Below are 70,635 nucleotides of genomic sequence, written 5' to 3'. Positions count from 1 at the left end.
CCTCACACACACACACACACACACACACACACACACACACACACACACACACACTGTCCCCCTCCTCCCCCACACACACACTGTCCCCCCCCACACACACACTGTCCCCCCCTCCCCCACACTGTCCCTCCCCCCCCACACACACGATGTCCCATACACACTGTCCCCCCCTCTCCCCACGCACACACAAAGCCCCCTCACCTCTGCCAGGACTCACAGCACCGCTCCTCTCTCCCGCGCTCCTCCGATTGTCGCGCGCCTGGCCCTTCTCTGCTCTCCCTCCTCCCGTCCGGGGAGCGCTGCGCACGCGCCCCCTCTCTGCACCTGTGAGCGCGAGCCGCCGGGAAACGTGCAGCAGGGAAGGTGCAGGGCCTGTCCGTGTGACGGGGGAGAGTGACGGCCACCGGGAGGGGGGAAGGTGCGGGGCCTGTCCGGGGGGGGGAGGTGAGCTGCGGTCCGGGTGATGGGGGAGAGTGACGGCCACCAGGAGGGGGGAAGGTGAGCTGCAAGGGGGCCTGAAGCAGTGGTGTGAGTGTGTGAGGCCAATGAGAGGTGTGCGGGGGCGGGCCAAGGGGGCCTGAAGCAGTGGTGTGAGTGTGTGAGGCCAATGAGAGGTGTGCGGAGGCGGGCGGGCCAAGGGACCAATGTGATTGCTGCTAGGGACAGGGAACACACCAGGGAAACATACATACATACAATGTTTTCAGAAATATAGTAAGATTGGGTGGGAATGTGAGAAAACAATAAATATGTACAATACCAGCAATAAATAAAGCTCAGTGACACAAATACATATGCAGCCATCTGTAGGAATATTGCTGGACATATAAACACTAATTCCCATACACACTTAAAGAATTAACACATAGGTACAGATAATTGCATCTGTACACATTGAAACACCATTAGTGACATGCATAGTCTATAGAGCAGTGGTTTCCAACCTTTTTTTGGTTAAGGAACTCCAAGTGAAATTCTGAGGAACCCCCGACCCTCTCTAATAGCACATCTGAGATCAGATGCATTGTAAGGAACCCCAAACCTCTCTAATAGTACGTCTGAGATAAGATGCATTGTAAGGAAACCCCAACCCTCTCTAACAGCGTGTCTGAGATCAGATGCATTGTAAGGAACCCCAACCCCAACCAATCGCATAACCATTCCTTGCTAGACTGGATTCTCTCCTCAAACCCCAGCAGAATCCAATCCTCTGGCATCCTTCCTGATATTTTCAGTGACCATGCAATAGTGTACTGTGTAAGGAAAATTAAACCGCCCCATTCAAGCCCTAAAGTTCTCCTCACTAGAACATTTAAAAACTTTAACCCACAACAGTTTCTGGATGACCTTACCAACTGCCCATGGCACAGAATCGATTTAATTCCCGACCCTGATTCTGCGCTCGACTATTTCCAATCCGAGTTCTTAAAACTCTGCGATACCCATGCTCCACTACGCAAAATAAGGGTACGGGGGGCCCACCTTCCATGGGTTACACCTGACCTTATAGCACTCTACCAGTTCAGGGATGCCTTGTGGAAAAGCTACAAAGTAACTGGCACTACCAAGGATCTCAATCACTACAGATGCATGCAGAACATGTGCACAAGGCAAACAAGGCATGCAAAAGCACAATATTACTCTGACAATCTCCACCAGAATACATCAAACCCAGCTAACTTCTGGAAGGTTATCAACCATATATTCCAGCCTCCTAACCATCAACAACCAAGTAATATCACTAAGGGGGATATTACTCTGACAAACCCCACTGACATCGCAAATGCATTCAATGATTACTTTGTAGGGTGTGCCACTAACTTATTAGTGAAACGCAGCACAAACCCCAAACATGAATCTCATCCTGGGAGTATCCCTACAGTCCCACCCCCTCCCAACACTGCCCACAATTTTCAATTTGGCCCAGTATCTGAAGAGGAGATTATACAAGCGCTCCTCAAACTAAAACTAAGCAGCCAATGTGGACCCGACTTACTACAATCTAGGTTCCTACGACTTGGTGCCCCAGCCATTGCCAAACCAATTGCGTCCATAGTCAATTCTATCCTGTCTGCAGGCCATATGTAAGGTCTCTGCCCGCTGCGGTTCCTACCTCGGCTGCCGGGGCGCGCGGCACCCGGTCACGTGGACCTCCTCTTCCTCCTGAACTCCCGGCAGCCCCTGCTGTCCATGCGCGCCGCCGTGGAAAGGCCGCGTGCGCGCCTACGGCTCCTGTCTTTTAGTCCGGCGAACTCAACCCGCCCCTTCCGTCGCGCGCGTCGCGCGCGCGCGCTACCATGTCCATATCTACTGCCGCCAATGTTATTGTTCCGTTCCCACCGGTTCTGCATCCTGCCTCAGCCTATCAGCGCTCTACCTACCTCTGACATCACCGCTGGAGGTTCTCATTGGTTCCTGTCAGTATATAGTGCCTCCAGCCCTGAGCTGATTGCTGAGCATATTCAGTCTCTAGTTGTGCTTGCTACAAGCTACTTCGCAGTCTGCTTTTGTCTTCCGTCATAGACCCTGAACCTGTACCTGGACTCCCGATCTCTGGCACCCTCGAACCCCGGCTCGCTCAACGGACTTCTACCTTCTCCTCTCCTCGACCCTGGCTTTGGACACCGACTACTCCTGACCTCTCCTACCCCGGATCTGGCAAGTACCTCTACCACTCTACTCTCTCCTCTCCCGAACAAGGCTATCTACATGACTCTGCTTACCGGACCCGCTCACGCGGCTGTAGGGCGGCGGTTTTCCTGTATCCCCACCTCGGCCTCGCGGTCCAGTCCGGTTTGTGGTGAGCACTCCTATATTCCCGTGACATTATGCTCAGCCCTACAGACCTGGACTCCGCCGAGGTGGATCGACGCCTGAGCGAACACGATGGCCTGTTCAAGGAAGTAGAGAACTGTCTCTCCCAAAATAACCAGCGTATGGAGATGCTCCAAAATTCCCTGGGTACCATTTCGGAGCAACTCAAATCCCTTCTGTCCTCTCCCGAGGCTGCTGCCGCTCCTCCTGCTCCTATTTTTTCTCCGCCGGTACCTTTGACTCATTCTCCGGAACCTCGTCTACCTTCCCCCAATCGCTATTCGGGAGAGCCTTCAGCATGCCGTGGCTTTCTGGCGCAGTGTTCCGTCCAATTTGAACTGTTACCCTCTCACTTTCCGACTCCTCGTTCCAAGGTTGCGTACATCTACTCTCTGCTGACCGATGACGCCCTGGCCTGGGCTACACCCATATGGGAGCATCGCCCGGAGCTGACCTCAAGCCTGGACCAGTTTTGTACTGAATTCCGGAAGGTGTTCGATACACCAGGAAGGAGGGTAACGGCCGCTTCTTCTCTCCTCAATGTTTTACAGGGTAATCGCTCGGTGGCACGCTACGCACTGGAGTTTCGCACCATTTCCGCTGAAACTAAGTGGAATGATGAAGCACTCGCCGCAGTGTTTTGGCAGGGTTTGAATGACACCCTCAAAGACGAGCTGGCCGCACTAGAGCGCCCTACCTCATTGGATGCACTCATCGCACTCTGTATCCGTATGGACCAGCGGCTTCAGGAGCGAAGAGTAGAGAAAGGAAAACGTCTAAAAGGTACCCAATCCACTTTTTCTTCACACACAGCTCCAGGGGAGTCCGTCGCCGTATCTTCCGAAGAACCCATGCAGTTGGGTGGAGCTCGCCTTTCATTAACGGAAAGACTACGTCGCCGTCGGGCGGGTCTTTGCCTCTACTGCGGTAATGGTGGACACCTGGTGAGTACTTGTCCTTCCAAGTCGGGAAACGCCAGCCCCCAGTGAGTACTGGGAGAACTACACTGGGCATGGTAACCTCTCCTTTCTCTCCCAAACTACCATCTAAGATACTTCTTCCTATAACTCTATCAGGGGACTTTGGAGACATCTTTACGAGGGCCTTCCTAGACTCCGGGTCTGGTGGGAATTTCATTGATCAATCATTTGCGGAGAGAAACCAGATCCCTCTGGTAGCCAAGGATTGGCCCGTAGGCCTTGAAGCCATTGACGGTAGGCCTTTGCAACCCGCATTTATATCTCATCAGACCATTCCCCTCCGTCTTAAGATGTCAGGACACCATTCCGAACAAATTCAGTTGGATGCCATCCACACGCCGGCAGTAGACGTGATATTGGGTCTTCCATGGCTCCAGCACCATAATCCCCAGATCGACTGGCTTCAGTCACAACCCCTCACCTGGAGAGATCGGTGTCAAGACACTTGTCTGGTTTCATCTAATGCCCTAGTAGCTGCCACACATCCGGAACCCAAGAATTCCCTTCTTCCGGACGCCTACTGGGAGTTCAGAGATGTCTTCGACAAGATTCAGGCGGAGGAATTACCACCCCATCGCGCCTACGATTGCCCGATCGAACTTCCTGGCGCGATTCCCCCCAGAGGTTGTACCTATCCTCTTTCCCTCCCCGAGACCAAGGCGATGAAACTTTATATACAGGAGAACCTCCAGAGAGGCTTCATACGTAAGTCCTCTTCTCCAGCAGGAGCAGGTTTCTTTTTTGTAAAGAAAAAGGACGGCACACTTCGTCCTTGCATCGATTACCGTGGTCTCAACAAGGTGACTGTCAAGAATCGGTATCCCCTCCCTTTGATTGCCGAACTTTTCGACAGGTTACAAGGCGCCACTATCTTTTCCAAACTTGATCTCCGTGGAGCCTACAATCTGGTCCGGATTCGTAAGGGAGATGAGTGGAAGACGGCCTTCAACACGCGTGATGGGCACTATGAGTACCTCGTGATGCCTTTTGGTCTCTGTAATGCGCCAGCTGTCTTCCAGGATTTTGTTAATGACGTCTTCAGAGATCTGCTGGATCAACACGTGGTGGTCTACCTAGATGACATCCTGATATTCTCGCAGAATCTCCTGGAACATACTCGGCATGTCAAACAAGTACTTCAGAGGTTACGGGAGAATCGACTGTTCGCTAAGCTTGAAAAATGCCAGTTCCATCAGTCATCGACGTCATTTTTGGGGTACATAATCTCTGACACAGGACTCGCGATGGATCCTACCAAGGTGGAAGCCGTCTTGAACTGGCCTCGCCCCCTCTCTTTGAAAGCGGTACAGAGGTTTTTAGGTTTTGCCAACTATTACCGCAGGTTCATAAAAAAATTTTCCTCGCTGGTCGCACCCATCACGGCCCTCACTCAGAAGAACGCCAATCCCGCACTATGGTCCCCCGATGCCATCATGGCTTTTCAGGTTCTCAAGGAAGCCTTTGTCACAGCACCTATCTTGGTGCATCCTGATCCAGCACAGCCCTTCACTCTCGAGGTGGATGCGTCGGACATAGGGGCTGGGGCGATCTTATCTCAAAGGAAGAACCCACAGGCCAGACTACATCCCTGCGCATTCTTTTCTAAAAAAATTTCTGCAGCCGAACGGAACTATGATGTGGGTAACCGTGAGCTCCTCGCGATCAAGATGGCTTTGGAAGAGTGGCGACATCTATTGGAAGGCACGGAATACCCCGTCACCATCCTTACGGACCATAAGAACCTCTTATATATTGAGACTGCCCGTCGTCTAAGCGCTCGGCAGGCACGTTGGTCCCTTTTCTTCACCCGGTTCAACTTCCTGATTTCATATCTCCCAGGTTCCAAAAACACTAAAGCCGATGCACTGTCTCGTCAATTCTCTGTAGAGGACAAAACCGAAGATCCCCAGGAGACTATTCTTCCTCCGAAATGTGTCCTGTCTGCCAGTACCTTTGACGCACTATCAGAGATCACCAAGGTTCAAGATCAAATCCCGCAGGGTCTCAGGGTGCCAGTTGGACGACTTTTCACACCCCCGACCTTCCGTCTGAAGGTAATGCAATGGGGGCACGCTGCTAAAACGGCAGGTCATCCAGGGATTAAAAGGACTATTGACCTCCTGCAACGAACATTTTGGTGGCCTAGCATGCGTAAGGACATTCAACATTTCGTTTCAGCATGTTCCACCTGCGCACAGAACAAGACTCCACGGAATAAACCTCCAGGACTCCTGCAAACCCTCCCTATTCCCGATCGTCCTTGGGAACATCTCTCGATGGACTTTATTGTCGACCTACCCAAATCCAAGGGTATGGACACGATATTAGTAGTGGTCGATCGCTTTTCTAAACAAGCGCACTTTATCCCACTTAAAGGTCTACCCAGTGCCCCCAAACTTGCCGAAGTATTTGTCAAAGAGGTCTTCAGGCTCCATGGGTCACCTCAGATCATAGTTTCTGATCGGGGGTCGCAATTTGTTTCTAAATTCTGGAGGGCCTTCTGTAAAAAACTTAATGTGGCACTTCACTTCTCCTCGGGATACCACCCACAGACCAATGGTCAAACTGAACGAACCAATCAGTCACTGGAGCAGTTCCTCCGTTGTTTCATATCGGACTCTCAGGACAATTGGCTCGACCTACTTCCTTGGGCGGAATTCGCTCACAATAATCTCAGGAATGAGTCCACTTTACAGTCTCCATTCTTTTCTAATTTTGGCTTTCATCCTTCTACCCTTCCTCAGTCTGGGCCGAGTACAGGAGTTCCAGCCGCAGAAGAGAGGATTCGGGATCTTCAAGCTTCCTGGTCCAGGATTCGGGATAATCTCAAGCGGGCCACAGCCATGCAGAAAAAGCAGGCGGATCGGCATCGTCAGAGACCACCCGATTTCGTTCCTGGTCAGAAAGTATGGCTATCTACAAAAAACATACGCTTGAAGGTCACATCCCCAAAGCTGGCACCCCGATTTATCGGTCCATTCCCTATATTGAAGAGGATCAATCCGGTTACCTACCGACTCAAACTACCTGCTACCATGAAGATTCCCTCCGCCTTTCATTGTTCTCTACTCAAACCGTTTGTACCCAATCCTCTGATCCAACACATCACACCTTCCCCCAGACTTGTCAATGGACAAGAAGAGTTTGAGGTACAATCCATTCTAGATTCTCGCATTTCTAGAGGAGGCCTCCAGTATTTGGTGCATTGGAGGGGTTTTGGACCCGAAGAAAGGGCATGGATTCCTCAAATCCAGGTACACGCCCCCAGGCTGGTACGGGCTTTTCATTCTAAATTTCCGCTTAAACCTGGTAAGGATCGTCCGGAGTTTGACCCTGAAGGGGGGGGTACTGTAAGGACTCTGCCCGCTGCGGTTCCTATCTCGGCTGCCGGGGCGCGCGGCACCCGGTCACGTGGACCTCCTCTTCCTCCTGAACTCCCGGCAGCCCCTGCTGTCCATGCGCGCCGCCGTGGAAAGGCCGCGCGCGCGCCTACGGCTCCTGTCTTTTAGTCCGGCGAACTCAACCCGCCCCTTCCGTCGCGCGCGCGCGCTACTATGTCCATATCTACTGCCGCCAATGTTATTGTTCCGTTCCCACCGGTTCTGCATCCTGCCTCAGCCTATCAGCGCTCTACCTACCTCTGACATCACCGCTGGAGGTTCTCATTGGTTCCTGTCAGTATATAGTGCCTCCAGCCCTGAGCTGATTGCTGAGCATATTCAGTCTCTAGTTGTGCTTGCTACAAGCTACTTCGCAGTCTGCTTTTGTCTTCCGTCATAGACCCTGAACCTGTACCTGGACTCCCGATCTCTGGCACCCTCGAACCCCGGCTCGCTCAACGGACTTCTACCTTCTCCTCTCCTCGACCCTGGCTTTGGACACCGACTACTCCTGACCTCTCCTACCCCGGATCTGGCAAGTACCTCTACCACTCTACTCTCTCCTCTCCCGAACAAGGCTATCTACACGACTCTGCTTACCGGACCCGCTCACGCGGCTGTAGGGCGGCGGTTTTCCTGTATCCCCACCTCGGCCTCGCGGTCCAGTCCGGTTTGTGGTGAGCACTCTTATATTCCCGTGACACCATATCCCTAAGACCTGGAAAACTGCCAGAGTTGTCCCAATCTTCAAAAGTGGGGACAAAAACACTGTCTCAAACTACAGGCCAATCTCACTTCTCCCAATTCTATCCAAAGTCATGGAAAAATGTGTCCACTCCCAATTAAGCGATTTCTACACCAAGACAAATTTCCCTAGCCAATTCCAATCTGGGTTTCGTCCCAAACACTCCACCGTAACTACCCTGCTAAAAGTTTGCAATGAAATCCAGTGTGGAATGGAACGGGGACAACTCACTGGTGCAGTATTCCTAGATTTTGGAAAGGCTTTTGACACAGTTGATCATGCTATCCTGCTTAACAAACTCCAGAGCTCTGGAATAGGGAAGCATGCTTTAAACTGGTTTCAGTCCTACCTATCAGGAAGATCCCAACATGTGTCCATCTCAGGCTCTAACTCCAACCCCCTGGATATCACCTGTGGTGTCCCGCAAGGCTCTGTTCTGGGGCCCCTACTCTTCTCAGTGTTCATTAATGATCTTTCCACAGCTTGTAAGGAAGCCTCAATACACATGTATGCAGATGACACAATCCTATATGCACACAGCCATAGCCTCTCTGACCTTCAACACATACTTCAGTCTGACTTTTTGAGACTCGAAAACTGGATTTCCCAAAACAAACTGTTTTTAAACACTGACAAGACTGTTACAATGGTATTTGGGACCAAGACTAAATTTGTAAAGCTTCCAGTGACTGAGCTCCTGATTCGAACCAACGCTAACACCACCCTAACATCTGTCACTAGTTTTAAATACCTGGGCTTATGGTTTGACTGCCACTTAACATTCGGGATGCACATTGATACCCTGACAACCAAGACCTATGCCAAACTAGGGGTACTTTACAGGAACAAATCCTCCCTAAATCTCCTGGTCAGAAAGCGTATCTCACAGCAGAGGCTAATGCCAATTATTGACTATGGAGACATAGTATATGGCTCGGCTCCTCAAACCCACCTTAGCAAACTTGACACCCTCTACAATTCAATTTGTCGTTTTGTTCTCCAATGCAACTACAACACACATCACTGCGAATACACTAGAGTCTATGCGCAAAGTTCACCTTTCCTGTCTTGCCTTTAAATTCTTCATGGGCAAGCTACCCAGCTACCTGAACAAGCTCCTCACCCCTACCACATGCAGCACTTATCACCTGAGATCAGACTCCAAAAGACTATTCATGGTCCCAAGGCTCAACAAAGTATCCGGACGTTCCTCCTTCTCCTTCCGTGCACCCCAAAACTGGAACAACCTACCAGAGACTCTCACATCCACCACCAGTTTAAGTTCTTTCAAATCGAAGGCTGTCTCACATTTTAACCTGGTCTGTAACTGTTTCATACGCTCATAATATATATTTTCTTTAACTGTGCATGCAATGTCTTGTATATAATGTATACCCTGTTCATTTATGTAACTGTACTTGTAACCATGTACTATTTGTTTTACTCTGTGCCCAGGACATACTTGAAAACGAGAGGTAACTCTCAATGTATTACTTCCTGGTAAAATATTTTATAAATAAATAAATAAATAAATAAAATAACCCTCTCTAATAGCGTGTCTGAGATCAGATGCATTGTAAATTCTACTGTATTTGGTACCATTTTAAAGTGACCAGAAAATTGCAGGGAACCCTTTAGGGATGCACGGGGAACCCCAATGCTTCCTAGGAACCCTGGATGAAAAACACTGCGTTAGTTATTTAGCCAAAGAGTGGAAAGGAAGTGAAATAAGGAAGAATAACAGCCAAGGTTGGTCGTCAGTCTTGTCCTGCTCCCACCATCGGTGACTTGAGTTATTTATTTATATGGATATTAATTGCAACAATAATCCCGGAGAAGACCAGAAGACTAACTGTGTAACCGAGTGCTCCGAAATGTTTGTGTACCGGGAATAAACAAACACAACATTAGCCTAGAGAAAAGGCAGAAAGGGATGGGAAACCTCTCTGCCTGCTGAAGTGTATCTCAAATATAATATAGGTCTGGTATTAATTAACGACAGGTTCGGACTGGCCCTTTGGTTAACAAGAGAAATCCCTGGTGGGTCCTGACATTGGGTAGGCCCGTAAAGCAGCAGTCCAAGCTGCCTTTTATTTTTATTTTTCTCTTTAATATGTGCATCAATACAATCCACACATTGATAAGTAATTAGCTAAGTTGTCGATCGATCCGTTCTCCTGTGATCGATCGGTGAAGATTTGGCTTGGGGGTTCTCTAAATGGCTGTCAGTACAGCAGAAGAGGGCCAAGGATGCAAAGTTCTGTGGGGAAGATCCTGTGACCAGGCAGTCACTAGATACAATTGGTGCACTGCTAGAGAGAGGGCAGGGCTCAAAAAGGGGTGTGCCAGAGCCTTTTTCAGGTGAGGAAGGGGATGTGACTTTGTAAATGGTTGCTATAGAAACATAAAATGCTTGTTACCTGTACATTATAATACATTAAAAATGTAAGTCAGAGTTGTCTAAAAAAAAAACAAATGCTACAAGTATTTTCTCATAATACAGAACTGATTTTTTTTTAAACACATGTAGGATATTGCTTGGTCTGCAGCTTTAAGGACCATACTGGCTAGGTGTCCTGGAATGAGTGGGAGATTCCTGTAATCTTAGGTATACTTGGTGGATTTAACAACGTTACCACTGGTAGTTTGAGAGTCAGTCTGCTCTGAGTGTATTAATATATGCCTGTATGAATAAGTGTATGTATGCATGAGTGAATGGGTGTATTAAATCTGACTATATATGTAAGCCCTATTAGAACTTTTTGGGCACAATAGTGGGATCCTACAATTGATTTTCTTCTGTGGGCCCAATATAACTTGGCCCGGCCCTATACGGCTTACGTTACGGCTATGTAATTCCAGCAATTCCATTTAAGTTTCCATCTCTGGATTTCTTGACATGCATCCACTTTAAGTGAAATATTTTCTTCCTCGCGTGAGAAGAGGTTAAGACATGTGGCTTAGCTGTATTTTTATAATTAAAGGGCACATCAATTATACCTAATAGCGTTAAAATGCAACATGGGAACAGTCAGGGACATCTTCTAAATGTCTTCTTTTTTTTTGCGAAATGGGAGTACTTAAGACTTTATGGTCCCTGGTTGGGACTCTGCAGGACATTATCAGATCAAATTAATTACGGGCTGACTGCCGTTTTGCTGTTCTCTATTTCAGTAAAATACTGTATGGAACTATCACCTGGAACTCTGCTGCCCAAATCATGCGCTTTCCAGTACAGTACTTGCATCGGAAGGCAATTCTTAAGCAAAGATAAATGACGTTTGCTCATACCATTTTAAGGAAATAAAGCTCACTCAGTTGTATGCTCCAATTGATGAAAGGAACATTGATTTTATTGCATTTTTGGATGTACTAAAAGTATAAGGGAATTATGATCTGTATGTCGTTTTCCTACCTTTCTTTTGTTTCTTTTGTTAATAAAATATAAAGCATTGCCATTGTGGCAAAGTGGAACCTTTGTGATTAGTGAATGATTCAAGGTGTCAAATTTGTCGACTTACGCTGCAAATTGTGTGTGCTGAGGTACACCTTGAGCAAAGATGGCAAAAGCTGCGAATATTCGTACAAGCAAAATATTGCATTTTTTATTTGATTTTATACCATTTTTTTCTTTCCGAACAACAACTTTGGGAAGTGAGCTTTAAAATTTTTTTTTTTTAAAGTTTACCAAAAACTCACCTTTTTCGGACTAATTTCTTTAATAATTTGTCAAAACGTCCACCAAGAGAGACAACTTGTTTGGATTTATTCCCACAGATGTACTGATACATGACTAAGGTGAACATTTGCCCGCATTACTGCAAGGAGACGGGGGTACAGTAGCCCAACTATCAATATCCCTTGTGGTGCTCCCTCCACCGAGAATATAGACAAGGTTAGGTTGGATTTGGTTGTGGTATTTCCGAAATATCAGAAAGAGGTGAAAATACTTTGGCCAGCTTTGTGATTCTCTGGTGAATCAGAGAAAGCTACATTCAAAGAAACATCCAGGTACACAGTCTGCAGTGGGAAATAAGGTTTAAAGCTTCGTCATAAAAATAGAATACAAAATGCGAATACAGTGCACACCAAAGATATTTAGGGGGTCAAGGAGTTTGAGTGCAAAACTGGCGCTAGGGTATTTGAGGATCACCAGGGGATATCGCCTACTTTTAAAATGCCAAGAGCAAGTCAAAATCAATAATACATTCATTCAATGCATAAATCACATCTGATTGATTTTGAAATGGTAATGTGAAAACAGTAGTGACACATTCGGCTGCTTTAGTGACCAATAATTTATTGTACAGTATATGGATTTGTAGCAGGGGTTCCCAAACATAGTATGCTTTTCCATTCCATTTTTAACCTTTATACGGCAAAGTTTAAAAAAAAATACATCTACCTAAAAACATAGGCAAGGAAATTTCAGTAAGTTTGATTGTCCGTTTGGTAAATGTCCCTGGCATTTTCCTAGCAGACATTTGCACACATATTGGCTTGGTCTCTGATCAGAATATAAATAAACTAGCTTACAGGGGAGATCAATAAAGCAGAATGTGAACTGTGAATGCTTTCCCTTTTTTCCTCTGGGAGGTAGTTTAAACAAAACAGAAATACAATTATTTTTTTTCTTTTCTTTGGTTTGCTTTTAAAGAACCTTGAACTTTTATTTAGGGTTTTGAAGCTGTACTGTATGGAAGTATATGGCACAATACACATTGTAACCCATTGGGGGTTTGTCTGTAAAGGTCAAGTACAATACATATGAAATAAATGATATTTCCGTGATCTAGGGAAACTCTCCACACATCTACTAGATACTATATAAATGAGTAAGATACTGTATTATAGCTGTAGCAACCATGGTTTAATGCACAGTGGTCAATAATATTGGAAAACCCCAAGCTCAGCAATGAATACGAACATACCACAGTATAATTGTATTGAACACTGACTGAAGTACTCTTACAATTATTGTGGCTCTTTCTCTCTGCTCTGTAAGAAAAAATAAATATATATATATATATTCTATAAGAAAAAAATATATATATATTCTATAAGAAAAATAACACATATTCTATAAGAAAATAGGAATTGTTTTCAAATGTGGTCCTTTTATTTTCACAAATGGTGACAGTGTTGAAGTGATTTCTCAGTCTTCTGGCTGCAGTGGGGCAAACCCATGAACATGTACTGTGCCACGTTTATCAAAGAAGGGAATAACATTGGGGTTTCAATGGGGGGGCTTTTCCTTGAGAGGTCTGCGGCAGTGTTCTTGCCCTCGTTTTGCAACACGGGACACGTTGATTAATGACCCCCTAATGTGTTTTGCAATAAGGAAAAAAAAAAAGTGTGCACCATTACTTCTATAGAAACATGAGCCTTATTCTAGTGCCGATCCGACGCAATCGCACAGAAAGCCCCGATGCCTATAATGGGGGTTTCCATGTCATGGCGCCGGATGTGAACCTGACAGCAGATAAGAACTGCTTGGCCCACCAGTCTGCCCATTGTCCTGTTTATTCTGTGTATATCTCTGCACATCCGGCCTCTTCCTCACATACTGTAGACAGTGGTGGACTTACATTTCTGCCACCGGTAGGTTTGGGGCAGCCCTCTGCCCTAGCGTCCTGGCGTCATGTGATGCTGCATTGTCATGGCAACGTGACATCATTTGACGGCGGATTGCCATGATGACGCGATGCTACAGGAGGGGACCACTCCAGAAAAGGTAAGGCTCTCTCACACACACACATTTTCTCACCCAAAAATTTACACCCCCCGCCCCCAAAAAAATGACGCTCTAGGGCAGGGGTGTGCAAACTTCCTGCGCTGCGCCCCACCTGCCTGCTCTCCCCTTGTGTTGTGCCCCCTGCGGTGTCAAATGACGCTTCGGGGTAATGTGACGCCACGTCACGTGACCCACAGCATCATTTGATGCTGCGTCTCCATGGCAACGGGCGACAAATGACGCCGCGGGGTCATGTGACGTCTTGCACATGCCCGGTTTTGTCATGGAGATGAGTGGACATGGAAGCCGGGTAAGTAAGCCGCGCCCCCCCCCCCCAAAGTCTTGCGCGCCCCCCTCCCCCGTTTGCGCACCGCTGCTCTAGAATATAGCTTACTCAGCCTAATGAGAAATCCACCACTGACTGCAGATCCCTGGGCCACCATAGAGAACGTGTGTGGGTCTCTGCTGCTTTCACTACACTCTCCACCTCCATAAATGATATATTACTATTCCAGCAGAAAAAATGCTTCATGATAGTAATGATTTTCACTGTTACCAGGAGGAGACTAAAAGGACATTAGGAGTGGGCAATAGTAGTCAGCAGCTGGAAACAAAATGCTTTCGACATTGGAAATAGGATCAGGTCCGTCATTGTTTTATACTTCAATATATCAATTTTCAGAGGCGGTTCCCATATATGTGATATTGCTTCAAATCCACTTTAGCCCTCAGCAGGCGCAGGATTATGTTGTGGAAGATCATGCAGGATAGGACTATATGACATGTCGATCAACATCGTAGACCAAATGTATTCCTATTGTTGGGTAGATTGCCTAGGGGCAGGGGGTGGCTAACTCCAGCCTGTGGTTTCTGTTCTGCTCTGAAAATCTATTTGCCTTCAGCAGACCCACAACATACAGTATAGGACTCGACTGACCTGTGCCTGAAACACAGCATCTGTCTTCTAACCGAAAAAGAAGCATTTGCTATGTTCGTACTGTTTGCTTAATGTGGTAAAAGGGATGACGATGACTGCTCAACCCATTGTACACCTCACCAGCAAAATAACACACAATGTTCATTTTTACCCATTTTAAAGTCATACAATGATATTACATTAACAGCTTCTTTTAGGGTTTTAAAAATGTATATCAATCCATTAAAAAACAAAAAAAAAAGCCACGTATGTTTTGTGATTTGTCTTGTTCCCGTAAATAACACTATACAGAAATAGAAATATATTCTGTAGTACTCAACCTCAATAAAAGAATAGTCGCTGATCAAAGTAAAAGTAATTACCAGTGAGGAGGCTGTATCAGTGGGAGGCTGATGAAGCCTTAGCAGGTATTTTTGTATTCAAGAAAGAAGATAAATTGCAAGCTTAAAAGCTGTAAAGGATTTCACTAATCCACCAGCAATGCCACGTCAACATTCCAAACATAAGGGTAACAGCTCAAACGGAGGTAGTTCCGGGTACCACGGGCAGCATTCTGTTCTTTCTTTTGTGTTGAGGAAAAGATCCTGTATAAAAGATTTTCTTTTTTTTCTTCTGTTTTAATATAATTCATTAATTGAATATAAAACTTTACCTACTTGTGTAACAGTTTTTTTTGTTTTCTTCCCAGCATTATTATTACATAGATTTTTAAATGCACTGCAATAAGTACATATTTAGCCATGGTTCCTGCTGGTTTAAATTATGGTAAAGAAAATGACTGGTTAAATTCCCGGTGTCGGCTCCTTGTGACTTTGAGCAATTGACTTTATCTCCCTGTGCTACAGGCACCAAAAAAAAGTTGATTCTAAGCTCTATGGGACAGAGACGTGTGCCTGCAAAAAGTATATTTACAGTACTATGCACTGTCAGCGCTATACAAGACAAAACTGTTATTATAAGCAGTCTATTTATCAAAAGTCTGCCAGCTGCAAAATTGGTATAAATAAACCACACAAGATGTATCAAGTAAAATAAAGACCACTCAAACATTCAATACACTCATGTATAGAAATATATAATATCAAGTCCTTATCTGTGGTTGGGGAACTCTGTGCAAGAATAGCCTTCTATATCCTGTTGAGGGACACCCTCGTTGGGAAAAATGGTGCAATATACTATATTTCTATATTACTTCGCTTCCTCTCTTGTCAGAACTCTGTTGCGTGATGACCTCACGCGTTCTCCTGTCATCATTGCCCCCTCCGAATACCATCAGGGCAGGTACTGTGCCTGTAAGATTCTATGTACTGTGCTGTGTGCTGCCTGCTATATTGTAACTGTGAAGCGACTTGAGTCCAATTGGGAGAAGAGGTCTATATCAAATAAAGTTATTATTAATACTTTTTTTTAATATATATTTCAGTAAGTAAAGCAGAAACATCTGAATGATTCTTGTTCCTTCTGTTTAAAGCAACAAGGTAATCAATTATACTCTTTGTTACTGGGGGTCCTGGATTGTATCACCCTCTAGCATACAGGTCTTCTGTAGTCCAGCAACAGTTACTCATCTCGTTAAATGATGCACTACACTGCATTGATCTTTAAGATTCCCTCCAAGTTTCTATCAGATGTGGGATTGCCACTAAAACACAGCTTGGGCAGTACTGAAGTCTGGTTTGCTTTAACATACAGTAGTCTATAATTTAGTCATGTTTCACTGCAGAACATTTATCTTCCACTATAGTCTGCTGGGCTTCAAAAACTGCCTTGATATAGACAGTTTTTGAAGCTCAGATATGTAGACGCCCTGCAAGTTTGGACTGATCACGTTGGATATTCATGATATACCACTTAGCATTAGCATCCCTTTAGGCTGTAAAAAGCTATTTTCATCTCTGAAAAGGTGTACCAGAACCTGCATGCAGAACCAACTCAGATTTTTCTGTTCTATGTTCTTGTCACGATAACTTCTTCGACCAAAGCTGAACCAAATTCGATGATTAACTCCATCAGTGCTTTTTAGAAAACAATGCATTGCATAAGATAAGATAAAAGATCTGAGAATAATTTGCAAACCTATATTTGATTTTCACTCTTTCGCGGTATGCAATTAAATAATATTTTTCAATAATCTATACCTAAAAATTAAAATGTTTTGCGAAATTCAATTTTGGTCAATGTCCAACTGTTTAAACCAGGGGTCTCAATCTCAGTCCTCAAGGTCACGGTCACCAAGAGGGGGGGGGGGGAGTTAGCCGGGGCTGGTGTCCTGGGCCCGCTGGCTGGGGGGGGGCCTGGCTGGTGCTGCAATTTCCCCTCGACCTCTGGCCAGGCCCTGCTGCCGGTCGTGGCCAGGCCCTGACTCTCAGCTGCCTGCAAGACCTTTCCACTCTCTGTCCCACACCGCCGAGCTTCCACTGCCGGCACGCAATGGGGCTCCCTGATGTCAGCGTGCAGGAAGTAAGTTTGGCCCAGCTTCCGGTGTGCCACGCATATGTATATATGTGTATGTATGGAGGGGGGGGGGGGGGGGGGCTGGGGTTATATGTATTGTTTTTTTTACATGTATTGGGTAATTGGGTTTTTTGTATGCATTTGGGGGGGTGGGGCAGGTTGTATATATTTGGGTGGTGGGGATTTTTTTGTATGTATTTGGGGGTGGGAAGTTTTTTGCATTGGGGGAGAGGAAGTCTTTTGGTATATATCTTGTGGGGGGAATTGTGTGAGGGGGGAGGGAATGAGTGAGCGTGGGGTAGTTGACGGAGGGAGAGGAGAGAGGGGGTGAGTGAGGAAAAGAGGGAGTAAGAGTGAGATGCAGGGGAGAAAAATACATGCGAGGCGGGAGAGGGGGTGAGACGGAAGGGACAGAAATACATGGGAAGAAGGGGTGGGGGATGAGAGGGGGCTTGCGAGGTGTGAAATGGGGGGTTGGGTGGGGCGGCTCGCAATACCGCTGACACAGGGGGGGGCTGCTTAAAATGTTTGTCCCGGGCCCCACGATTTCTGTTGGTGGACCCGCTCAAAGGCCAACAGGCCAGCTTTTATGGATATCCTTGCTTCGGCACAGGTGGCTCAATTTGTGGCTCAATCAGTTATATAATCATTTGAGCCTAGAGTGATAAGGAAGCAATAAAGAAGAAGAAAAAAGAATTTTATTTTTTAATGCTTCCGTATCACTCTAGGCTCAAAGGATTATATAATCAAAATAAATGCTATACAGTTAGAATTTTATAGATATTATATCATTCTGTGATACGAATTTTTTTTGGGAGGGGTAGGATTATGTGAATCCACCCTCTAGTAATCTCAGCTGATTCTTAATCCAACATGATTACTGCACCAATAAGATGCCCCTTACTCTAATTTAGTACACTTGTTAATACCCAGAATTCATCAACCTTTGGGTTTAAATAGCACACATTCGTACTCTCAATCAACCCCTGATGAAGTAGCCGTAGCTACGAAACGCGTTGGAATAGATTGTGTGCTGTTTATCTATTCTATTGCTTGCTACAAATCTTTATTTATCTTAATATTGCCTCTTGGCTATTTGCTGCAAGTGATTCAGAAGACGCTGCTGATTCGTGTTCAACTACAACAGCTGTGGTGCAGTCCAGGTGATCCAACCCCCTTTCACTTACACCTAGACGACGGTGACACGTGGAGTTCAATACTGAGGACCGGGAGCCGGTGCATTCCCTAACCGGAGCTGATCCTTATCCAGCGTGCTGCGGGTGCTTGTTTGCTGTGAGGATTGGGCGTGCGAGCCATATGAGGTTGAACTTATCCTTCTGTACCTGGAACGTGATTTCTTATACCACCGAGCCGGGAGCGGGTGCCTTCCTACCGGCGCTACCATCTACCCGTGTGCGGACACTCCCCACGCAACTGTTTAAGAATTTGGTGAATTTCTCTTTCCTTGGAAACAGACCCTTTCGTGATGTGTATGAGAATCTGGTAACAATGTATCTCTTATAATGCAACGATGTTATTTCCCCATGTAGCACTGCCTACTGTATGTGCTGTTTTATTTTTATATGTTTTTATAATTAAGAAAGATTTATTATGTGAATTTTTGCGCTGGTATTTTTTCCTCACCATTTCCCTCTCACATTGATGTTTTGAGTCATCAATTTACACTAGCTGCACTTTTCACATTTAGAGCCTCAATCTCCTAGCTGTTGGGCTAATTGTTTAAATTTACCATTATACTCCATTTGGAGCTACCACTGTATAATGTTGAGCGCACCTTTACCTACTTCCTCACTTTACCTTGTGGACTGACTTTGAGACCCCGGGTTTAAGCTTTGTACTGTGATTCTTAATTTTCTTTTTAATGACATTGCACTGCTGAGGTAGCTTGTCATTTTACTTTTGTATTCAACATTTATTTCAAATTGACTGCATGATATAATATTGCAGAGTGTACTGTATAAACATTGTAGATATGACATTCAATGTCTATGATTTATGCATTATAAGTGAGAACTATCATAACAAAAGTAAGATTAAGAGAGATGGACATCTAGTATAAAGTGGCTGCTGAACAATGGCTTGATTCAGAGTGTATGAGTTATAAAGACACAAAAACAGGGTGTTGTTTGTTTTTGCATACTTTGTATTTCTGTGTCTTTTATATTAACTTATTTTTATTGGTTTGGGTAAAATGATATCACATTTCCCGTGCTTCCTTGCCGCGGGAGACTGTAAGTATTGTATTGTATGTAATGTTCTTTGCTGTTTGCGTGGGCAAGTTTGAGAAGGTCTAACTAGGGGAGGTACGTGGGCTATAGTATTCTTTTTTTTCATATAAAATGTAGTATTGTTAAAATAAATCAATGCACGTCCTAGTGTTTTTTCAATCAATATTACACTTACGCCTATAACAGGTAGTGTTGCCAGGTGGCTTCTCCAAAAATACTGGACACAATGATGAAAGGTGCTACATGCTAGAGACACACACACACACACTCACCGCTCCATGCTGTTTCCTTCTCTCCTTGGACCCATCCCCCAGACACCTGACACCTCCTCCTGATTGGCTGCTGCTGAGAAATACAGACAATCAAGATGGATGAAGCTGCCCAGCCCCCTAGTAACAGCCCTGCTCGGGGAAATCCTGCACCCCCTCCCCTGCCCCCAAGCCGGTCAGGTCACTATGTCCAGAGAGGTAATACCGGTATACACATACATGTCCAATATTACCTCTAATTTTTTACTCGACTGTCCAAATACAGGACAGTTCAGTTTAATACTGCTCACCTGGCAGCCCTAATAACAGGTTGTACAAAATGGAGATTTTGGGCAGGTACAGCAAGTCAGTTGTTGAAAGGGGTAATAAGTATGATTGACAATGATAAAAAAAAAATGTACATTCTTTATCAAATACAGAGAAGAGGGCCTTGGTGTAGGGTGACATCAATATGAGTATTGCAGACTGTTCTGGTAAAAAATATCAGCAAACCATAGTTTTATACTCCTGTTATACAGCAGGTTCACATTTAATTATTCTTGTAGAATTATTAAAACGTTGTAGCAGAGAAGGCCAGTGATAACAAAGACTTGCCATAACAATAGGTGTCATATTTGAGATAACTTTTGAACAAACGAGACCAAAAGGCTACAGAGGTAGTTTCATTAAAACAAAAATAACCAGTTTTAATGAATGACACATTTATTTCGAGATAAAGCAAAGTCGTTGTGGTAACCTTACCTCCTTGATTGGATTTTTGCCAGTTCAGTGATGAGGCTCATGTGATCAATACATTGTGCGAAGCTCGGCCGCTTCATAATAAATATGGTAATTCAATGTTTTGACATATTTCAAGTTCAGGCAGGATGTTATAGTTCAAATAGTAATAATGAAATGTCATTAGTTGATAGCTTAAATGAAGACGACAGTCCCTACTGTAGGTTGTGTGAATGTACTCACTAATAAATGTCCCAGAGATAAGGCTGTGAGGATCTCAAAACTCTGTACCAGCTGCTACATCTACTGTAGGAAGGACAACCTGATGTACTGTACATGTGCACACTGTTTTACACAGTTATACTGTTTTACACTGTTATAGAGTAGATTAGGGTGCAAAAAGACATGTGTCTATCAAGTTCAACCTATGCTAAATTTAGACGACAGAACTTTATCCTATATCCGTACTTACAGTATATTGAGCCAGAGGAAGGCAAAAAAAAACCACAGTGACATATCGTCCAATGATATCTCATAAGGGGAAAAATAAATTCCTTTTTGACTCCAAGAATTGGCAATCAGATTACTCGCTGGATCAACATCATTCCCTTGCTTACTTATTTGGTATATCCTTGTATACCTTTCCTAAAAGATGAAGATGTCTATTGTATCACTTACAGTATTGTATTGTAAAAATAGCAGATGTCCGGTGCACACTGTTGTCTGAGCGGGTAACACCTTGCTTTAGTATGAGGGGTGCAAGCAGAAGGACAAGGATCACCAATCAGTCCTGGAAATGGATAGTAGCAAAAATCTGCAGCACTCACCGATAAATTGCAAAAATAATTTAATGGTATCACATGGTAACCACAGCAAGAAAAGGGTGACCCCACAGGTCCTTTCTCAAGCTGCTTGGGGTCCAAAACGTCGCCCTTTTTGCTGTGGTTGCCATGTGATACATTGCAAAAAGAATTTAATGGTATCAGTGAGTGCTGCAGATTTTTGCTATTATGTATATATATATTGTATCACATGCATCACATGCATCACAGTCTCCATGGGCACATTGTAACTGCCTTACTGTAAAGAACCCTTTCCTTTGTTGCTGGTGAAATCTCCTTTCCTCCAACCTTAGAGGATGGCCCCGAGCTCTTTATACTGCCCTTGGGATGAATAGTTCTTTTGAAAGCTCCTTGTACTGTCCCCGAATATATTTGTATATAGTTATCATATCATAGAGTGGTATTAAAAGGGCAGTCCCACTTTGGGCCAAAGTGAACCAAGGGCAGCAAAATGTTCAATAGGTTAAAAGTAGGAGATTGCCACATTCTATAAATAGAAACAACTATCTTAAATGAATTTTGACAACTTTCAGTGTTTCCATGGTAACAAATGTTTAGTTTGTGCTTTCTTCCCTTAAAACTGACAGCTGACCCCATCATTGCATGTCAACAGTGCAAACTTCGGCGATCTGCATAGCTTACTGTTTTAGTATAACTTTGACCAACGTAAGCGTCTATGGGGCTTATTCTCGTAGCTCTGAAGTTGTCAGTGCCAAACCGCCATGGCATATTCACAAGAAGTGGAAAAGTGACAAACCGCTAAACCCGGATTGTACGTGCTTTGGAAGCGGAATGACCTTAGGTGGTGATAACTCCATCCCCTGTCTTACTAAGGCTGCGGCCAGGCATGGAGCGGACGCGCTGGCGCTTCTGCGCTGCGCCATGCTCGGCCGGGCGATTCGTGGCCGGCTAGGTGCACGCTCGTCTGGGGGCGCGCCCACGACGTCACGGAGCTGGTTTGCCCTCATTGGGCGAACCGCTTACGTGACGCGCTTGCGAGAGGCAAAAACAAATTTGCTTGCTCTGCAAGCATCTAAGCACCAAGCAGGCGTGGGCGCTCGCTCACGCTGGCCACACACATTGCCGCAATGTGTTTCAGAGTGACGAGCGTGAGTGCGCACGCCCGCTCAGCGCCACCCTGGACGAGGCCTTACAGTATAAGTTTTGCTCTCTCAGCCAAACTCATATTTCAGGCTCTGGATGTTACTCACAATCTCACATCTCACCTCCCTTCAGGTGGTGTGAAAAAAATGTCAGTTTTTAGAAGCGGTTTGCATAACGGAGCTACTAGGATTTAGTAACAAAAAATGCTAGTTTTAGCAAAAAAATGCTAGTTGGAGGCTTTTTTGACCGATCGGATTGGCAGATCTGGAGTGAAGCCGCTTCTAAAAAAGTATTTTAGACATGGATTGGACACGCGGGAAGGGTTTACAGAGTAGCACAGCATGCCAATCCGCTTATGAAAGGGATTTTAGAAGCGGTTTGTCAGTCTTCTGAGCTATGAGAGTACTGTAGGCCCCTATGTATAAACGCAGACAAAAGTGTGTTTTGATGTATTGCTCTGTTTTTGGAGCAGATACGCCATACTGTATGTAACTGTTTCTTACATCTGATGCAAAATGTTTTTTTTTATCTTATACTATATTAGTGAAAGCACTGTATGCCTGCCTGCCTGCTTGCCTGCCTGCCTGGATGTCCGGTGTCCCTAGGGGAAATCTCATTGGTCCCTTGGTCCGCCCCCGCACACCTCTCATTGGCCTGAGGCGGAGTGACGGGCCAAAGGACACACAGGGACACACACACACACAGGGACACACACACAGGGACACACACTCTCCCCCGTCAGTTGGACCGCAGCTCACCTTCCACACCCCCCCCCCTCTCCCGGTGCCCCTCCTCTCCCGGTGCCCCTCCTCTCCCGGTGCCCCTCCCCTCCCGGTGCCCCTCACTCTCTCCCCCCTCCCCACCTCACCCAAATCCCCACGCTCCGCAACATCCCCAGCCGCACCATCACCCTCACCGTGCGCCGCGGAGGAAGCGCGGCCCTGCTGCTCAGCAGCAAACTCCAGGCTCCTCCCCCCTCGCGGCGCGGCCCTCCTGCTCTCCCCCTCACGTGCGCCGCTACCGGAGAGGGGAAGCGGCGCGGGATTCCCCATCACGTGCGCCGCTACCGGAGAGGGGAAGCGGCGCGGGACTCCCCATCACGTGCGCCGCTACCGGAGAGGGGAAGCGGCGCGGGACTCCCCATCACGTGCGCCGCTACCGGAGAGGGGAAGCGCGGCGCGGGACTCCCCATCACGTCTGACGCTACCGGAGAGGGGAAGCGCGGCGCGGGACTCCCCATCACGTGCGCCGCTACCGGAGAGGGGAAGCGCGGCGCGGGACTCCCCATCACGTGCGCCGCTACCGGAGAGGGGAAGCGCGGCGCGGGACTCCCCATCACGTGCGCCGCTACCGGAGAGGGGAAGCGCAGCGCGGGACTCCTGCCACTCTTGCCCCCCCAGCTTCCCGAACTCACCTCCTGCCCCAGCCAGATGCCACGGGGTCAAGGTAAGTCACACACCGTCTCCCACCCACGCACTGTCACCCAGTCACCCACACACCCACCCAGTCACTTTCACCCACCCAGTCACCCACCCACCCACTCACTCAGTCACCCACTCAGTCACTCACTCAGTCACTCACTCAGTCACCCACCCACTCAGTCACTCACTCACTCACTCACTCAGTCACCCACCCACTCAGTCACCCACTCACTCAGTCACCCACCCACTCAGTCACCCACCCACTCACTCAGTCACACACCCACACACCCACCCAGTCACCCACCCACCCAGTCACCCACCCACCCAGTCACCCACCCATTCAGTCACCCATTCAGTCAGTCACCCATTCAGTCAGTCAGTCACCCACTCACCCACCCACTCACCCACTCAGTCACCCACCCACTCAGTCACCCACCCACTCAGTCACCCACCCACTCAGTCACCCACCCACTCAGTCACCCACCCACTCAGTCACCCACCCACTCAGTCAGTCACCCACCCACTCAGTCAGTCACCCACCCATTCAGTCACTCAGTCACCCACCCATTCAGTCAGTCACCCACCCATTCAGTCAGTCACCCACCCATTCAGTCAGTCACCCACTCACCCACCCAGTCACCCACTCACCCACCCAGTCAGTCACCCACTCACCCAGTCACCCACTCACCCACCCAGTCAGTCACCCACTCACCCACCCAGTCAGTCACCCACTCACCCACCCAGTCAGTCACCCATTCACCTACCCACCCAGTCAGTCACCCACTCACCCACCCAGTCAGTCACCCAGTCACCCATTCACCCACCCAGTCAGTCTCCTACTCACCCAACCAGTCAGTCTCCCACTCACCCACCCAGTCAGTCTCCTACTCACCCACCCACCGACCCAACTCACCCACCCAACCACCGACCCAAAGTCACCCACCGACCCAAAGTCACCCACCCACCGACCCAAAGTCAAACCGACCCAAAGTCACCCACCCACCGACCCAAAGTCACACACCCACCGACCCAAAGTCACACACCCACCGACCCAAAGTCACACACCCACCGACCCAAAGTCAAACCGACCCAAAGTCACCCACCCACCGACCCAAAGTCACCCACCCACCGACCCAAAGTCAAACCGACCCAAAGTCACCCACCCACTCACTCAGTCAAGTGTCACACACCCACCCAGTCACCCACACACTCAGTCAACTCAGTCACCCACCTAGCTGTCAAGGGGGGGGGGAAGCCTAACCCTGTCGTACGCCCCCCCAAAATTACATCCCGGGCAACGCCGGGTCTCTCAGCTAGTGACAAATAAAAGGCAAAAAGAAGGGTGCACTGAGATGCAGAATGTGATACATCTCATTATAATCTGTGCACCATCTAACTCCCCCCAACTCCTCCTACTGGCTCTCTCCCCAAGGTGCAAGCTGGGACAGAGACGCAGAATGTGATACATCTCATTATAATCTGTGCACCATGTGACTCCTCCCCAGCTCCTCCTACTGGCTCTCTCCCCAAGGTGCAAGCTGAGGCAGAGACACAGAATGTGATACATCTCATTATAATCTGTGCACCATCTAACTCCCCCTACTTACTCTCCCCAAGGTGCAAACCGGGGCAGAGACGCAGAATGTGATCTATCTCATTATAATATGTGCACCATATAACTCCTCCCCAACTCCTCCTCCTGACTCTCCCCAAGGTGCAAGCTGGGACAGAGACGCAGACTGTGTTACATCTCATTATAATCTGTGCGCCATGTAACTCCCCCCCAACTCCTCCTACTGACTCTCCCCAAGGTGCAGGCTGGGGCAGAGACGCAGAATGTGATATATCTCATTATAATCTGTGCACCAAGCGACAGAGAAGCCCAATGCTACATCCAATATGACACAAATACACAGTAAAATACTTATATATTCTCTTGGAAATGGTCGTTTAGTTTCTCTGTTTCTTGTTGCTGTGTAATAAGCCAGGTAATATATTGCACCAACAATTAGTTATAGCAAAGGAGTGAAAAGTGAATGGAAAATATATTGAGAGTACATTTTTCTTAGTTAGTCAAGTAGCCAGCCACTTTTTTTTTAAATCAGTAATACCCATCTGCTGTATTTAAAGATTTAACTAAGTAACAACATTAAAATTATTTTGATCAATATCTGAATTTACAGCAATGTTTCTGAACCCCCTCCTCGGGATACCCCAGTCAGCCTGTGATTTAGAGATAACAGGTGATAACATAAACTTGCTCTTGTAACTTGTTGGGTATCCCTCAAATCTGGTCTGGAGGGGATAGCCCCAATACAAGGTTTAGAATCACTGTTTTGTGATATCACTTGATTCTTGTCATTTTCTGTCTCTTTAGGATTTTTTTTTATATAATTCACTTAGAATAAATTGATCCCACATGTATGTCATTCCAAAGGGAGATCCTTAACTCTCTCACTTTCACAGGTTCCTGCAATTGCAAAGTTGTTAAAATACCTTAGCTCAGGGGCGGCTAACTCCAGTCTTCAAGGGCCACCAACAGGCCAGGTACTAGGGATATCCCTGCTTCAGCACAGGTGGCTCATTCTGACGGAGCCACTGATTGAGCCACCTGTGCTGAAGCAGGGATATCCTTAAATCCCTGACCTGTTGGTGGCCCTTGAGGACTGAAGTTGGCCACCCCTGCCTTAGCTATTTTAGGGCATCTGGGGTCTGCACCCATACCCTATACACACATCCAGCAGTGAAGAGGTTATTACACTGTTAAACTGCAATTCTGTCTTTGACCTGTATTAATTACGAGAAGAAAGTTAATGAAGCATTGTAGGATCATTATGAAAAAATGAAGGCTATCTACAGTGGAACGTGATTCTCGGTATGAATTTCCAATGCAGTATGATTCATCAAGACCGTGTGCTCTGAATTATTATGAAGCATTCCCTCTAGAGTCGGGTCATGCAAATATTTATTGCCAGCATTAAATAATAAATGGATCAGCCTGCACATTAGTAAATCTGCCATGTTACGTTTCAGCTGGGAGCTTTGATGGTTTAGGTTGTAGTTCAGTTTTCCAGTTCTGCCCTCTAGAGAGCAAAAGACAAACTGGTGAGCTCACATTCGGGGAGTCGTCCGGGATCATTAGGCAGCTGGAAAACTTGGAGAGCAACCGCCTTGCATATTAGTATTGTGTTTAGAGGAGCTGTTTCAGTTAGCGTGACTTGCTTATAGCAACAATCCATGCTGCTCACATCAAAATAAGATATTTTGCTGTGGTACCATTTAAATCTGCGGTTCATACTCTCTAGAACCCGGTTTTGGGTATCTATATAAAAAAAAGATCAATACAGCATAGTAAAAAAAGACTTTAGATAAGCTCTAACAAGAACATGTTAAAATAACTTATGAAAACAGTAGATGATCATAGAGAACCAATTACCTGCAACTGCTTTTTGGAAAGCTTGTGGGAGGCCAGCCCCTCCTTCTTCTAGGTATATAATCTCCCAGAGACAGAACATGAAACACAGACAGAGCTCAGTGCACATCCAATGAAACTTATACACAGTACAGTGCCTAAATATATATGTATAGATATCTTTTGAATAAAATGGTCTTTTAGTTTAACATTTTGGCCAAAGTATTGTAAGCCCCTGAACCACTACACGGCAGACCACCATAATCTCCCAGCAAGGTCCCTGTAGTTCACTATTCACTTTACTTGCAGACATGTGAGTATCTTCACTGGTATATACCAGTTTTTAACTGCACTATGCTACATAAGCATTTGCTTGGATATATTAACCCCTTCTGGGTTTATTTCACATAACATTAGTTTGCATTTAGCATAGGGACCTGCTATAGAGACTTACCTTGACGTGGTTAGCAGGCTTGGCATTATTTGATCAAAGGATGTAAACCAAAAGTCTCCTTTATCATATAGATTTTTACTATATATATATATATATTTATATTTATTCCCCATTTATTGCTATCCCAAAGGGAGAAGCGCAGGGATTCAACTGTCTGTTTTTCACATTTGTATGGCCAATCCCTTCGCCAGCTGCATGCTCCTTACATGGAGAAGCGCGGCGATTATATATTTGTTGCTCATAGAGAACCCCTTTATCACCAGACTTAAAGAAGCAGGCCCCTTGCCTTTTTTTTTTTAACCCCCCATTTTTTTTAACATAGGTGGGAAGCTGGGGGGTTTCTGGAGCTGAACTTGTTAATTTCAGCTCCAGGGAAGCCCTGGTTTGCCAGATACTTAGCCAGGAAGATGCCGCAGGTTACAGAGAGCAAAAAGGTTTCCAAAAAGGTTGCAAAACACTGTCCAAAGACCACTCCAATTCGATAGTAAGCGAATCTGTAACATTTATACTAAAAATTGTTTCAATCTCACGGGTTATGCGGGCGAATAGGAAGCCGCAAAGTCATCCAGCGAAGCTTCCTATTGGCCTGCGCGATACATGGATTTAAATACCACGAGGTAACCAGCTGCAACTTTCCTGATAAGTAAATCTGGAATCAGGGGGTTCCCAGAACTGACACGAACGTGGTTCAGCTCCGGAGACCCCACGCTTCCCAGCGATGTACAAAATGGTAATGGGTACCAGAAAGTGAGGCCGCGTCCATGTTTAATGCGCGAGCGCTCATGCGCGCCTGTAGCAGGCGAGATTTGTGGCCACGGGGTAGATGCAACGGCGAGGCGTGTTGAAGGGGGGTGTCGGAGGCGTGACTGTGACATCCCGGAGCTGGTTCGCCCTCATTGGGTGAACCTCTCACGTGACCCGGCCGTCGCGCGGTCTACGGCCTGCCTCATGGAGGCGCGGCATTTTGATCGCGCCGTCGCGTGCATGCCGTCACTCTCGCCATTGGATGCGGCCTAAAGGGGAGGATGTCTCCTTTAATTTCAGCTTTCCCAGATCTACTCTGCTTCTGAATAAATTGGGATGTCCAAAGTATCAAATTCATCATCTCTCACAGGCCCTTCAGTTCCTTCTCTCCCGGAGAACCGTAAACGCATTATACATAATAGTTGTTTTGTTTCTTTACTAAAATCTATGAATGTCTGGTACCAAATGCGTTGCGTTTTGATCCTTCCCTTTCCTGCCAACAAGTGACATTATAGATTGTCAGAGCAATGCCATTCCGGTGACGAGTTCTTATTAATGCAAGAGCCCAGCTGTTAGAGCAGAATGTATTTTGCATTTTTGGTTTCTGGGTAAAAGATGTGCTAGGAGCACCAGACCAAGAGGATCTGTCGGTCTCCATATGCCGGTTTAAATTAGCACACATAAAAATGATCATTATTTTTTTTAATTGTTTTTTGGCACCAGTTACTGACAACTCATCAGGAATGTGCGGACTGGTGATAATAGGGAGGAAAATGTCCAACTCTACACTCGTAGTGTTTCTTCAGGACAAATTGGAGAGGTTTGGGACTGGAGCTGGGGCAAGTGTCATCTGCTGAACATAGGATTGTCAAAGCAAGGTATGCACAAAATAATATTAGCCCCTTCTGTGTTACAGGGGCCAGCTATGCATTGCCTTGGGGGGCAACGGCAGAATACAGGATTAATGTAATAATAATCATGTCAACTACTATAGAGGAAATGGACATGGGAGTCATTATTTCAGCAGACTTAAATGTAATAATAATACAGTAATAATAATAATAGCATGTTCTTGTATAGCGCTGCTTATTTTTAGGGATGAATCTCCGGGAAGCGCAGGGATATGTGAAAACAAAAATGTATATAGATAGTGCAATATTGCTGTGACAAATTAAATAAATTGGCTGATCTAATGCAGATGTACTCACAAGTGTGAGAAGGTTAAAGGCACGTAAAGGTATCTTTCCCAGAGTATGGATGTCACACTGTATTCAGGAAATCAATCTCAGCCCCATATAGAATCCAAGAGACCTTAGAAAAGAAGACTGGACATAGCGCAGACTGTATACCAAGAATTTATAAAAGGTAAGTGAAAGGTATTACACTCACATGATTTCAAAAGTTTAAAAGCATTTCGATCACACGCAGTGGATCTCAGCAGCCGGATAGATGGTGTATCTGGTTCCCCTCCTTCCGTGGCGTGCGTGTGACTGGTTTGCGTTCCAACTGCACAGGAAGTGATGTCATCGGCTTCCAGGGGTTCCGGCCAGTAGTACAGACGTCACTCTACGCGTTTCATCTCATCGATTTCATCAGGAGTGACTTTGTGATGGGTGTGGGATGCATATATACCCCTAACTTAGTTCCCATTGGTGAATGGCTAACCAGATTTTAATTGGGTTAACGATTATACTGAGTGGATACACATGAGATAGAAAGAGACATGTAATTAATCCCTCTACATCTTACATATGCAGAGGTCCAAAAAATAATACAATCAATCAATGTTGAAAATTTAATGCAGAAATGTATCTTTAAAAATGCTAATGCATAGATATAAAAAATGTTTAAATAAACATTATAAAAATATAGACATAAAAACAGGTATATATGAAATAAATAGGCAGTAAGTAAAACAATATAGTTTAGAACAGGGAAACTAGCTAATTATAAAGCATAGTTGATTCATAGGAATAGATGAAATCTAATGTGGAAACAAGAAACAGGGCATAAGTAACATTATAGAAAAGGTTTCAAATCAAATTCCAAATTCAGACCAGCAGGAGACATGGTTTTTAGTTCGAACATCCAATATGATTCTCTTTTTATCAGTGCTTTATCTCTATTACCCCCTCTCCAGTGAGGCATAACCTGTTCGATGGCTTTAAATTTTAACCCTTTAGGATCTGAATTGTGTGATAAATAAAAATGATTTGAAACACTGTGTGTGGTCAATTTTCTTTTTATGTTTCCTATGTGTTCCAATATACGGGTTTTTAAAGATCTTATAGTTTTCCCAATATATTGTAGACCACATGCTGCTTATTTTTACAGAGACATTTTTCAGGCACAGGTCCCTGCCCCGTGGAGCTTACAATCTATGTTTTTGGTGCCTGAGACACAGGGAGATAAAGTGACTTGCCCAAGGTCACAAGGAGCCGACACCGGGAACTGAACCAGGTTCCCCCGCTTACAAACTCGGTGCCAGTCAGTGTCGTTACTCACTGACCCTTCTGAAGCAACGTTGTAAAGAAGAGTGGGCCAAAATTCCTCCACAACGATGTGAGAGACTGATAAAGCCATACAGAAAACGATTACTTCAAGTTATTGCGGCTAAAGTTGGTTCTGCAAGCTATTGAATTATAAGGTGTACTTAGTTTTTCACACATGGCTTCTCCATTTTGGCTTTATTTTTGTTAAATCATAACACAGTGTAATATGTCATGTGTTGTTGTTCATCTGAGGTTGTATTTACCTAATTTTTAGACCTGCTAAAGAACAGATTGATTGTTATGTAAAACCATACAATTCAAAGAGGGTGTACTTTATTTTTCACACACACACACATATATATATATACAGTGGCGACACACTTTATCCTTACCTGGCTAGTGCCGCAAGCCGGGAGGTGTCCCGGCTTGCTCGTTTATTTCCCTCGGCGTGCCGCGCTTCATCGGGAGCGTGCGCGCATGGCGCGCGTGCCCAGGGCTCCCCGAGGGAGCCCTGGTGTCCCGCGATGTGGGGGATTGCGGTGGGGGGCTCCGGGGGACCCGGCGGACCCAGAGAGGGGAGGGGGAAGCCCCGATCGGAGGACCGATCCTCCGAGGCTCCGGCGCGCGCCCGGGACACCTCGGCGCGCGCCCGGTTTCTGTTGCGGCCGAGACCGGGCAAAGGTAAGAATAAACTCGGCCGCAACAGTATATATATAAAAAATGGTTTCCTTTTTCACCCACCATAACTTAAAATGTAATGGTAAACCTACACAGCCTAGAAATATTGAAAAGCAAGTATAAATCTACCTCACATTGATGATACCCATCAAGGTGGAAACATGTCTGTGAGTGGTTTGACTTGCTTTGCTAGTCCCATGCTTTGCTTAAAAGCTGTGTGAACGGCGATACATCAGCTTAAATGGGCTCCATGTGTATGAACCTTCAGGCAAAAGGTGACACATTGTGTGCTCATTTGCATGTCATTTCCCAGAATCCCTTGCTGCAGTGGGAGCACTGTATGCTAGGTGATAATGGTTGAAAGGCAGGGTGCAGACCTGTCTAAGACATGTGAATGTGCTCACAAGTGATATTCTTTATTGGCTATATGCTAACGGTGGAGGTTTTTTGTTGCCTTTTTCACCCACCATAACTTAAAAAATGATATATATATCTTACATTTTGAAACCAACACTAAATAGTATAGAGAAGGTGTTACATGGCTAAATTCCCTTTATTCCCTCTCCTATACATTGTTGCTAAGTGGGAATATGCTTATGGTTTTGCCCATTCACTGAGAAATAAGTCTGAAATATAAGCCCGTTTAGCCACACAGATCTTTACCACCCTGCTCCGGAATCCTTCAGATGTTAAGTGTTTAACTAAAATACTGTATCTGCATTATAAACACATGTTGTTTTTAATGTACATGTAATGCAGTGTACACAGTAAGTAACATCAAGTTTAAAATCATTCGCATCTTTCCTTATCTTGGTTGTTACTTTTGAAAAGGTTGGAGAACAGTATTTATTATGTGGCTGTTAATGGATGCAATATGCAGGGGTAAGGTAAACTCCTAAAGATATAGATTTAATTTGGCAATAAAAAAATATTTGCCACGCATGGAACGGTCTATCTTGTTTTCTTGTAAATGACTCTGGCGTCTCTCCAAAGCACATTGCTAGCAAAAAGCTGATGAGAGAAATAAATCATTCAGATGGCATTTCAAGGTGTCTAGTCTAACTGAAATACAGTGAATCTAATTCATGGCCACTGATGCATATGTTACAATGTTAAATCTTGGTGACTGTACAGCAATGAAATAATCTGTCCATGAAACATAAAAAATAAAAAAAAGATACATGAACTGTATTTGTCTACATAACTGTTCCCTGATGGCTCGGGTAATTTGACCTTAAGAGCTACCATTGCAGAACATTTTAATCGTTTCTTTGTCCCCATATGGAGTTTTTTTCTTGGTCCCTAAATAAAGGTGCAAGTGCTAGTTCTCTGTTCCACCACGACTGTAACCCTGCATAAAACCGATTTAAGGGAGCAATCTGAGCCGTTTTATTATTTTCTTACTTTTTAAACGTAGGTTTGAAGCATGGGGTCTCAGGAGCTGAACCCCATTAATTGCAGCTTCCGGAGATACAGAATGCCGCCGCCGGCCGCTTCTGTAAGCTTGACGGTAGAGAGTTAACTTTAGGGGTTTAGTGGTTAGAGCAGGGATGCGCAAACTGGGGGGGCGCAGCAGTTATAGAGGTCCCGCACTCTCCCCCAAGGCATTTAAATTAAATGCTGGGGGACCACGCAAGGCCTCTATAACACACTTACCTTCCAGCGACGCGTCGTCACGGTAACCCGGGGTCATATGACCCAGCGTCATTTGACACCGGGGCCGAGTAGGGGGTGGGAGGGTGTGTGAGAGGAGAAGAGAAGAGAGGAGAGCAGGTAGGGGTGCGCACGGGGGAAAGTTTGCGCACCTCGGGGTTAGGGTATGGGGTTATCTTTAGGGTTTTTAGTAGTTAGGGTAGGGGGTTAAGGTTCTTTGGTTAGGGGTAGCGTTGGTATTAGGAGTTAAGATGAAGGAGTTTTAGGGTAAGGGCGAACATTAGGGACTTACCTTGGCGGCGAAGCGGTCACACCGCTAAACGCCGGCGGTCACATGGTTGCGGCAAAATGTCTTAGACCACTGTGATATCCCTGCGTATCACTGCCATTAAATCCTATGGAAACTGTGCAATAATCTGCATTCTAATGCGATATTCTGCATTATCAGTAAGTAAAATAAAGCTTACTATATCTCTGAAGATGTGACGTTATTCTATGTAATAAAACAAGCCCCAAACCAAGTTGGTGATATTGCTGTCTGCAAGAGAAGAAAATACACCAATGTGATTTAATTAGAAAGGTAGTATTAGCAATTAAAAAGTCAGCTGGTGTAAGTTAAGGGAGCTTCATTATGTAAACCCCCAAGAAATCACATTTATTCAGCAATTTATTCTTAATCCAGCTAGCAATTACTTATCACGGTTTCTAAAGAGCATGTTTTTTTTCTAGAGGAACGGAGTCAGATTTGTAATGCTCTCGAGTAATAGCCCACATGGAATTTCTATCCAGCATATTCTTGTTATAATTATTAAAGCCTTCCGTCCTTATCTGCAAATAAATAGGAGATAAGGACAAAGTGTTGGTTGGGTCACAATGTTTAATTTAGATACGCCTCTGATCCAGCTATTAATAGATACAAGAAGACGTGTAAATGTTTTTAATTATACAGATGGTACCATCTATCCGTCCGGCATTGAAGCGAGGCAATCCTTCTTGATACAGAATGAATAGGGTTGCTTCTCTAAAAATACTGGACAACATAAGTAGAAAGGTGCGATGCACTTGACACACACACACACACACACATACCCCTCTTACGTCCACTCCATGCTGTTTCCTCCTCTCCTTGACCACACCCCCTGGCTTCTGACACCTCCTCCTGCTTGGCTGTATTACCCAGCAGCAGTCAATCAGGATGGAGGAAGGTGTCCAGGCAGTCACCTAGAAACAGTCCCACTCTGGGAAATCCCGCAGCCCCCCAAACTGGTCAGGTCACTATGTCCAGAGAGGTAATACCGGTATACACATACACGCCCAGAGAGATAATACCGGTATACACATACACGCCCAGAGAGGTAATACCGGTATACACATACACGCCCAGAGAGGTAATACCGGTATACACATACACGCCCAGAGAGGTAATACCGGTATACACATACACGCCCAGAGAGGTAATACCGGTATACACATACACGCCCAGAGAGGTAATACCGGTATACACATACACGCCCAGAGAGGTACTACCGGTATACACATACACGCCCAGAGTGGTAATACCGGTATACACATACACGCACAGAGAGGTAATACCGGTATACACATACACACCCAGAGAGGTAATACCGGTATACACATACACGCCCAGAGAGGTAATACCGGTATACACATACACGTCCAGAGAGATAATACCGGTATACACATACACGCCCAGAGAGGTAATACCGGTATACACATACACGCCCAGAGAGGTAATACCAGTATACACATACACGCCACGCCCAGAGAGGTAATACCGGTATACACATACACGTCCAGAGAGATAATACCGGTATACACATACACACCCAGAGAGGTGATACCGGTATACACATACACGCCCAGAGAGGTAATACCGGTATACACATACACGCTCAGAGAGGTAATACCGGTATACACATACACGCCCAGAGAGGTAATACCGGTATACACATACACGCCCAGAGAGGTAATACCGGTATACACATACTGTAAATGTCCAGTATTACCTCTAATTTTTTTACTGGACAGAGTTTCCAAATACAGGACAATCCAAATCAATACTGGCCTCCTGGCAACCCTATGCAGCTGACTTTTATATGCTTAGATGTCAGTCGGTGAGGTCTGAGTTTATCCAGTGTATGTCAGAGGAGCAATCCACCCTAACTAACCTCCATTTTATTTTACAGGATTCGAAGCTGGGGTCCTCCCTAAACCGCAGTATTTTCATCCCCAGGTTCCCAAGAAACTTACAGGTGAAGTTACCGGTATTACTTTACTTTAAAGGGGGTTTAAATGGCCGTCCACAAGGAAGCCGCCACTGAGAATGTTGCAGCTTTCTATTGATCTGAGATTTGGCAGCCATTTTGTTTCCCCAGTGAGGAGATTTAAACCTGGTAAGTTCCCCAGCGAGTATCTCAAGAACCCTGTGGGGGGAAAAAAGGAACTAAAAGTAAACGAGCAGGAGGAACTGCTCCTTTAACCCCTAGGCCAGCATCACACGGATAACGATGATCCCTCTTTCCCTTAATTAATACCCTATAACCGTATATGAATAAATACTCAGAGACCACAAGATGGTGGTAACGTTTGAGAAAACTACAAAACAAACCGACAAAAATGGCCACCAGGGGTCACAAGTAGAAAGCTGCAATGTCATCTCCCTATGAACTCGCTGCTTTCCTATTGGCCCTCGGAGCGAGCCCTGACTCATCTGCCATTTTGTATCTGGTAGGCGAGATATTTTTACCCGTGCAGGAACTGGAGGACTCCCAGGTTCAAGGTGCACCCCCCCCCTTTAAAAAATATTGATCAGCGTTGATTGCTTCTTTAAAAACTGTTATTCCATCGGTTTGCTGCAAAACAAAGTATATTTTTATTTCATCATAGTTCCTATCTTTGCTGATGCAACCCGTTTAAATTCTGTTGTTGCCCGCTGGTGAAATGATTTCCTAAAGCAATGTGCTCGCCGGAAATGTAAAATGGCTGCTATCATTGACCCTTTAGTGCCCTATGGACATATGTTGTACACTCCTAAGGGCCGACATGCCAGGGGCACTTATGACCTCGTACGTCATGGATTTTTTAAACTTGTTTTCTAAGGAAGATTGTGATCTTCGCCCTACAGGAGAGGTGAACATGATCCGAACAGCAGGAGGGCGACGTGCAACTCCTGGAATACCCTTCCCCTCAATATCCGACTGGCACCTTCTCTCTCCACCTTTTTAGGACCTTACTTAACACACACCTCTATAACGAAGCATATGGGTAGCTCCACTGGCTGACACTATACACCTCATATGCACTGACCTTTGCCCCTTGCAGACACACTTACCAGAACATCTTCCTACGGTACCTGTAAGTTCTCCCCACTTAGTACTTAGATTGTAAGTTTGGGGCATTTCCTATTGTTTTATGTCTGAAGCGCTTATTCCCATTATGTGTTATATTATTATGTCATGCGTATTACTGCAGTAAAGAGCTATATACCTGGATGGTGCTATATAAATAAAGATATACATACATTCATTAAGCCTCAGATCCACAGAAGGGTGCAAAGCTTTAGCATGCCTTTTGACTCCCATTTCTATGAGTGGAAGCTGAGGTGTGCTAAAGTTTAGCACCATTTAATGCACCTGGGCCTATATAGGTTAAAGCATCGTAGAGGCTCTAGAACAAACTCAGAATCCAAGGCTTTGTTATTAACCTTAATTGTAGGCCCTGGTGACCCAGAAATTGGAACCAGTCACAGTTTCCAACATTACAATAAATACTATCATTAATATAAAAATTAAGTGAAACTAATTTCGCCTATAGTAGTGATAACCCTCAGCCGTGACATTAATGGCACTGCTCTTTGGGGATTATTACATTACTAGGCCAACAGGTTTCCGTGGTAACCTCCGTCTAAAGTGAAATAAAAACACCATCAAATCAAGGAGAACACAAAGGGATAAAACGGCTGATGGAAACCACACAACCTTCGCCTGTCTTAGTTCTCCAATTTCAATCTCAATTTTTAGAGGGGTGTTTTAATGGCAGCTGTGAAAATAGTTCACCACTGCAAGAAGTACCTCCCGAGTGCAGGTGAACTGGCAGCTCTGCCGAGTTGTAAAGATACACGTGTGATCTTGAAGTGGCAATCTCCCTCCAGAAGCCTATACTGTATGAGTGTAACTCGTATGTATGTGCCATGTTATTTATATAGCACCAACCATGTACTTGGCACTTTACAACATTACAATATATGGTAAATAAAGTACTGTACCTATTAGACCATTTGTACTGTAAGTGCATAACTTTTTTTTTTTACTGTATCTTATATATAAAAAATCTGCACTGTCTGTGTGTCCTTTCTATTTTTTCATACATGGAAAATCTCTATTTTTGAAAATACTCATCCGGCTCTGAGGGACGCTGTCTCGGGAGTATCTGAAGAATCCGTGAAGAGTTGGTTACTCCAGCGGTGCGCAAAGTGAGGGGTGCCCCACCAGGAGGGGGGGGGAGGGGGCGCTGGATATTTTGGGGGGGGGGGGGTGCGGGCACTTGCAGAGGTACCGCGCTCTTCACCGAGGCATGTAAATGAAATGCCGGGGGATCGCGTGAGGCCCCCGCAACTAACTTACCATGATTCTGGAGATCTGCTGTGACCGTCGCCATGGCAATGCGGCATCAAATGACGCCGCAGAGTGATGTTGCACGCTCGTCTCCATGGTAACGGGGTCACGTGACCGCGTGGAGTCATTTGACGCCGCCAAACAAGTGGAGGGGTGGGGGCACGAGACTGAAGAGGAGCAGACGCAGCTAAAAAAGTTTGCGCTCCCCTGGGTTAATCAATACAAACACACTGCCTTTACCACACACGGAGCATGTGAGGGAGATATTTATTCATTTTCACATTTTTATTTATTGTTGAAACATTGCACTTTATGTGTTTTCCCCTTTTTTTCATATCTGGATTTGTTTGCGCTCCTGATTTTCTGTTGCTAGCATACGTTACATGGACTGGGATTGAGTCCTCTTCTGGAGCAGCATTATTTCCAATTGTATCCATGTATTATTCTATCTCTAGTGTGCTCACTGGGTTTAATACAAACGCTATTGGCGCTTGATTTTTCTTCACGTCTAACCACAGCTTCATTAACTAGGATCCACCCATTGCACTACACTCGGGAAATAAGGTTTCCACGCATTTCTCGTTATGCACCACCCAGACTCTTGCGTTCTGCTCAAGGATGTCTTCTTTCTACCCCCTTTGTATCTAAAGCCCTCTCCCGCCTTAAACTTGTTTCACTGACTGCCCCACACCTCTGGAATGCCCTTCCCCTCAGTACCTCTCTATCCACCTTAAGACACACTTGCTTAAAGAAGCATATGAATAGCACTGTGGATATTTTGAACACGATACATAAAGCTTTGGCCCCCTGCAGACACACTTACCAGAACGCCCTCCTACTGTCTCTGTACGTTCTCCCTACCAATTAGACAGTAAGCTCCTCGGGGCAGGGACTCCTCTTCCTTAATGTTACTTTTATGTCTAAAGCACTTATTCCCACGACCTGTTATTTATATTATCTGTTATTTATTTGATTACCACGTGTATTACTACTGTGAAGCGCTATGTATATTAATGGCGCTATATAAATAAAGTCATACAATACAATACAATTACTGTCTGAGTTTAATCCAAGTATAAGGGAGCCTGACTGACCACAGAGACTGATCATGCCTGACCAGTAGCAGGGTGTCACCATCCATCATTCATCCACCCTGCATAACACTGACCTCCTGAGTACAAGGTTAAAGGTGCCATTCTGTATCTAATTTAAATAACCCTTTCATGGCCAGTAAACAAATATCTCCTCTATTACGTGTATGGGAGGAAACTGCGCAGTAAGAAAACAAGGTTTGTTAATATTGATTTATTAACAAAAAATGTATATTTATTTAAAGCCGGTGCCCAACCTGCCATTTTTCTTTTTTTCCCCTTTAATATGTGCCTCAATACAATCCACATAATGATAAGTAATTAGCTAAGTTGCCGATTGATCCGTTCTCTTGTGATCGATCGGCAAAGATTCGGCTCGGGGGTTCAATAAATGACTGCAGAGGAGTATTGACTCAGTGTCTGTGACTTTGTAAATGGTTGCTATAGAAACAAAAAAGGCTTGTTACAAACATGAAAAAGTTTGTAAGCATGAAAATACATTCAAAATGTCATTCACAGTTGTTTAAAAAGAAATGCTACAAGTATTTTCCCAAAGTACAGAGCCGATTTATGTTATATAAAAAAAACACTTGTCGGATATTGCTTGGTCTGCAGCTTTAAAGCCATCTAAGCAGGTTTTAAGGTAATGCAAAGGAATCATTTCTGGGATACGTTTTTTGTATTATCCTCACTTTTCTAGATAAAGGTAAGTTTTGAACTAATCTTTATTTTAAACATTGCAACATGATGTCCTAAATAGAGACGTGCAAACATTTTCACAGCACTTTCCCAACCATGTGAAATAGGCCCTTCTTAATTTCACAAGCATTTTTTCAGGGGTTTTAAAATAGAGAGGGATAGGGATATATATGTAACCCTTACTCGGCTCCAAACAGTTGACAGAAGTTCTACTATATACTTACTATATACCCTGCGGGGAAGCTTCGCCCCTCCCCCCTCGCAACCCATATATAAACAAAAACACAACAAAGGTCTGGAGGTACAATGACTGCTGCTTTTATTCAAACAAATAATAACCCCTGGTGAGTGCCACCCTGCCAGCGTGCTCCCACTCGGGTAAAGCCCAATGGTGCCCAAACCATGGCCCGCGAAACCCACCAAGTCGGACGCCCGCCTGGCCGTTAAGTGAGACTGGGCACAAATGAGCCCTGCCCACTCGCCACCCCTAGTCTCCACGCCGGCTCTTCTGCACCATGGACCCCCCGTCTGGCAAGGTTTAAAGAGCACTTACCCCCCCCCCCCCCCAATAGCTGCGACAAAGACAACACACGCCTTGAAATGCCCACCTCAAACATGCGAGACATCAACGCCTTTCTTCATTTTCTCCTTAAAAAAAAAAAGCCTCGAAATCAACCATCAACAACATAACAGTATAATCCTGCAACCAGCTTGATGACACATCTCACGTTCATATTTCACAGCCTGGTAACATATCTCACAAAACATTCAAAACATTTAAACTTTTGCCCACACCGCTGGGATAGTTTCACACACCTTGATTCCTAAGCAACTGAACATCTCACGCCAGGCAGGAATCTCTACTTACTCCAGCATCTGCAGCCTTTAAACTGCTATTCTGAACAGATAGAATGACCTCGATTATTTCTCACATCTCTATAAACGCTTCATTTACCGTTTCATTAAATATTAAATAGGGTTAATGCCTGTGTGGCTCCTCATTTGCCTTTGAACTTTAGTGTTCTGTATTTTTGACATTTATAATGATCAACTTTTTAATTTAGTGGCGTGTGGGCTTTGATCCAACCACGAACACCCATTTGCTATTGATTATGTGGATTTCGCAGATAGCTGCTATATTTGGAAGCAGATTGCATTATAATTGTTAAATGCTTTTGTTTAGGTTAGAGCAGCAGAACCCGGTGACATTAATTTCAACTCCGGGGACCCCCTGCTACCCGGGATTCTTACCTCCATAAGGGGGTGCTGGTGGCAGCTCTGGCTGGGCTATGTGGGGCTATCAAAATGACAACTTTAAATGGCCTACAACACGCAGGCCAATAGGAAGCCGTGACATCATCCCTTGCAGCTTCCTATTGGCCTACAGAGGTGATTCTCTCAGGAAGCAGGGAGTCCCCGGAGCTGAAATCAACATGGTTCTGCTCTGGAGACCCTCTGCTTCCCACCTAAGGTGGGGGGGGGGGAAACATTTGTTGCTCCTTTAAGAGCAGATTGGTGTTACCAATGCCGTATGCGTTAGGCGTCTAGCACACCATCAAATAAACAAAAACATACATCCGTATAAATGTGTTATGAAATGTAATGTACTTTAATGTAATTTAAACATGGCCGCCGGGATATCGGCACCCCATAACAGGGCCTGTAACTCGGGAAGCAGGGGGTCCTCGGACCTGAAATCAATGCGGTTTAGCTCCGGAGACCCCCTGCTACAATACTGTAAAATTAAATAAACCCCCCGCGATCGCCTATTAGAGGCGCTTAGGTAGAGTGACTGATACAGCCTCTCTCTTACTGCACGTCTCTTACAGTTAGCGGGAACCCGGTAGGACTCGCACAGCAGGGACCCCCGCCGTGTTAGGCTGCGATCATACAGATGCACTGCAATGCGTGCGTGCGTATCTGTGACGTCACAGAGCGATATGTGCACAAGCACATTCTTCTGCACGCGAGACTGCAGGGCAGACAAGGCGGACATCTGTTCTTTGATTGGACGGCTGCGTCACTTGACGCGGCCATCGCAACCAGAAAACAAATTCGGAAAATGCTTCAACCGTCGCCCGCATTGCAGTAGCAAGCGGCGCGACAGTCGCGGTAGGTATAAGCGCTTTGCGGGGATGCATACTATTTGTTTTGGCGCTGCGCTGCATCACTCCGGGCTACGCTGCGCGTGTTTTTGGTATAATCACTTAATACCATTAGTCTGCTGCGCTCCACCTCGCGACGTGTTGACGGCGTCTTGCGGTTTTTACCCCGAGATGCGGCCGAATCTTTGTGGCTGTATCTGTAGGGAGGTTAAAAAGTATCTTCCCGCTGAAATAATCCGGAAGAATGAAGTCACTTATATCTGAGTAAAGAGAGGAATTCAGGGACTTGTTTATCCCAGTTTTCAGACTGCATATAAAAGGTATATAAAAACAATACAGATTATCACGGAAAAAATATATCCAATAAGTTTTCTATACCCTTGATAAACCTGGTCTCTTGTACTAGTTTTGCAGCGACGTGAATACATATTTTTTTTAAATTAATTTCCACATTCCACCTCATTAAGGCAAAATGTCATTCTAATCCTCCCCCGCCTGTAAATTAAAGTGTAACATTAATACAATGGGAAATGTGTGTATGCTAAAAATCATGTTTTACATTTTGCCTTCACATATATTAGATTCTAATCAATAGTCCCCATAGGCACTATTTTAATATTCTAACTGACATGAAGGTTAATCATTGCGTGGTGAGAACTTACGGGTATTGTAAAAAAAAAAATGAATAAAAAAAAGTCAATAGATTTGGGGTTTAAAACATATCTTTAAAGGCTGAATGACATTTAAAAAAAAGGAATATTAGAACTTTCCCAATCCTGTAAATAGGCTTTTTTTTTTTAAGTATCTTTATATTATAGTGTTTACAGATACATTTCAAAATATTACATTGTAGCATATTGTATTTACATGTACATAGGTTATTGTATAATGTTACATAGTTCAATACGTGTTTTTTATACCCATTTTTTTTCTTTTTTCGAACTTATAACTGGTCTTGATCTAATATCTCGACCATTTAACTTAAAACCTTGTATCATAGCTTGCTTGTGACTCCCGTTCTTTCTTTTAGTTATTATATTTGTTTAGACTGGGCTCTTTGTTTTTACTCTGTTCTGTCATGTTGTTATGTTATGTTGTGATGCAGGACGTTCTCCTGATTTTATATTTCATTTATCCGTTTTTTCATCCAGTTTAGTTTACCATCCTATCTTGGGTGTCATCTGAATTTATTCTGTTCTAGCTGGGGAAAAGAGTTTATAATCATCCCCCATTTTTGATCAAATTTGGCATACTGATTATCTCCTACTTGTTCGGTAGATATTCTGTCTATCGTGATCAGTTTGACCAAGAGGGATTTTATAAGTTCTATGTTTGGTGCTTGTGAATCTAACCATTTGATCATAATGGCTTTTCTGGCTACCAGGAGAATCATCTATGTTGGGAGAATGGCCCCCCCTATTTTGGTTGATCTTAATTGTCCAAGGTTCAGTATTGGCAAATATCATGGGGAGGGGGTGTCTTACCTGTATATAGGCTTTAATAACAGAACTAAGCAGCTCGGAAAGAATTGAAGTCTAGCAGTTTGAAAGTTTGCCAATTAATTCAAAGAGCGAGTAAAAATGGTAAAACTTAAAAAAAAAAACAAATTTGTGCAAAAAACAGAACAATTCCTCAAAATGTATCAAAATGTGACAATTTCTTTGCATTCATTGTTTAAAAAAAATCCCAAACCATCAAGATTTGGCAAAACATGTATATGTATATGCACTGTGTATGTATGTATGTATGTATGTATGTACAGTATGTGGGTATACAATGGGGAAAGACAGGGTTGCAGACCTGTCTAAGACATGCAAATGAACATACAGTAATATTTACAGTTGCTTTATACTTTACTGTGGAGGGGTTTTGTCACTTTTTTTACCCACCATAACCTTAATGACAGTGGTGATTACCTAGTCTAGTCTCAAACCTGCTTTGCCATTAAGACCAGCCTCACACTGATGATACCCATCAAGGTTGAAACATGTATGTGAGTGGGTTTAATGGCTTTGCATCTCATCCCAGCCTCTGTCTAAAAGCTGTGTTTAAAACAGCATGCATTGGCTTGAGGATTGGCTTGTGTAATACGAGCTTGAGACAAAAGGTGGCACTGAGTGCTCATTTGCATGTCATTTCCCAGAATCCTCTGCTGCAGTGGAAGCGCTGTATGCCGGGTGACAATGGGGAAAGACAGGGTTGCAGACCTGTCTAAGACATGCAAATGAACATACAGTAATATTTACAGTTGCTTTATGCTTTACTGTGGAGGGTGTTTGTCACTTTTTTTACCCACCATAACCTTAATGACAGTATATATATATATATATATATATTAAACTTTACCAGCTACATGGATGGCAAAAATAGGGCGACAGCACTCAGTGATGTAAGCAAAAAAAAGTGTATTCAATAATATAATAACACAGGTCCAACGTTTCTATCCACACAACGGTATTACAACGGCACACCACCCTGAGGAAGATCCCGTTGTGTGGATCGAAACGTTGGACCTGTGTTATTATATTATTGAATACACTTGTTTTGCTTACATCACTGAGTGCTGTCGCCTTTTTTGCCATCCATATTGCTGGTAAAGTATGATATACATTATATATATAATTAGATTTTAAGCTCTTCGGAGCAGGGATTCCTTTTCCCAAATGTTACTTTTATGTCTGAAGCACCTCTCCCCTTTGTGTTATTTATATCATTTTTTATTTATTTATATAATTGGCACGTGTATTACTGTTGTGAAGCGCTATGTATATTAATGGGCCTATATATATATATATATATATATATATATAGGCCCATTAATATACATAGCGCTTCACAACAGTAATACACGTGCCAATTATATAAATAAATAAAAAATGATATAAATAACACAAAGGGGAGAGGTGCTTCAGACATAAAAGTAACATTTGGGAAAAGGAATCCCTGCTCCGAAGAGCTTAAAATCTAATTATATATATAATGTATATCATACTTTACCAGCAATATGGATGGCAAAAAAGGCGACAGCACTCAGTGATGTAAGCAAAACAAGTGTATTCAATAATATAATAACACAGGTCCAACGTTTCGATCCACACAACGGGATCTTCCTCAGGGTGGTGTGCCGTTGTAATACCGTTGTGTGGATAGAAACGTTGGACCTGTGTTATTATATTATTGAATACACTTTTTTTTGCTTACATCACTGAGTGCTGTCGCCCTATTTTTGCCATCCATGTAGCTGGTAAAGTTTAATATATTTGTTTTATGGCCTTAGCACCAGACCATTATTTGCTCATACAGGAGTGCCAGTGACTGCTTTCTCATATATATATATATAAAAAGAAAAAAAGAGAGCGCAACCCCATAGCGCAATATGAAATTTATTGGGGAAGGAAAAATAATAAACGGAGGGATCAAGCGCACTTACAAGAGACCAGTTTAAACCAAACATTAGTGAATTATATCACCGCCAACAATATAGAATCACTAACCCTGGATTGCGTCCAAGCGTCTCCTGCTCCCAATCCCCCGTCACAGGGTAGGAGGTGTCCCGATGTTGCTGGAGCACTCGCTGCTGACAGCCAGATAATAGCACGCGGCACGACCCGGCCACGATCGTGTCGCAAGGTGATGACACAATGCCTGGTATCACGTGCTTCCTACCTGCTTCCTTAGGCCGTGCCTATAGTGCCGTCAACGGCGACACGGCGGGTGACGTCACCCGTTGCCGCCGTCGCCACCGGCGAAAGTTATGTTTCGCCGGGCGGTGGGGTTGCGGGATTCCGGCAATTTGTTTTGTTCAAAGGCCGTCACGTGACGCGACAGCCCTTGAAAAATCTAATTTTGCCGGCTTCCAGTTTCCGCGACGTCGCTTTGTTGCCATTGCGCGCACTATAAGTGCACGCGGCGGCAATGTATTTGTTTTCGGGCGACGTCGCATAGCTGTCGCCGGCACTATAAGCGCGGCCTTACACGTTTCGTTGCTAGCAGCGACTTCTTCAGTGGATTTCTGGGTAGCGTCATACACCTGTACCTGAAATACTCCCCTGTCAAGCTAAACAACATTTAGCCAATGGGGCTGCCTAACAACCATGCACCAATGACCCTTCTACATCTGAAAGGCCAATCATGGAGCTCTCCACCGGTATATCACGCCAACCTATATAATTGTATGTGTAACCCTGGTCTCCAGCAGCTCCTAGAGACCCCCCTCCCTTGGAGCAGCGTGGTCGCGGGTGCCGCCGGAGCCAGCGACGGACCCGACGGCTGCTTCCAAAGGTGGGGGCCGGAGCAGGGAGTAGCGTGCTATTTCCGCGAGCAGGCTGGTTGCCGGGGACGCGATCAGGCCGTTGCTAAGGCCGCGATCGCGTTGCTGCGGTCCCAGCGGCTCGGGAAGCAGGGCGCCGCCATTGCGGTTACGGATGCGCAGGAGGCAGCTAGCGCGGGAAGAGCTCAGACAGCTCGCGCATGCGCAGAAGGGTTCTCAGAGCTAGCAAGAAGTCGCGCGAGTGTAGGGAAAGGCCAGAGAACAGTGAGGCAGCCCCAGATAGCTTGCGCAGGTGCAGGGAAGGCGCGTACGCGGCCCCAATGTGTTTCTAGGCCCCATGGGACTACAACTCCCATGGGGCATAGCGAGGGAGACACCAGGTGCCTCATAGTAGCCAATAGGGCTGAAGGATTGCCCTGGAGGAAAGAGATACATTGTTTGGGCTACAGCTACTCAGTGAGTTGGAGCAGCGGAGCAGAAGGGGAAGGAAGGGTGCAGGGAGTGAGTGAAGCTCCTGCATCGCGTAAGGTCCCCTACATCCCAGGTAGGCCCCAACTCCCCACCAGGTTAGTGGGTAAGCGCTGAGGGACGGCCCAAGATAGGGACGCTGCCCGTAGTGCGGTAGTGTGCTGTCTTGTCAGGGTCACGGCTGGCAGTGTTGTGAGGCCTGACAAGAAGGCATAGGGTTAGCGTGCAGCAAGTTGCTGTACGCATTCAGTAGGTTGTAGCGCGTAGCTGCCCCGTTAGTTATTGTTAGGGAGAGTTAGGACTGGGAAGTCACTCCCCAGTTTGTGGTGCTACAGGGACAGGCCCTAGGTTAGGGACCGTGTCATGTAGTGCCAGTGTTAGATAGGGATCAGCGGATGCTGAAGTTCCAGTAAAGAGGTCTGGGTGCAAGTCGCTACCCAGAGATCAGAGACTATCTTCAGGGTGGGACCACCCCTGGCGGACCCCAAGCAAGGATTCACCGGACCGGATCAGACGGGATCCCAGAACGACAGAGCCTTTGTGAAGTTCCTTGCAGGCCCGAGTGCAGGAGCACTCGGCAGGTACTCTACAAGTGCACCAACAGATTGTAACATTCTATTAACACATAGTGGCAGCGCTGACCACGGGACAAGGGTTGGGCTGTGGGCACCGTGTGGGGATGTTATAATGTTATGATGTAATAGTTATCCTTTGTTAGTGTTTATTCATTCAGTAAACCTGTTATCCATAATACTGGTGTATGTGGTTTCTGAGTGGGTTCCTATGTTGGGGTCATTCTACATTTCCATAGAATCCTACATAGGTGGAGGCGCTGAAACAAGAAACGTTCCAGAGGATTCACCCCAGGCTCTCACTAGCGGAGGCTCAGACCTCCTGTGAGCCTGCAGGTACAGCGCACCACACCGGTAACACCGTATGTTCTACTCACCCACACTATATATGCGATTGGGTGGGGTGGAATACCCGTTACATATGTAATGATCCATGTAAACATCGGGGATCTCTTATAGAACTATACACCCCATATAGGTCAACAGCATGATAGAACTCAAAGCATAATACAAACATAGAATGCAAATATAAATACAAATATAAATGTAATAATATATAAAAGGGGAAAAGATGGGGAAAGGGGGAGGGAAATAGGAACAACAACAATCACGTGACAGGGTGACAACAAGCAGCATAATGGTTAATATAAAAACCCTATATGTTCCTAGATAACATGTTAAAATATGATTCAAATAATTTATTTATATTGATTAAAATTGAATAAAAAAAGATATAAAAAAGTTTGATGATTGCCATGGATTTGCCATTTTTAATTTTTGTTTCTTTTAGTTCCCATTGATTTCAGTTCTAATTGGATTTGATAAGATTGCAATTTCTCATCTCCATTAAACGTCACCCTGCGTGCATAGAAGATAGAATACAGTTGGCAAACTAGCAAGAATGAATCGTTTTCTATAATATGGTGGCAACATTAACCTATGAAGAATGACAGGAATATAGGACCTTATTTACTAAGTGGGGCTATGCCCTCAGACCCCCTTCCATGCCAAAAGACACCTTACATTGACTTGTTTGGGCCAGAAGGTGTCCTATGAAATACTATAACACCGTGGGGTAAATATGGGCCAAAGTGTGTATTTACATAAATAGCTGTACCTTTTTAAGTTTATTTTGCAGCATTTTCACTGTGGAATATTTGATTATATTACTGGGTTTCCATTCGGTCCATATCAAATAATTTCAAAGGTATTTTACAAGCCTACTATCCTACTTTTTTTTTTGGAGGGACAAAGAAGTGGATTAGTCTAACCAGCTTAACCACACTGACATGACAAAGTGAAGCTGTGCTTCATCGTTCACGAACGATTAAAATTAATTGGCATGTGCAACTCCAGCAGATAGACCTGGATTGGCCATAAATAGCTGGCACGGGTAGTCAGTTACACATCCTCAGAAGATTTAGATGGCGGATTGTGCTTGAGAAACCAGGCATGAAGTCACCACAATATTTAGAATAGCTTTGCTATCATTTGCCATGGAAACAGTGCAGACGTGTGCGCCGGTCCTTGCTGGTACGGTTCTCAAGGCAATGTAACACAGACCCCTTCAGCACTGACGGGGGAGGACTTCTAACGAGTCAAGGACTCCACATTTAACTTGGCTGCCTGCAATGCATCGCTCTGGCAGCACAGGGGTTAAAGCTATATTAAGATTATAGACAAGACTGGTGCACATTTTTGTAGGGTTTAGTATGAGAATATATGGATATGAGTAAATGCAATTATATAAAGTATGTTTAATGTACATCTACAGTAAGTAAAAGGCGTTAAAAATACAATGAACAATTAAGGGTGTGAAGGGTAAATTCAATGGAACCCTTTGACGTCAGTGAGGAATCTCATCCAAAAATGGCCTGAGCGACTGCTTTGGCGTATATTGAATTTACCCCTAATTCTATATCTCCTGAAGCGGTCGTCTGGGGAGGTTTTTGGATTCAAATCCTTATTGAAGTCTATAGGAATTACTGCTTTGGCAGTTATAGAATTACCCCCTAAATATGAAACATGCAGTGGTGAAAAGGCCTTAAAAACGAGTGTATTTTGTGTCTGATGTGAAGAGATGCTAAACGTGTTATATTAGGGACATCTCTGGACCTCATCAGGGCCGCTTTATACATTAGGCCGACTAGGCGCAGTGCCTGGGGCCTACGAACCTTTTAGGGCCTACAATATTTCACTTGAAAAAATACCTAAACCAAAAAAATCACAAAATAAGAGAAAACAGCAATTTTTTATTTAAAATGCCTTCGAAGTATCGATACCTTTAAATATCGAAACAAAAGTATCGATGCCAAACATCGCTAGTATCGAAAGAAACCAGCAAATGATCAAATTAGCATAAAAACGAGTAAAAATATCAGACACACAGGGCTCTATAAATAAAAGTGCCTAGGGTCTGCAATGGTCTTAAAGCGGCCTGGACCTCATAGAAGATATAGTTTATAAGGAATGGAGACTGGTGCTGGGACCCTGCAGGATGGGGCCACCAGTCCGCTGTCATGGGAAACTTAACACACGGAAACAGCATGGAGCACCGAGCACCCCCCAAAAAGCTGCTTTAATGTCCAGGTCACTGGGGGATGTTCTGCCCTGAAACGTTTTTCTGTTCTTTCTATTTTATATCTATTACAATGGAACTTTGAACAGTGTTTGCTTCTGCCGGGTGCTGTTTGTGCCATGCCTTTTTTATGTTTCATAGATATATGTTGGTTTTTCTTACAATGGGCTTCACAAATGACCTGATGAGATGTTTGTGCATCTAATTAGCTTTGAGGATATGTGTTAACCTCAGGGAAAATCCCCTTAAGAGCCTTCATTTAATGGAGCTTTGTGCATTTGATCCCTTAGCAAGTTAAGGCATCCATTGATCCATAATGGACAATCCTCAGTTTCATCTTACTACCATCACAAATGATATCTTCTCCTTTAAGCTTTCCTTTTATTTTGTTTTCCTGATAGGTTTGAAGCAGGGGGTCAACGGAGTTGAACAAGGAAGGGGGGGGAGGGTGCCATGTTGGGCTCTACATGTCAATGTAAATAACTATTCTCTTTTTTTTCCACTCTCACCATTACGGTAAACATAGGAAGCAATCTCAATGATCTAGTCCCATAATTACTAAATGATGTAATGTCTTCAGAGCCAAGGAAATGTGGGCCTTTTATATGTTTTTTTTAACTTAATGTTAAAAATCAAGATTTCCCCCTAGCTTCTGAGGTTACCATGGTAACCGTTAGATGGTGCTGGGCTCCGGGGGAGAGCTTCATTTTAACCTTCCAGACACTTACAATTAAAAACGCTTATATCTCTTGAACAGACCATCATATTGTAATAATAAAAACAACATTGTAAAGGGCACGAAGATATCTTCTTAAATTAGCAGTCCCCACTATACATTCGGGTTTATATTTCTAGATCTAGAGGAAACAAAATGGATGCCAAATTTCTGGCTCATAGGAAGTGGCAACATCTTTTGCTGGGGATTCCTATTGGACGGACAGTTACATCCCTTTTAAAAACCAGGAAGTAATAATACTGGTAACTTCACAAGTAAGTATCTCAGGAGCAGTGCGGTTGTGCACTGGAGGGGGTTATTTCGGGTGGATTGCTTCTTTAAGTAAAAAAAATAAAATACTAAAAAAAAAGGTGATGATTATAGATTGCTGCTTTAAAGCTGCAGTTCAGGCTTTAAAAAAAAAAAAATATAGTTTTTTTTTTTTAACTTCAATAGTTTCATGTGGGCAATCTCTACTTAACTAAAGAACTGCATAGCTGCCGGTCAATTCGTTCTCCGTCTATTGATCGGCAAAGTTTGGCGACATCTTTAAATATGGGGAATGTATTTCCTCTGTTTCTGTCACTCAGTGGAAGCTCATGAATATTCATGAGCACTCCTGCACTGACATGTACAAGAGGGAGGGCAGGGCTGACAAAGGGGTGTGCCAGGGCTTGTGACAGGACATGAAGGGGCAGTGCCTTAGTAAATGGTTGTTAAAATAGAATACAAGAAAATTGGTCTTTCAAAGTTGTTTTTTTAAAACAGAAAATGCTAAAAGTATTTTTTCTTACTACAGAACTGATTTATTAAAAAAACCACACATGCAGGATATTGACTGAACTGCAGCTTTAAGTGAGCATCGGAATCTACAGGATATTACACATATTGATACAACTTCTGGCTAATGGCCACTGCTCAGTTGTAAAGCTTTCTACTTCCTTTCAAACAGCAATAGAGAAGGCTCTAGAGCAGTGTTTCTCAACATGGGTTCCTAGGAAGACTTGGGTTCCCCGGGCGTCCCTAAAGGGCTCCCTGCAATTTTCAGGTCATTTGAAAATTATACCAAATACAGAAGAATTTACAAAGCATCTGATCTCAGACGCGTTATTAGAGAGGGTTGGGGTTCCTTACAATGCATCTGATCTCAGACGCGTTATTAGAGATGGTTGGGGTTCCTTACAATGCATCTGATCTCAGCCGCGCTATTAGAGAGGGTTGGGGTCCTTTACAATGCATCTGATCTCAGATGCGCTATTAGAGAGGGTTGGGGTTCCTTACAATGCACCTGATCTCAGCCGCGCTATTAGAGAGGGTTGGGGTCCTTTACAATGCATCTGATCTCAGACGCGCTATTAGAGAGGGTTGGGGTTCCTTACAATGCACCTGATCTCAGCCACACTATTAGAGAGGGTTGGGGTTCCTTACAATGCATCTGATCTCAGACGCACTATTAAAGTGGGGGTTGGGGTTCCTTACAATGCATCTGATCTCAGACGCACTATTAGAGAGGGTTGGGGTTCATTACAATGCATCTGATCTCAGACGCACTATTAGAGAGGGTTGGGGTTCATTACAATGCATCTGATCTCAGACGCACTATTAGAGAGGGTTGGGGTTCATTACAAAGCATCTGATCTCAGACGCACTATTAGAGAGGGTTGGGGTTCATTACAATGCATCTGATCTCAGACGCACTATTAGAGAGGGTTGGAGTTCTGCAGAATTTTACAATATAATTATAGGATTCCTTAACCATAAAAATAAGTTAGCCACTGTTCTACTATGTGTAAGGACGTTCTTATTCCCCTGTGGATTAGAGGTCTTGGTATGGATATACTGTAATGCACATTAACATTGTACTGTAGATGTAGTAATTTGAGTTTATTTATTTTTTCTCTGTTTGGAGGAAGCTGTGTAATGTTAATGCTGTATGTATAGTTTAGAGCAGGAATCTTCAACTGATGGCTCTAATGGGCCTTGATGTGGCCCTCTGACTCAGCTGCCCAAGCATCTAGTTTAAAATTAGCAGATGCAAAGTGTAATTTTCACACTAACACTAAGTAAAGGTAATGTAAATGTAACCCCCCTCCTAAGGGGTTACTAACATATGGCTGTTGTATGCTGGGCCCTACCCTGGGTTGCTATGGGGATCTAGACGTCACGCATTGGTATTTAAGGAGGAGGGACTATTCTAGAAGGTTAGGTTCCAGGAGGACATGAGGAGAGGAGCATAGGGAGGAGTAGATAAGTGATGTTTATAAAGTAATTGTACAGACCATGCCCCTCTGTTTATATTGTAGATAGGGACAGTATCGTTACGTTAGGATCCCCGAAAGGAATGGAGTCCCGAATAAGTAATGAAAAGGAATACGGCACGCCATACATTACCTATCCTTGGATATTTAATACATTTTTATCCTTGATTTACTTCACTATGAGCGTTGTGCGTTGTTTTCTTTTTGTTTCTCTGTTTTAGCTCCTGGTGGTGTTGAGCCACCCCTCATTCAGCTGCAGACGCTCTTACACCAGTTCACGTATAATTTTGTATATTTGTTATCACTATTATTATTTTAGTGCACTGTCACACCCTTCACAGCACTGTTTATGGTTGCGCACTGATTACTCCTCTTGGGGTAGAGATACAGGTAAGGCTAGCCTAAATATGAGAGAAGCCCAGGGATGAAATAGGGTCGGAGGTTTTACCGCAGATAGGAAAGCGGGCGGACTCTGCCGTCACTTTTGTGTTTCTATTAAGATTCTTGTTATCACGATATTATACTGTGTTGTCTATTCATTTTTAGGGAGGAAATGTGTGGTTATAAACAGCAGCTTACATTAATCTGAAATCAGAATGAGTCAAATGAACTGAAATGAAGCACGTAACAAATGTGTATCCAGTTCCACTGGCCATTCTAAGCTCAACTAGGAGGATGTACAATAAAAACTAGAAGAATGAAAGGCTTCAAAAGTCTTTACATGAAATATAGCACACTACAGGGAGAGCATAGTCAACAGTCTCAGCTTTGATCTCCTGTAAATCCTACAGCTAGCTGGAATCAATTGCCCTGCCAAGAAAGAATCAATGATATTTTAGTGTCTCTGCAGGGAAGTTATTAAATATAAATGCAAAAAAAAAATGTACTTGCATCATAAATAAATAAAACTCACCTCGGGGATCCTATTTCCATGCAAGACATGTGTGCAGACATAACCAAAGAGCATCACACATGTAAATAACAGGATGTAGTGTACCTGGAGGTCTAATTAAAGCATTGATATGCAGCACGGAAACGGTGAGGATGTGTTTGTGGGCCCTCGTTAAAGTGCTATGCGTTTTGGAGATACTGAGCTTTCTTTAATTAGTGTGGAGCATGACAAAAAGTCGTTTATTTTGCCGCTACATCGAACCTAGAGCATGGACGGCCAACTCCAGTCCTCAAGGGTCACCAACAAGTCAGGTTTGCAAGATATCGACCGAGCCACCTGTGCTGAAGCAGGGATATCCTGAAAAGCTGACCTGTTGGTAGCTCTCGAGGAGTGGAGTTGGCCGCCCAATGTAATGTAATAAAATAAAAATCTTCTAAGGACTACATACTGGTTTTCAATTAGATCAGTTCTTCCCATTTTAATTAGATGTCAGAAACGCGGAGGATTAAAATATTCTGATTATGATCCTTAAACCCTGACCTGTTAGTGGCCCTTGAGGAGTGGAGTTGGCCACCCCTGGTCTGGACTATGAAATGACATTCTGGTATGCAATATAATGGAAAAATAAGCAGGTGTGTACAGTATATGTTTAAATGACGAGTTTTCATACATACTGTGTTGTATCTTCTTACAATGGAAAGGGACAGGTTGTGTTTCACGGTGACATTTGTCCAATCATTGTTTTTTTTTCTGAACCACTGGTTAACTTCAACTCTTTCCAGCCCACTTGTTACTCTTCAACACAACTGCTGACAATAAAGTAGGATGTGGATGCCTACGTGTGCCGCCAGGCACTTTATTTCGGCGAGGCATGGTTGAAGAGCTCACAGCCTTTTGAACTCCCAATGTTTTTCCAATCCAGGAATGTCAGAGGAATAAGGATTAGGCAAACGACAGTAAAACGATCAAGGGAATAACGAAACGGCAAGTGTCAGCATGCAAACATATTCAACCTGTCCACCACCTGTACCTCTAAACTTGAAGGTGTAGGAGTGGCGGGGGGGTGGATAATATTTTCTAAGCTGTTATACTATTTAAGACCCCTCATAGTGACAGACGTCACCTTACTGCCTATTTACATGAGTTGGCATAGAGGTGGTCTTACAAAGCCGGAAGATGTCTATCTATCTGCATCAATCTTGTATGGATATCAATGAAGGTCAAGTTATTCTGCTAATGGAGACTTGCACTTTTCTTCTTCTCTGCATGCTGTCTTGACCCCATGAAGCTTTTATGGCTCTTAAACATATTCATTGAGATTCACAACATGATTACTGATTTTTTTTTCACCGACAGAAAAGTGTGTGTTTGATAATATGGTACAATCAATGAAAGAATGGTTGCTTTTACACCCCGAGGGGCTGCTGTTCTGCTTAAAGAATATTAGTTAGTTTCGGAGTCTGTTGCATAAAATAGTTTTATGATACATAAATATTCAGGCAAACAGAGTCCCAGTAGAAGAAAATGCACAGCTTTAATATATCTTTCTATGCAAAAAACTGGCAGTTCATTATGTGTCTGGGGCAAACCCAAGTGATGAGAGACAATAGTATATTGTAATAATTCCATGGCTTTTGCATATTTTAAAGATATGATAACTTAGTACTGTTCATTGGCAGCGAGAATGAAGAGCATGAGCACCGATTAACCAAATCATTCCTATTCATTTGTCAGCTCTTTGCAACAAGTCTTTAAATGTTTGATTGCTCTCGTAACAACCTTGGGAGGTACTTGAGATGTATTGTCCACCTTGCACTCTTGGGCTCTATTGGGAGTGTGAGTCTGAAGCTATTGCATGGAAAGCCTCATTGAGGATGGCGTTATCAGACATTACAGATTAAGGACCTTCTTTAATACTTTTGACATTTTGATACACATACAGCAGCAATGGCCAACTCCTGTCCTCAAGGGCCACCAACAGGCCAGGTATTAGGGATATCCCTGCTTCAGCACAGGTGGCTCAATCGGTGGCTGTCGTTGATTGAGCCACCTGTGATGAAGCAGGAATACCCTGAAAACCTGACCTGTTGGTGACTCTTGAGGACTGGAGTTGGCAACCCGTGACATATGGAATATTTGGCTTTGCTTCCTGAAAGAGATAAGTTGTTTGTCCGACAACCCACAAAGTGCACCTAAAGTTACAGTAAAATGTAAAAGAGAAATATTAAATATTTGACCTTACAGAAAGTAACATTTACTGCTGCTTTTTTACCATAAATAACTTATTTCCATATGCGACTTGTTGATGTTTCTTAACATATGACACCTACTGTACTTCATATTATTAAAGACCAGAAGGTCAATGTTTGGTACACCACGTAAAAATGAGCAAAATATTCATGAGCAGCTATTGACTTGTGTACAACATTTTATGTGTTGTGCCCTACATTTTGAAAGCCATCATTTATCTTCTTGGTACACTGACATGTTCTAAATCTTGCTAAGCATCACAGCTTGCATGCGCTCGCTGAAATGTAGTTGTGTCTTTGACCTTGCCAAAAATCCTTGCTGTTGCATCAGGACAATTGCTCTTTGGCAAAGTTGACTCTGTAATGCAGGGTGTATCCAACTCCAGTCCTCAAGAGCGACCAACAGGTCAGGTTTTCAGGATATCCCCACTTCAGCACAGGTGGCTCAGTCTTCAGATGTGCCACCTGTTCTGAAGCAGGGATATCCTGAAAACCTGACCTGTTGGTAGCTCTTGAGGACTGGAGTTGGCCGCCCCTGACGTAATGTAATAAAAAAAACAATCTTCTAAGGACTGCATGTAGGTTTTCAATTAAATCAGCTGTTCCCATTTTAATTAGATGTTAGAAATGCGGACGATTCAAATATTATGAATCTGATCCTTTCCCAGGCGTTAGGACTTCTTCTAGAAAGAATAGGACCTACCTCATTACACTGTACTAAAATCAGCAGCAAGTATGTAACTACAATACTTTTATTGGCCATAGCATAAGTAATACCACTGCCATGGAAAATCTAGAGATGTGCCACATTTCTGCTGAAGTTGGCGGACCAGGTAAAACTTTACCTTTTTTGTTTGCAAAAGAACCCCACCATAAAGTCAATTTTCCAGTCCCATGACCCCAAATATAGGTTGCATGACCCTTATTTAAAAAAAAAAAATATTGTAAAATTGTGGGCAAAATTGGCTAAACATTTGAGCACGATCACTTTTGTGAAAAAGGTAAAATGTCAGTAATTCCCGACATTCCTGTGCCAAGCACATTTGTACATCTACATTGCTATTTTATGCATAAACTGTTTTTCGGTCAAAGAAAAGTAACAGATGTGCGCACTACTACTCATATATACCATTTATATTTCTGAAATAGGCCTATATACCTACACTTCAATCTTCTTTTGGAAGAGCTGCATCTACAGTTCTTATGTTGTTAGCTTTCTGAAATTGCACTGATTAATGGATACCGTTGTGATAAAGGAACTCCATACTCTGCTAAACGTCCGTCAGATGCCAAGTAAAAAAATACTTGTCCGTCATCAAAAATATTTTACCAATAACTTGAACCTATAGTAACAGAGTTACAGCATTCAGAATATTTGTTTACTTACTCGCTCCATTTGAATATATACACCGTGTTCAGGAAGAAAGGGACTCATTCCGTGTTTCATCATATTTTATATATTTCTCAATCAATCCCCATGAAAATTTGCACATTTGTAGGTGTTATGTATATCTAACATTAGGAAACGGAGTCCCTGCCCCGAATAGGTTACAATCGAATTGAAGGTAGGAAGAACGTACAGTACAGACAGTAGGAGGGCGTTCTGGTAGGTGCGTCTGCAAGGGGACAAGCTTTATGTATGAGGTGTATAGTATCAGCCATGGAGCTACTCCTATGCTTCGTTAGCCAGGTGTGTTTTAAGGTGGGTCTTAAAGGTGGATAGAGTGGGTGCTAGTCGGCTATTGAGGGGAAGGGCATTCCAGAGGTGTGGGGGCAGTGAATAGAATATACACTATATAAGAAGCACCATGTAGACAAGCAACTGATCTACTATATATTTCTGAGTTCACTGTATGTCTGCGTCCCTAGCGGCAATCTCATTGGTCCCTTGGCCTGCCCGCCCCCGCACCTCTCATTGGCCTGAGGCGGAGTGACGGGCCAAAGGGGACACACACACACACACACACACACACACACACACACACACACACACACACCACCACCACCACCACCACCACCACCCCCCCCTCCTCTCCCGGTGCCCCTCACTCTCTCCCCCCTCCCCACCTTACCCAAATCCCCACGCTCTGCAACATCCCCAGCCGCACCATCACCCTCACTGTGCGCCGAGGAGAGCAGCAAACTCCAGCCTCCTCCTCCCTCGCAGCGCGGCCCGGGCCTCCTGCACTCCCCCTCACGTGCGCCGCTCCCGGAGGAAGCGCGGACCGGGCCTCCTGCACTCCCCCTCACGTGCGCCGCTCCCGGAGGAAGCGCGGACCGGGCCTCCTGCACTCCCCCTCACGTGCGCCGCTACCGGAGGAAGCGCGGACCGGGCCTCCCGCCTCAGATCCACGTGGGAGCGGCCGGACGAGTGAGTGAGCGGCCTTCACCTCCCCTCACCCCCCTTCACCCCCCTTCACCTCCCCTTCACCTCCCCTCACCTCCCCTCACCCACCCCTCACCTCCCCTCACCCACCACTCACCTCCACCCTCCTCCCCCCTCCACCCCCCCGGCGCCGCTACAGTCAGCGGGGGAGCGAGCGCCCGGGACACAGCGGGGGAGCGGCCACAACAAGCTGCCTCCCGCCTCAGATCCACGTGGGAGCTGCCGGACGGGTGACTGAGCGGCCTTCACCTACCCTCACCCCCCTTCACCCAACCCTCACCCCCCTTCACCCAACCCTCACCTCCCCTCACCCACCCCTCACCTCCCCTCACTCCACTTCCCCTCCCCTCCACCTCCCTCCACCCCCCTTCCACCTCCCCTTCACCCCCCCTTCACCCCCCCTCCACCTCCCCTCCACCCCCCCCCTTCACCTTCCCTCCACCCCCCCCTTCACCTCCCCTCCACCTCCCCTCCACCCCCCCTTCACCTCCCCTCCACCCCCCCCTTCACCTCCCCTCCACCCCCCCCTTCACCTCCCCTCCTCCCCCCCTCCTTCTCCTCCCCTCCACCCCCCCTTCACCTCCCCTACACACACACGTACACATACACACACATGTATACACACACACACACACATACAATGTATACACACACTATCCCCAGCACCACCACATCAGCACACCGGTATCCCATGCCCCCCCAGCACACTGGCATTCTCGGCTCCCCGCCATTCCCAGCCCCCATCAACACCATCAGCACTCACACATCGGCACCTTTGCACCTCCCCCATCAGCACACCCACATCCGCACCCCCACATCAGCACCAAACCCTCCCAAATCAGCACACCGATACAATCACCATAAGTACAGCCACAACAGCACTACCACTGCACATGGGCCGCGTGGACCACTCCCCACCCAAATGCCACACCCACACCACAAACATCCCGGGCAACGCCGGGGCTCTCAGCTAGTGTTAACTAAATTGATGTCACTGTACACTGGCGACACACTTTATTCGAGCTCGGCTAGTCCCACGAATTCGGGTATACTCGGGTGTATTGAGGTTTGTGACTGTTTTCTGCCCGAGTGCATTGCGTTATTTTCCAGGCAGGGATTGAAGCATTTTATTCCCGCTGGCTGCAATACTGCACAGTATATATATATACTGCATTACAATTCATGAATTTATGCCATCTGGTAGACACGCGAAGCATTGCAGCCTATTAAATCCTAATCATTATCATTTAACAGATCAGCCGCCCGTCAGCCAGGCATGAACCATGGCTGGGAAGGCAAACACAACGGGGCTTCTCTGAGCTGAGGAGCGGCGCATTCCAGGTATCTGCCAGGTACATACTGGGTATTTGCTCGGATAAAGTGTGTCGCAGCAGTATTATCTCAACAAGTACCAGATACACTGCAGCAGGTGCGTGTTCATTAAACAACAAAACAGGAGTTTTTTCTCCGTAGCTTGTAAATGCGTTAAACACATTCGCATTATACCACAGAATATCACTGATTTTACATAGCATTCAATCGCAGAGATAAAGCAGAATATCACATAATATCCTAACCATAAAGTGCCAGCGGGTGCAATAACCGTGGCTACATTTGTATATAGGGTCCAGAAAACAGGATACAGAGGCAAACCCTTTACATCCCATCCAGTTCTGAAGTCTAGATCCCCACCCAAATCCACCATTTTGATAGCCCTAAACTATAGCACTTAATATTTTGTGCCTGCCTATGTTATATATAAATAACTCATTGCCCCTTAAAGTTGAATTAGCGGTATACAACATTCACTCCTGAAATGCCTGTTTCTAGTCACCAGGTACAGTAACTTAATAATAATAACTTTATGTATATTGTGCTTTTCTCCCAATGGGACTCAAAGCTTGACAGTTACAAAAGGGAAAAAAAGAAGAAAACATTTAAGGTAATAAACGGGACCAAACACAAGGAAAGATACAATACAGGATGGGACGTACTGCAGCTATTAAATGCCGGACAGGTAGTCGTTCATTAATGAACTTCCAAATCATATCTGCTTACAGTACTGTAGGTTACCGATTGAAATCACTATATGTTTAGTTTATCTACAGGAGAACCTGGTGCTGACGTCACATCACGATGATTACTGGAGAAGTGCAAAACTTTCCACAACGCATTCACTTTTCCGGCCAAACTATATTCCTGGTGAACCAGTTCTTAGAAGTATTAAAGTTTCTCAATCACTCATTTCCACCATTAATTCGCTGTATTTCCCGCCAAAAGCATCATCCCAATGTATTACTTGTAGATCAGTCCTCAGTTTATTCAAATCTGCCTTTCTAAAGTTTAAGGTCTTTGTTGAACCCAAGTAATCTGTTTTTTGATAATTTATTTCAAATGAGACCATGTTATGAGCACTGTTACCCAAATGTTCCAGGACTTGAATATTTGTTATTACTTCTACATTGTTTGATATTACCAAATCCAGTATTGCCCCTCTCCTGGTTTGTTCTTCAATAATTTGGGTCATATAATTGTCTTTAAGCACCCCAAAAAACCTGTTTCCTTTTGTTGTAATGATAATCACCCATTATGCAAACATGACCTAGTTTTGATGCCTTCTCCATTTGCAAAAGTATTTTAGCTTCCTCAATCTAACAGATATTTGGCGGTTTATGGCATATCCCTACAAACATTTTCTTTATATTTTTACCTCCACTGCTAATTTCTATCCACAAGGTCTCCACATTTTCATCATTCCTTCATAAACATCTTCCCTTATAATAGGTTTTAGATCCGGTTTTACATATAAGCATACTCCACCTCCTCTCTATTTGCTCGATCCTGCCGAAAAAGGGAATAACCCTCTAAATGAACTGTCCAGTCATGAGTTTCATCCCACCATGTTTCAGTAACGCCTATGATATCATACTGCTCCCTTGTAGCTATTAATTCAAGCTCCCCCATTTTATCTGTCAGGCTTCTTGCATTAGCAAGCATGCATTTATGTTTTTTTTTCAGCCTGTACTATTATCTTATCTTCTCCTTCCTTCCTACACCAACTTGGTTTAGTCTTTAGAAGTTTTCTAGTATTATCTGTATTTACTGTATGTTTTGAATAATGGAAACCTTCTTAGGAAATCAGTGCCAGGAACGGGATAAAGAAGATGTGGGTCTAATTTGTATTCTATATTCTTATCACAATAACATTTCCCATGGTCTTATCAGTACAATTTTAAAATATGCAAGCTATTGTCTGTATACATGGCAGGCAGTGGAAAGAGTACTGAATAATTCAAAGTAGAACCCATGTGGTGTTTTAACTGTAGTTGCTGTCATTTTTCATGACAATGTGTGAATGACTTGCTGCTTTCTTCACTACTCTTATACAGTGAGTGACCTTCCTGTATTGATAGAGAGCCTCCCTTCTAGTGTGACAGTAACCTTTTCAAAGCCATCGCTTCTCTGCTATTCAATATTAATGGGAACACAATGAATAATAAACGCTTTGCAACACAATATGTTTGTTTTAAAGTAGACCATCAGATTTTTCAATGGCGATTCGTCATATTTTGTTGGTTAAAAATCCGCCCGTGTGGCGGGCTCATTTTCACAAAAAAACATTTTCTCTTCATTTAATTGCTCTGGGTATAAAATCCCTCAAACGGGAATTAAAACTACCTGATGATTTCCTACATGCATATACTGTATATATAAATATATATATAAAAAAAATGAACGATGAAAGCATCCAGGGAATAATATTTTAATTGACTGTAGAAGATTTAATAACCGAACAAAACCTCTCCTTTTGAAAATCATAAGTGGCTGATTGCAGTTAAGGGTTTAGGGCTGTCAAGATACGCATGCTACAAATATAACCACATGGGAAAAGACATTATTTATTAGTTCATGCTTTAAAAAAAGGATAGGCTGTATTATATTATTAACGTCCAAGGTCATTATAAACCAAAATAAGCTTACTGCACATTGTTGAGCTGGTCCATTGGTTATTGGCTTATTCTGAATATGCTAGGAATAAAATATAATGTGATGCACGTTCTAATTTACATATATTTATCTTCTGTTAATATTACACCATGTTGACGCCCATAACAGGAAAAGGGTTTCATCTTCCTTTACCCCCTTCAGCAGCAGAGGGTCCTGCCATCACCGTGGCATCGGAAACGTTCGGCGCTGACGTATCACGTGACCACTCTGCGGAGTGATCACATGATCCCTTCTGGGGGCGGGGTTCTGACCAATGGACCGGAAGTGAGAGGGAAGGGTGAGGGGTCTGCGCCTTCAGTGTAGCCGCGGCCAGTTCTCCATAGGAGGGCAGACAGTGGGCAGCTTCTATAAAATCAGTAAAAGACCATGGGTACAGGGTATGTTATAACGGCCTCTGAGGTGGCACTTTTCATGACGTAAGCTGTACTGTACATCATTAAGGCACGTCACCCTCATCACATGGGCCAATAGGAAGCCACACCGGGTGATATCACAGATTCCTATTGGCCCGCAGGAGGCGGGAGCTTAGAAAATCAGCCATAATGTGAACCCTGGAGAGGCTACCAGCCTCTGGAATCAGGAGGTCCCAGGAGCTGAAATTAACGGGGTTTAGATCCAGAGACCCCCTGCTTCAAACCTGTATTAAAAAAAATGAAGGGGAAAAAAATGGCTTGGATTGCCTCCCTATATCTAATTTCGTACACCAATGCAACACATCACAGCAGTTGAAATAAGTTTGTGTACCTCCTGCAAAATGTTTGACCCACACCTCTGAAGGTCTGAGACCTCCATTGATTTATTACTTATCTGCTTCTTCTGTAGTGGCACAAACCTGTCCACTCCCCCATTTCTTTACCTGCTTTCGTTAGGAGCCCCTGATGAAGCCAAGTGTTTGGTGAAATGCGTAGGGTGATAGAGTGAGACACCTGAAACCTTGCGACTACCCGTAATTCACCTGTACAGCTACACGTGATTTTGGCGCCAAGGCAAACAGCAAGGAGGGAAGGTTCTTTCCCCTGAAAGGTTTGCTAAGAGAACCCAGTGATCGGGTCGTTGCGCAAAGCCGGTGGAGCCTGCAAGTGGAGCTAAGACACGGAAAATACACCAACCCGGTATCAGGCGAGCACGAGGAGTGTAACAGCCAAGACCAGGGAGCAGTGGGAAAGGAGAACTTCCCTGCACGGCCCCGCTGGTGGAACCGGCGTCTGATCTGCTGTGCAAGGCTGCAGAAGAAAACATCATTGAAGACATTAGTGCAGCGCCGGTTGGATGCGAGGACAGTGGATTCTCTTGCTCCGTGTAGCAGAGCCCTGGGGTAAGACTGCGTAAGTTTACACACTATACAAAACGGTGACAGCCTAAAACAACCGATATCCTCATTCCTTCTACTTGAAGAGAGGCATTGTATATACACAGTTCACTGGACACAATACATTACTCTTACTACAGACCTAGTCCATACTGTCCTACTGATACCATCACAAGGTGTAAACTCAATCACACTGAACACTGCTCACCTATTCCCCCACAATCAGGGAAGAGGGCATTAGCCCTGTTTGAGACATAAAGTGGAGACAACAATCTTTTTCTCTTTTGATCGTTTTAAATTTGGGCCTTGGTGCCTAACATATGAAGAACATTTAAGGACTCTTTTTTTGGGAACAAATTTCCCACATGCCATTACATTGCAATTACGTATTAGTCCTTATGTGATTGATTACTTCTATGGATACGTACGTTTATCATTTGTTGTTGTTGGTTAAGGTTTTGTGTTCAAGCTTGAACAAGGTTTTAGGTATACAGAACCATACGTTCGGTATTTGTGATCATTATTTGTATAGTTGTTTACATTTTTATTACATTTTTATGATTGAATCTGTATATCTTATTGTCTTTAGGAATCTCGGTACAATTTGTTTCTGACATAACTAAAGTTTAATAACTGTAACATTTTTATGCGCTAGGGTGCTCCTTTCCACAAATTGTACATATAAAAATACCCCCACCTCCCCAATACATATAAAATTTAGACTTAGCTTGGGGATGGTGTCAGGTTGGGCCCGGTGGCTGTGGGGGGGAGGTTTGGAAGGGGGGCCGTGGATGCAGGGGGGCCAGCGGCCGGTCAGAGCAGCTGCCACCATGCCCGGCTCTCCCTTAGCTGCAGGCTTCTCTCTCCCTGTGTGTCCCAGGCCGAGGTGTCTGAGGCCGATGCACGCCGTGCCTCCCTCTCACACTGGCGCTCACCGGAAGCTGAGCCCAGCTGACTTCCGGCGCTGAGGCCAGAGGACCCGGCGCGCGTCAGCATCAGACACATCGGCGTGGGACAGACAGGGAAAGAAGCCTGCAGCTGGGGGAGAGCCGGGCATGGCGACAACTGCTCTGACCGTCCGCTGGCCCCCCCACTTTCGGTGAGAGATAATACCGGACACATACATGTTACATGTCCAGTATTACCTTTCATTTTATACCGGACGCAGGGGCAAAATACCGGGCTGTCCGGTTCAAAACCAGACACCTGGCAACCCCACTTATGAGAGATAGACAGATAAATATATAGCTATATAATTTGTCACGTTGGATATAGCATTAGGGCTTCTTGTCTTTTGTTGTGCACATTTGTATACAGTTTGAGCATAAAAGCTTAACCGTCAAGCTCCAGTAATATTGCAAACCAGGCTGGACAGAGGAACTGTGGGTTTCGCCAACGTATTTTTATTTGCTTTATATATTGACCGTAAAATAAACAAGGGGTGCTGTACATTTATAGCTATGATTTTTAGGACCATTAGCGCATTCTGTTTTGCCAGCTTGTTTTTTAATCTGAAGTCTCTTACTCTTGAAAACCTAAAATTGCATTTTTTTGTGTTAGACACATACATACATTTCATCTCCCAAAAAGAATAAATGGACACCAAAAATAGTAATTGAAAACCTTAGTACGCTATGCCCTGCACTCATTTATCACTGAATGCTTTGGGCAATATGTTCAGGGATGGATGTTCTTGCTATTTCTATGTTTACATTGATTTTTAATTTACAGATTCGGTTTTATCAGATTTGTTGGGGGTAAAATTACTTATCCTAATTCTAATACGAGCCCTACATTTAGAGATGTGCACATTTTTTACGGAAGTTTGCAAATCAGGCAAAATGAGCCTTTTCCACCCGCAAACAACTTTGCCAATATGGCAGGTTTTGCAAAACACATCCGCCATACAATTAAAGTCAATGCGAATATATACTTTTACTTTATAGAGGCAAAATTCACATAATTATCAACAATGTGAAGTTTTGCCACATTTTTTAAAGAACGCAAATTTGAAAAAAACAAAACAGCCTACAAAATGTTGCTAAGCAAATTTAGCTTGTACCATTAATTCTGAAACATACCATATAGCAATAATGTCAGTAGATAATTGTCTTTCTGATATTTGCTCTAGTTTACTTTTTTTGGGATTTGTCATATATATCGCATATATCTCAATATAACACACACACACACACACACACACACACACATTAAGTGTCTTAACTAATGTGTGGTGGATACCTAACCAAGCTTCAAATTGCAAAGCCAGTATAACCAGCCTCACACTGATGAGACCCAAAAGATCGAAACAACTGCCTGTGGGTAGGTTTACTGGCTGTGCATCTTAACCCAGGCTGTGCTGAAAAGCTGTGCAATGCAGCAAGCATAAGTTTACAGGGGACCATGTCAAATGGATTTGAAGCAAAAGGTGGCATTGTGTGCTCATTTGCATGTAATTTCCCAGAATCCCTTGCTGCAGTGGAAGCACTGTATGCTAGGCGATAATGGTGAAAGGCGGTGCTCAAACCTGTCTAAGACATGCAAATGAGCACACAGTAATATTTCCATTTGCTAAATATATATATATTTGAACAAGGTTTTCCTAAAAAAAAAAAAGGGGGTGGGGGAGTGCATAATGACATTTATAAAATGCCATAGCACACTAGTTTTCAATGTGGATATAAAAATTTGGATATAATGATTTATGGTGCAGTATTATTTGTTACAGTGTGTAACATGGGTACCCTCACAGTATTTGACATTACAGTATGTGTGGCTATGAGATGTCATTCAGATGAACCCTGTGCTTTATAAATTCACATTGACAGAAAGAACTGTGGAACTATTCTCTACCTAACTGTCAACTGCATGAAACCCAGTAACAATCCCCTGAGCTACGTTTTAAAGCTCCTTTGTAGGGACTACTTTATCTTATACTATATAATTGAAAGCACTGTATGCCTGCCTGCCTGCCTGCCTGCCTGGATGTCCGGTGTCCATAGGGGAAATCTCATTGGTCCCTTGGCCCGCCCCCGCACACCTCTCATTGGCCTGAGGCGGAGTGACGGCCCAAAGGACACACAGGGACACACACACACACAGGGACACACACACACACACCTCACCCCCCCCCCCAAGCTCATCCCCTCCCCCAAGCTCACCCCCCCCCAAGCTCACACCCCGGCGCCGCGCGTGACAGGCCGCGGGACAGGAGATGGGAGGGGGGATGCCCCTCCGGTCCCGGCTCCCCCCTGTCACCGCATGACAGGCCGCGCGACAGGAGATGGGAGGGGGGATGCCCCTCCGGTCCCGGCTTCCCCCTGTCACCGCGTGACAGGCCGCGGGCTCCCCCCTGTCCCAAGATGTCATCTCCCGCTCTCTTCCCCACCGGTCCCGGAGGCTCCGCCTCTCCCTGTTTCCCACGCTTTCACCCCCCCCATCCACGTGGGAGCTGCCGGACGGGTGAGGGAGCTGCCGGACGGGTGAGTGAGCGGCCTTCACCTCCCCTCACCCCCCCTCACTCACTTCCCCTCCACCCCCCCCGGCGCCGCTACAGTCAGCGGGGGAGCGAGCGCGCGCCCGGGACACAGCGGGGGAGCGGCCACAACACGCTGCCTCCCGCCTCAGATCCACGTGGGACCTGCCGGACGGGTGAGGGAGCGGCCGGACGGGTGAGTGAGCGCCCTTCACCTCCCCTCACCCACCCCTCACTACACTTCCCCTCCACCCCCCCTCCACCTCCCCTCCACCTCCCCTCCACCCCCCCTCCACCTCCACCCCCCCCTTCACCTCCCCTCCACCCCCCCCTTCACCTCCCCTCCACCCCCCCATTCACCTCCCCTCCACCCTGCTTCACCTCCCCTCCACCCCCCCCACTTCACCTCCCCTCCACTCCCCCCTTCACCTCTCCTCCACCTCCCCTCCACCTCCCCTCCACCCCCCCTTCACCTCCCCTCCACCCCCCCTTCACCTTCCCTCCACCCCTGCTTCACCTCCCCTCCACCCCCCTTCACCTCCCCTCCACCCCCGCTTCACCTCCCCTCCACCCCCGCTTCACCTGACACCTCCCCTCCACCCCCGCTTCACCTCCCCTCCACCCCCGCTTCACCTCCCCTCCACCCCCGCTTCACCTCCCCTCCACCCCCACCTTCACCTCCCCTCCACCCCCACCTTCACCTCCCCTCCACCCCTCCACCCCCACCTTCACCCCACCTTTCCAAAAAATACTCACCTATTGTTCCACGATTTATAAATAATACTACCTATTACGCATTTACAACCCGGGCAACGCCGGGTCTCTCAGCTAGTCTAACATAAATCTAGCAAGATAACTAGTCTCAGCCTTGAGTCTTCCTTATTTAAAAAATCCCCGACTCCAGCCCTGAAATTTATTTTATGGCTGAAGGCAGCTTAGTAAATATGGGCTATATATTTCCCCATGTAGCTATAAATGTGTCACAAATGCCCCATGTTTAACAAAATCCATTAGGCCATATTTACTAAGCAGTCTTTTGCCTTAAGACACTGTCTGGTGCTGGGAGACAACTTATAGCCTATTTAAAGCTGCAGTTCAAGCTCCCGTTTTTTTTATTTAGTTTTTTTTTTTTTTTTACTTCAATAGTTTCATGTGGGCAATCTCTACTTACCTAAAGAACCTCATAGCTGCCGGTCAATTAGTTCTCCATTTATTGATCAGTGAAATTTGGCGACATCTTTAGATCTGGGGAATGTAAATGGTTGCTATAGGAACAAACATGCTTGTTAAAATAGAATACAAGAAAATTGGTCTTTCAAAGTTGTTTTTTTTAAAAAACAGAAAATGCTAAAAGTATTTTTTCTTACTACAGAACGGATTTATTAAAAAAAACCACATGCAGGATATTGCTTGAACTGCAGCTTTAAGTCAATGGGCTTAATAAATATAGGTCAAAGATTGCATATTGATCTTCAATAAATATACACCTTACAGCAGCGATGCTCAATGCCAGTCCTCAAGCCCCCCTACAGGTAAGGCTTTTGACTGAGCCTCTGATTGAGCCAACTGTGCTGAAGCTGGGATATTCTGAAAACCCAAGGGGGGGGAGGGGCTTGAGGACTGGAGTTGAGCGCCCCTGCCTTTGGCTAAGCTCATGGTGGCGGTGCGGTTGCATGCTACCCTGTGCGCCACCGCGTGCACGCCTGCCGCCCCAGCGGTTTGTGCTCTTGGCTGCAGGAGATTGGGGAGGCGATGCGGGGGCGTGGCGGGGGGCATGGAGAACGCATCATGAAGCTGGTTCGCCCTCATTGGCTGCACCAGCTCACGTGACGCTGACGTCACAGGGCTGCAGCCTGAAAAGACAAATGTACTTGTCTCACCATACTGCAGCTGCGTCAGCGCGCTGCGTCGCCGCCAGTACTATGCTATCTTCAATGGAGAAGCACAGAAGAGTCCCGAATGTGCGCGCGCATGCAGCGACGCACCTACTGTGAGCGTGGCCTTACAGTGTCTTTGTATACTACTTATTATCAGTCTGCTATACACAGTAGCTACATTTGTGTTATTTCAAATATTTCACCCTTGCTCAGAACCATAGGGGCTGTGACAAAGTTCAATGCACTTTGCTCCTCTGTATAGTACATTTTTAAAGAATCGTGTGACACCCTGTGTATTTAGGTTTAAGATGAATTCTTATGCTTGTAGTTGTAAACAATACATTGGTGGAGCCAAATATGTATGCAAATAGGAAGTCACTGTCTGGTTGCTTATTTTGTCGATGGATATTAGAAATAGTGTATTTGTCCCTCTTTGGGTTTTCTACCTCTGACTTGACAATGTTCCTCAGGCAAGAGGGTATTGGATGCACTTTGATAAACAATGCTGAAATGACAGATTTAGGTTCTAAACGAAATTGTGTTCCATAAACTGTGAAACAAAGACTCATAACTCACCTCCACTACATGCATTTCTGTGAAAATTATCTTTCATGCTTTGATCTACACTGTATCATTTTACTGAGTGGCCTCGTGTGCAGTATCAATCAAATCCACTGACGATGCTTGGGAAACTCATTTAAAATCATAGAATACAAATCATAGATTCACCTGCCAGGGAGAAAGGAAAATGTTCCAAGACCCACAGCTTCCATCTCTCCTGATTGCAGCTGAATAATTCTTGTAAAACCGCAAGGAATAAAAGTTTGACGGTTCCCAGCTCTCTCTTTTGATAGGCTAACATACTTTGGGATGCTGTTTTCCATACGACTTACCAGAAACCAGCTGTAATTTCAATTTGAATTTAACGACCTATGGTCCCGTTGGGTGGACCGTTGAGATTAGAGTGTCAATCTTCTTAGCATCTGGTCACTGTTTCCAATTTTGCATAGGCCGTTGTAATAGGAGATAATAATACAACATTTGCTACATTTTACATTGGATACAGTAGTACTGTAACCAACATCATTGCACCCACTAGCGCCTCTGCAAGTGCATTAGGGCAATAGCCCCTTTCTCGTGCCTGGCTAATCCAATCATTGGCAACTTCCCCTGCTGGTGCATACTATATGTCCCAGGCCCCCAGGCGGCAGGAGTTGCAATTACGTTGGCTCCATCTGTAAATCAAATGTTTTAGGTTGGATACGAAAGCAAATGTTTTCCCTAAATGAAGAGTGGAAAGATAAATTCAACAACGTTTCCTTCATCATGTTATTATTATTATTATTATTATTATAAATGAAATGCAGATAGAAAAATCAGAAGCTATATTACACTGAGGGGCCTATGCACAAAGCGTCGGAGAAAAAAAAATTGCCGGCTGTTTAAATCGCCAGTTTTGAAAGCGTTGCGATCACATTATGCAGAAAGCCCAGAAAACCTATGATAGCCACATTTGCAAAACGGGCGAATAGCCGGCGGCGTGATGATCGCTCTCTGAAAAGGCCTTACCCGGCGATTTCTTTCAGCTGCAGGGAGAGCTGCTCAGAGAGAGCCGCCTCTCCCTGCGCAAATCTCACCCGAAATTAATGTTTTTTAATATAAATGTTATTACTAGTGTAGATGAGCAGGGGGTCTCCGCAGCAGAACCGCGTTGATTTCAGGTCTGGGGACCCCCTACTTCCCGAGATACAGGCCCCGTTATGGGGTGCCGGTATCTCCTATGCATTTGATTCCTACGGTCATGTGACGTGGGACATTTACATGCATAGGAGATACTGGCACCCCATAATTGGGTCTGTATCTCGGGAAGCAGGGGGTCCTCGAACCTCACATCAACATGGTTCTGCTCCGGAGACCCCCAGCTCATTTACACTAGTAATACAATTTATATTAAAACAGCTGCTACCCAC

The 70,635-nt window shown here is 44.8% G+C and overlaps 1 long non-coding RNA gene across 2 annotated transcripts; it reads left to right on the top strand.

Moving 5' to 3' along the window:
• Window positions 1-30,693: 30,693 nt before the first annotated feature.
• On the top strand, window positions 30,694-37,353 carry LOC142462991 (uncharacterized). 2 transcript variants are annotated; one of them, XR_012787326.1, is made up of 3 exons: window positions 30,694-30,874; window positions 35,287-35,352; window positions 36,225-37,353. It is a non-coding gene; the product is annotated as an uncharacterized LOC142462991 (long non-coding RNA). The 2 variants fall into 2 exon arrangements; XR_012787325.1 differs by lacking the exon at window positions 30,694-30,874 and adding an exon at window positions 34,052-34,130.
• Window positions 37,354-70,635: the final 33,282 nt, after the last annotated feature.

This window comes from Ascaphus truei, chromosome 11, assembly GCF_040206685.1.
Source record: "Ascaphus truei isolate aAscTru1 chromosome 11, aAscTru1.hap1, whole genome shotgun sequence".
NCBI classification, from domain to species: Eukaryota; Metazoa; Chordata; class Amphibia; order Anura; family Ascaphidae; genus Ascaphus; species Ascaphus truei.
Note: the sequence above shows the minus strand (reverse complement) of the source record. Positions and strands in the feature narration are given on the sequence as shown.